At 36.7% G+C, this 72089-nt stretch overlaps 2 protein-coding genes across 5 annotated transcripts; one reads left to right on the top strand and one right to left on the bottom strand.

The window, feature by feature from the left end:
* Positions 1-3841: 3841 nt before the first annotated feature.
* On the bottom strand, positions 3842-19238 carry LOC103716256 (E3 ubiquitin-protein ligase PRT1-like). Of its 4 annotated transcripts, XM_089929842.1 has the most exons (5): positions 18997-19228; positions 8216-8334; positions 7933-8111; positions 7625-7833; positions 3842-5059 (listed from the first exon to the last, which is right to left on the bottom strand). In XM_089929842.1, the coding sequence occupies exons 3-5, from the start codon at positions 7992-7994 to the stop codon at positions 4683-4685; spliced, it is 648 nt and encodes a 215-aa protein (XP_089785968.1). In that variant the 5' UTR covers positions 7995-8111; positions 8216-8334; positions 18997-19228; the 3' UTR covers positions 3842-4682. The 4 variants fall into 4 exon arrangements, 3 of the variants coding, with proteins under 3 accessions (XP_089785968.1, XP_089785969.1, XP_089785967.1); XR_016400013.1 differs by lacking the exon at positions 8216-8334 and having other exon boundaries at positions 7625-7828; positions 18997-19238; XM_089929843.1 differs by lacking the exon at positions 8216-8334 and having other exon boundaries at positions 7933-8063.
* Positions 19239-22637: 3399 nt separating this feature from the next.
* Positions 22638-32383, top strand: LOC103716257 (uncharacterized). The gene is made up of 5 exons (XM_008804183.5): positions 22638-22747; positions 23392-23448; positions 23538-23635; positions 31363-31679; positions 31762-32383. Exons 2-5 carry the CDS (start codon positions 23440-23442, stop codon positions 32187-32189), a joined length of 852 nt encoding a protein of 283 aa, XP_008802405.4. The 5' UTR covers positions 22638-22747; positions 23392-23439; the 3' UTR covers positions 32190-32383.
* Positions 32384-72089: the final 39706 nt, after the last annotated feature.

The raw sequence follows: 72089 nt of genomic DNA on the forward strand, positions 1-72089 counted from the left end.
TTTTTAATGAGCTTTCTATTGGAGCACCCACCGTTGTACGATCCCCAAGAGAGAGAGAGATGTTCATGACTTGCTTTCAACATTTAATGCTTAAAAAAAATTGCCCATGAAATGAGGCACCGTCTAATTTGAGCTTCACAGGCTTTGGTGGGCTTCACGTTGGAAATATAAGGCTTGGAGGGGTCCCATGCAACGAAGCTAAGCCGCAACTCATGGGATTTGCAATGATTTTTTTTGTTTTGTTTTTTAAACTTTAATCATGGCAGAGGGCTCACATCCTCCTAAAGTATAGATAGATAAAGATAGCCAATCTAGCAAGCATCAAAAGTTCTGGAAAAAAGTCTTCTATGTCACTGTAGTTCTTCGTGAATGATTCATCCATAATTATTCGCGGTGGGGCTTCCTTCCATCCTAGTTCTCTCTCTCTCTCTCTCTCTCGTGTGTGTGTGTGTGTGTGTGTGTGTTCTTCGTGAATGATTAATCCATAATTATTCGGTGGGGCTTCCTTCCATCCTAGTTCTCTATCTCTCTCTCTCTTGTGTGTGTGTGTGTGTGTGTGTGTGTGTGTGTGTGTGTGTGTGTGTGTGTGTGTGTGAGAGAGAGAGAGAGAGAGAGAGAGAGAGAGAGAGAGAGAGAATCTTCAGTACAAATAAGTGACATTAGATCCAAGTCTATCTTTGAACACTACATAGGCTGAACATATAGAGTGTGTGACCTATTAAGAGGTAGGGGAGTAATCATTTGAGCAACTAAAATTTTACCTGCCTTACTTCTTGTGAAGAGTGGAATCAATAGCTAGACTGTATTGCATTATCATTCCCAATAATAAGTATACAAATACAAGATCATGTAGTTATACTCGTAGAAGCATTCTGTTCTGTAGTTATAATCATAGAGCAGTCTCGGGGTATTCTATTCCGATTTTGTGGTTACAATTTTATTCATGTCCAATACTTGATGAATGGCCAGTGATGGTGAAAACTTTTGGTATGGTTGGTTGACGAGCATAGACTTCTCGCATAATTAAAGAAACATGTGTTTTGAGCCCTGTCTTCATCACCATTCACAATCTCGATGAATTTTAATGGACCTCACCTACCTTCTTCTTTTATTTTGAAAACCATGTTTACTTAATTATATAGATGCTGGGGGAAAAAATAGTTAGGTAAGGCATCGATGCCATCTACCCTTTCTCTCACGTGTGTCATGCATTTTTTACTCTGGTTTTCTCAACGGGCAATATCCATGGACACTAATCACAAAGTATCAGCCCTGCTTTTGGCTGGAAACTTGATTCTATATTACTTTATTAGCAACACTTAAAATATGGATGGTAATTCCGACATTCCTCATAGAGATTAAAATAGAGATTCTCCTATATAAACATTCCCCCCTACCATAGTCCATAGCCTACTTGTTCAAACTGCCATGACCACCATTTCTAATGAACAACATACTCCATGCTCGTTTTCTAGCAGCCAAATATTATAAGCAACCAAACTTGTATGCAATGGCCACTTCAAGAAGAATGATTTATCACCAAGATGGTAGTAAAGTTGGAACAGAGCTAAGATTTTACCGAAGTGGCCCAGTTCGAAACGCGCGGGTGTCAATTAAATGTGGGGATCAGATACCCCATCTGATCCGCTGGTATTGAGGTGGTGCTGAAGTGATGTACTCACATGTAGAAGGAGCTATCACGTTGGTGGGATTCCCCACGGATCGGAGAGGATATGAGTGTATTGTCCACTCGTATCGGACATTCTCTGGTGGAAGGGGGGCCCAGTGAGGACTGCTACGTGAGTGGGGTTTATTCTCCTCTCGCTTTGAGGGCTGTGTAGGTGGATAAATAAAAAGGTCTTTTGAGATCCATGGGGGGTGCAATTCAATTGTTAATGTTGTGAAAAAAGATTGAACATTCTTTCACATGAAAGATACTACTCCGGCCCGTATGCAACTAACTAGATTTGCATCAAATCTGGCAACATCAACATCAAAGTGCAGCTAGCAGGATGGAAGTCTAACTACAGGCAGCAAGATGGCTATGAATGCTATTTGAAAAATATAAGAAGACAATATATATAAATGAAATTCAAGTTAAATATATGGATACTGTGGATAGATTAACTCTATGTGGGGTCTACATTACTACTTGGTGAAAATGTACCAAATTATGGGAACAACTTCCCCAATTCACTCGTCAGAGAGTGCAGCAATAGCGTGCTACCTAATGTAGCTGCGAGCACTCCCAACTTTCACAATTTCCAACCACATTCCTGCAGAATATGGCCAAACGTCCATATGGATTCTTGAGAAGCACTTTCCAGTGAGCTATCAAGGATGCATGGGGTCATCTCCTACCCTGTGAAAGAAGGAGATGAAGGCCAAGTCCCTTTCAAGGGGGTCAGAGGAGGAATAGTAAGCTATCGATAGAGCCAAAAAACCATTCCTCCTCGGTCGTCCTTTCGGGGACAGTGGAATATATTATTGGGAGAGCCTTGGGGAAAGGGTTTTAGCTCAAGTTGAAAGTCTTCCGTTGTGACAGAGGCGTAGCCCATGGGTTTAGGGGTTTGAACTGAGCCCTACAATCATTGGTGCTACTCAAGTTGCCACTTGAATGAGAGGGGGGGCCTTGATTTGGTTCTTAATGCTATCTTCTTCACCATGCTTTGGATTCTCATGTATGGATAGAATATTGGGTCACTTCCAATAGCATCCTACCCAAATTCAGAAGATATTCCGGCCATATCCGCGTCACTCTCTCTCTCTCTCTCTCTTCCAGGGCTGTACCTGCACACGATTATTGCTACATCGACCATTTTGTGTCGTACGGCCAATGGAAAGAGCGTTGGCTGTGATTTTTTAGCTTGACAAATGAGAGAGGTAGAGTGGTGGGGTCGCATCTCCTGGTTCAGGACATCTTGTGCTTGGTGCGAGAGATTGCAGCTATTTTAGGGTAAAATATATTTATTGAAAGATAAATAAAATTGCAGACTGGGTTGTCTTCTATATAGCTGCTGTTCATTCTGACAAACTTTTTTGAACTTTTGAGACAGTGTCTCAACTCTCAAGAGCTTTTAGGAATATCTTATTTACTGATTTTTTTGGATTATTCACACTAGAATAATGTAAAACGTCTGCTTTAGCCAAAATAAAAAATAAAAAAATAAAAAATAAATGAAAAGTCGCTTTATTAGGTAAGGGATCTATCGAACTTGCACTAAGATAGCTGAGTTTATAATTTTGTGGTTGTGTTTGCTCCACAATGAAGTGAAAGAAAGAGGATGAAGTTTGTTGAGCAAGAATTTGACACAGTTGGCATTGGAGATTCGCGTCAACAAAGTTAATTCAAAGTCGGCTTTCCGATCTAGTAAAAGCTGGGTAGGTTTTCCTCTCATAAAAGATTCAAAAAAAAAAAATTCTGAAAGTCTGCTTGCGTCACACTCATGAATGTAAAAGCTGAAACTTTTCTGCTTTCCCCAGCTGATAGCTTTGATATTGCCCTGTCAAGTATATTAAAAAGGTGGAAATCTGTACCCTGCCCTACCAACCTCTTGAAATTTCCCTGAGGTAAAATGAAGTGGATGAGGATTTTTGATAATAGAACCAATCTTGACTAACCCAAGACAATCGGATTATAAATGGTATTTGGCCTCCAAAGTTGGGCCACCACGGCTTTTTTTTTTTTTTTTTTTTTCTGTTAAACAAAAAGGACAGGGGGGAAGAAAGGGACAAGCCCACCTCCACGTAACAGCCTCCATCCCACCAGAAAAATGTTCGATGCCAAGTTTTACTCATACTCTTCCCATCCAAGGATGAGTACGTTACACCGGGCACCACCAAAACTACCAGCGGACTAATAAGCGCTCCTAAACCTCATGTCCAAGCAGTGTCACCATATTTAATTGATGCGCAGAACGATTCGAACTTGGAACCATACGGTTAGAAGACAACACCCAGTTCCACTGAGCTACCACCTTAGTGGCGCCACCATAGGTTGGAGGAACTATTAAAGCCTAGCTCCTGCACCCCCAGGATAGTTGAAAGAGTGTGGTAGATCGAAGATTAACCAAGACTTGATTTGGGTAATCAAAAATATTGTGTAATTAATACTTGCAAGCATAAAATATATTAATAAAATATTGTGTAATTTCCTCTCCACCCCTTCCCCCTCTTCTCTGCCGATAAAGTTTAGGGGATGAGCTATTTTTGGATAAAAATATGGAATTGCATTTTGCCCAAATATGGCCGAGGACAGACTCCAATACACATGGTGGATGAGGGACAATAGGTGCAACAAAGATCTACAGATCACAATATCGATAACCAAAAATAATGATCTACATAGCTGTTTAATTTTTTTTTCATCAGATCGATTTCAAACTTCACCAAAAAGATCTGAGTAAGGCATATAGAATATTCATCATGGTACCCAAAAGTAACAGGGAAATTTTGTTTGGCAATATGTAACAATTATTCGACAATGAAAATTTGAAAAATCAAACAACTGAAATTATTATTATCATTTTTCTGATAGAAACAGCTGGAGCTCAAATTAATGAAGCAACAAACACCAAAATGCTTAACATGCCACCTGTTACCTGTTTTATGTGTGGACTCAACATCTAGCTCCTTTCTCACCAAACAGCCCTTATTATTTCTATACAACTTACCTTCTTGTCCTAATTATATTCAAGAAATTTGAACATGATGTATAACTTTCTCGTGTCAAAAATTGCCTTTTTTCTTCTATAAGTTTCCATCCTCATTTCGACTTCCTTCTGGTACATTATCATGATTCGCACGGACTTGTTGCTCATCACGAGGGAAATCAGCTTCAGAGCTTCTGCAACATCTTGCTGAGGGGCCTCTGGCAAAGCCCTGAGCATTAATATCTTACATAGCAACTTTGAGTCATCAAGTTCGAACTTGCGGTCAGGTGTATGCTGTCGATTGAATCTGCCAGGAGCTAGTACTGTAGCATGCTTCATCCAGGTAAAAGCCAATTGCCTCTTTGCAGCCTTTACATCTTGTACCTCTTTGCAATTATGGGATACATCTGAAAAGGCAATAGTAGTCAAAAATTGATGTTCAACTCCTTTGTGAAAGAACTAAGCAGTAGCATGTTATGATGCAGGGAGGTAAACATTCAACAACATCTCTAAAATAGCTCCACTCCTGTTTTTTTCTTTTTAAGAAGTTATATATATATATATATATATTGTATTTCTCATAATGGTAGAAGGTTCAGATTCATAGGAATCATCGCGAACATTCAGTTGTGTTTCCACATCTTCATAGAAGTCAATGGGACTTGGCCCAAATAGGTGGCATCAAGTTTGCATTGACCGAAATTTGAAACCAGCCTGCCCAAGCACCCAGTGGGTCTGTAAAATTTATCATGAATCCACCCAGCTAATGAGTAAGGATTAGGTTAAAATCATGATCGAAGCTAAACATAGCTATACTTCAGCCATGCTTGACCTAGTCCAAGCCTAGTCCATATTCATGCCTAATGGTACCCCTGATGAAAAATAGACCCAGACTGTCTTGCACCACAGAAACCTTCTATCCATTGATGATCATTCCATCTGTATAATATGTCCACACCAGGAGCTAACTTCAAATACTGAAAGAAACGAATCACACAACATGCAAGCAAGACTTCTTAGTAATTTAAATGAATGGAATTAAGCTACTTATTTGATTAATCTGCCACCAGCAATTGGCACTTTCCTACCTTCTTCTAGCTTACCATGGTCCACGAAGAGCTTTGCTTCTATATATGCAGGGACATCGACCATCTTGTACCCCAGCATACTGGCTTATTAAGCAGAGCGATTATATATATATATATATATATATATATATATATATATATATATATATATATATATATATTCTGGTGTAGATCAATGTCTTGTTTAGGTTGTCAAGTTCTGTTCTCATGATATATTTAAAGTTACCCAGTTCTTTGGCAAAAAAAAAAAAAAATGTTTACTCATATTTTTATAGTTGTCCATTTATTTTCTATAGCTCATGATATGATATCATCAATGCATATTGATAGCTACTACGTCAATACTGGGTAATCAATTTACCACCTGCCAAATCTTTATGACACAATCAACAAAAAACAGACTTATTCAAAATAAACACTTAAATTTCCTTCTTTCAACAACAAAAAATAGTGACCAAATGACATAGACTTCTTGATCTTATAATAAATCTCTGTGCAGGTAAGCATTTGCCAAAATATTTGCTCTCTAATCATCTTACCAGTGTGAAGTCTCATTCCAAAAAAAAGTAATTTAGATCATCACTCAAACTGAGTTAAAACTTATCGCCAAGGAAAAGGGCCTAAAAGATCAACTCTCTATTTCCTCTTTTTCCTTTCTCTCTATGCCTATCTCTAACACAAGTTTCAACTGCACATCCCTCCTCCTTTCTTGTAAAGTCAATAATCCATTATTTTTTCCATGTCGGTTCCTGTCTTTTCCATCTTATTAATCCGCATGTAATAAGCCTAAGAGCAGTAAGGACTAAGGAGGATGTTTTGGTGAAAGTTTTTATCATGTGATGCTGCTACTTTTTTGCTTCCTCTTACTTCCCACCACTAACTTTAGTAGCTGGAATCTTCTACCTAGGTTCATGTCCCCGCTTTGAAATCTTTCCAAAATCTTGAACCTGCACCCTCTTCTTAGGTGCTTCCTTACTAAAAGTATTTCGAAAGTATCCGCTTCTCTACATCAGCTCTCGAGTCTGGCAACTAAGCCATTGACTTCCGCTCCAAGACCAATCTCCTCTGCTCCTTGGACCATCGTATGTGCATCTGAAGGAAAAGTCATCCAAATAACAAGTTATTTGTCTGTGAGAAGTCAACCTTTGCATAGACACCCTCTCAATAAGCAAATCTACATCACCAACAACTTCCCTTCATCACCTATCATTCCTCGACCACTTTTTATAACGAATTCTGACCATATTTCTTTGTTCTACCACTGCACATGTTTTCAAAATGCCCTTATTTTGTGAGCCCTTGTGATATATACAATGCACTCATGCATGGCCTAGGCCTGTTACTTGTTTCCCATCTGGTTTAGAGCAGTATTTTGTTTGTTCGATGCTTTTGTTGGTGTTTTCCTCTATCGTGCTAAAGTGAACTTTGATTTAAGTTTTACACTGGAAGGTTTTCTAAAGTTCATATAACACATCAACTAAACATAAATGATGGCTAATTTATTCTTGTATTATTGCCTATCTCTTGTTTTGCTCGTTGCCTATCTAATTAATTTTTATTTTTAAGTTATGTACTGAAATTAAGTTAAAACCAGAACTTCCTAAATTGTTAAAACATTTTATTTTGAACTAAACTTCAAACCAAAGTTGTGTTTTCGAAACTTCGTCTATGCTTTATTGACACGACCAAACCTAATTCATGGTTCTTTTGCTTAAGAAATTGGTTTTAGTTCATGACCAGCAAGAGCTTATGCAAGTGGTGTAAAAGTAGTGAGACCAGGTCATGCATTTAGTATATCAGATGCCATCATGCTAATTTGTGACCAAAGTTTAAACCAAATAATGAAAGCTAGATGGATAACAATTCAAAATATAGCAAACTTACTGGATGACAGCTCCCCAGGTGTACATTGAAATTTTCTGGGCCTCACAGTTTCTCTTCTCATTACATACTCTCTAGGAAATTGTCCTTCCAAGAAATGATCCCGATCCAAGCAAATATTTGGAAATTCTCCAGGATGCATACTTTGACAAACTTGACATTTGAAAGGTTCACCAACTAAGCTAGACAGGCAAGAATCACAAAACACTGTACTGGAAGAAAAAAGAATCAAGAGTTAATTTCATTTTAAATTCAATCCAGTGGTCAAATTAACAGAAAATCTTGTGCCTAATTGTGGCTCCAGAACTCACCATGTCCACAATTGAGAACAACAGGCTGTACAGCAGTTCCCAGCAAAGAGCACACGGTACATCGTTCAGAGAAATTTGTTTGCAAATTCCATTCTCAAGCCCACTTTCTGGACAGGTAAGTCCTTTTGAATCTGTAGTTTTGCTGGCTTTAAGACTATCATTATTTTTTTCAACCTCTCCTAAGGTACCAGAATCATTATGGACAGTATGAGTCATGCTATACCAGCATAAATGAAATCAAATGATGGAAGAAAAAGCAAAAAAGCTGAGATTCTATTCCGACCAGAATGAATGTTCTGAAAGATCAAGTGATCCACAAACTGAGGTGAGTATATGTCAAGATGTCTTTCTTCCTCTAAAACAATACCATTTCAGAAAGTTAAGTACATGTGATCCATATACCTAAATGCATCATGAAAAAGCAAAGTGAAAACAATTGCAGTATTAAACCAAGGGTGAAAATTGCAAGGGATGAAAAATCCATGAAGAACTGAATAACGATTAAATGCAACCATAAAGGACTAAATTGATGACACAGGCAATAGTCAAATGCAATAATTTGGAAACAGTTACATACTCGCAAAAGGCACTAAAAAAAAAAGGCATCGAAACTAGGAAGAACAAATCTCACATAGTGTTGTAGCCTTGAAGCTTCATGTTGTATCTTATTAGTATTTGCATGGTCTAATCACCAGTTACACGATCATGCTCCTTGTACATTTGTACATATTGGGGCTGATTCCCTAATGAACATGCATGCTTTATGTTCATCTCCTCTCCCAAGTTGTTATAGTCTCAAAGCCCATACAAAATTGCCTCTGAATGATTCAGGATAGCATCTTGCATGACTGGCGAAAGAAATTATGTTTTTAAATCATTGGATCGGCAGATCTGACCATTATCTTTTTGCCCATGTTCATGTTGGAAAATTTTCACCAAAGGAGGTTATTGGAGAGTGCTAGTCACGGCCCGAACCCGGATCCGTGACACGGCCGTGCCAACTACCGCCCACAATAGCAAGAAGCCTTATATATGGGTAACAAAGTAGTCAAAGTAGTCAACTGTCATTATTTAAAATTTCCAGTGTAACTTACTAGAAGGTACAAAATACAGAGCTTCTAAACAGTTTCCCTCTTAAAGTGCTTGCTCATAAGATTTTGGCAAGATCATGGCATCTCAAAACTTGACCCCTTTCCATCTATGACACATAGGAGTTCTTTTGATCTCTTCCCAAAGAAGACTAATCTTCCAGCCTTGGATTTGAATGCCATAATTCTTTGCCCAAGAAATTAACTGTTCATGATTACTTCCACACATAAATCAAAATCGGCTTAATGCAAATAGGTTAGAGCATTAGCATGAAATACTTTTCATAATCTATAATCTTTTTTTTTTCTTCTCTTAACTTTGCCCATGATTTAATGATCAACCTTTATCCAAGAAAAACCTCAAACCCTTTCGAATAGATAGATTGACGATGTCATAGCTAGGAGTGGGGAACCAATGTTAAAGCATTCCAGGTCTAAGCACAAAAAACCATCAATCCATTAATGCTAAATTTAAGATGCCCAAAATCTCTCAGGAATTGCCAACAATAGAAAAACTCACTGGTGAAAATTATATAGCGACCTCTAGATTATCCAAAGAATCAATAATATTCTTCTCCATTAGAAAACCAACTCAAATCTTCCAATAATTCTACTTATCAATATAATTTCATCCATGGTATGCCGAACCAGCCCGTACCGGCCAGTACGAACCGGTCCGACCAGCTACCGGTACAGGTCGGTTTCGTGCCGGAGACGAAAAAGACGAAGAGAAAAAGAGAGAGCGTGGGAAAAAGAGGGAGGGAGACCACCTGTGGCCGCCATCGGAGAGCTGCGGAAGTGCATCAAAGGCCGGTGGGGGGGCGGAGCCCGCGGGGGAGCGGCAGAGGAGAAATAGGGGACACGGCCGTGGCCTCCGCCACGCCCGCTCGGGTTCCCCCGCCCCCCTACCGGCCTCCGACGCCCCTCCGCGGCTCTCTGATGGCGGCCACAGGTAGTCTCCCTCCCTCTTTTCCCTGCACTCTCTCACTCATTCTCTTCTTCCCCGGCTCCGACGGAGAAGAGCTTTCCGGTTCGTACCGTTCGATTTCGGTACAAACCGAAACCGTACCGGTTCGGTAGGCAACCGGTATGCCTATCAAACCCGGTACGGAGGACCTTGATTTCACCATTAGATCTTATCAAAAGAATAAGGTCCGATACCTCTGGATTTGATTCTTTTAGTAGATGGTCTAAATCAAACTTTTTTCTTATACATGAAAATCAACGTCTTAATTCTGAATAAGAATATCAAGTTTCTTTGTCAAAATATCAATTGCTCTTGATTAACCGATCTATCACAAGATTAGATCATAAACAACTCTAATCCACCCTTGATAGATATTCATCAAAGTTGATTGACAACCTCAATTTCTTTCAATCAGATAGAGGATTGATGTTAATTAAAGAAATTCAAGCTCCAAATTTAGGAGAAAGGAGGTCTATACCAACATATTCTAGATCCAAGATCAAAGTCGATGATCTATTAATTCTAGTCAAAAGATGCTAAGAATTTCTTAGCACGACATAAAATTGGAGAACCTAAGATAGCACAGCGACATCCAAAAATCAGAACATTCTCCTTTTATTTATCAAAAAAAAAAAATCCTACTTACCATCAAAATAATTAACTTCAAACTAGAAGTATTATCCACAGTACCCAATATCAAATTAAACTTCCAAAATCACATATATACTAATACACAAATAATCACAATGTACTTTAATATTCCATGGCTAGTACTCCACTTAATATCAGTCAAAATCTATTTTAATCATAACCCAAAATACAAATTACTCTATCGAGAAATCTTCAAAATAGCTTATTCTCATTTTAGGCATGGCGTGCTAGCATTCTGATTTCCGCATTTCAAAATTCTAATAAAATAACACCAATTTATCACTAACAAAAGTAAATAAAGATATTTGTCTCCTTGCCTAATTTCTATCCATCTCGCCAACTTTCCGACAAATCTTAACGATCCTACCACTTAAGATATAATACCTCTATCTTTATCATAATCTCTTAGAGGTCTTAAATCTGAGCTCTCATACACTTCTATCACAGTCCCTATATGTTTTAAACCAATGCTCTGACTCCAATTTTGTCACAATTTCCAATGATCTTAAACATCCAAACTTTGATGCCACTTATATCACAGTCCTTAGTAGTCTTAAATCTTAAACTCTGATATCATACCTGTCACAATCATGTCCCTAGAATGGTTTTGTATTAGCCCTAACTTCTTTCTTTTTGTTGCTCATTGTCTCCTATCAAAATATTTGTATTAAGCAATTTTCGTGATTGACCGATGATACAACTAATAAAATCTTTTCTTTCTTTCCAATTATGTGGAATCTCACTGAATGAGACTTAACTACCCATTCCCTTATTAAAACTTAAAATTTTTACTCATGATTAACCTATTGCTCTGATCCGACCCGGATCCGTGACACGGCCGTGCTATTGCCGACTACCGCCCACAATAGCACGAGGGTAACAAGGTAGTCAAAGTAGTCAACTGTCGTATATTTAAAATTTTCAGTGTAACTTACTGGAAGGTACAAAATACAGAGCTTCTAAACAGTTTATGTACATGAAAGTATAATTACCCCTAAAAGATAGAAATCCTGATACAAAAAGTGTTTCTCTTGCTGCTATCACTGGCGGTGATCTGGAAGAAAAAAAAACATAAATGAACGGATATGAGCTACACGGCTCAGTAAGTAATCATGCATAATCTTACCGAATCAATTATAATGCTAAACATGTTCAAATAGGGTTTGAGAAGCTAATATGTGCATCGATTAACAACTTATCATAATAAAAGATTCATATTATGACGGTAAATCGGTGTTTGTGTCAACAAGTATTTTCATGAAAATATACAACGTAAAACCGTAACCACGACGCCGGGCCTTTACACTCTCAGACTTATAGCTACAGCCGTACTTAACTCCCACGGCAGGGATCGTAAGCCAGTTATTCTCCCTCTCCCACTGGCAGGGTCCCATACGCTCAATTATTCTTACCCACTGGCGGGGGGCATCCATAGCATCTGAAAGCCCATAAGTAGTACTTTTCACAAATAATACATTTAAGTAGAATGAAAGCTCATCAATACCAGTTTAACAACTGATCTTATGTTCAGTGTACTATAACATCATAATCATCTCACACATAATTCAAAATGCATGAATAACACTTTGGAAATCTTCATAAAACATGATACATAAATGATCCATAACGTAATAAGATTAAGGCAGGCTACTTACTTTTTCACAAATCATATACACCATTCAAATTGCATGAATCATACTTGTTCATCTTATAAAACGTGATACATAATCTATAATAAGATTAAGACAGATTATTTACACTTTATAATTTATCTAAGAAAGCGTATACATGATCCATAATAAGATTAAGATAAATTACTTACATACATGATCCATAATAAGATTAAAGCAAGTTACTTACCGAAATTCGCTTTCCAATTTCTTACGTCCGGGTGACAAATCTTTGATCACCTAAATTAATAACATAGGGGTCACATTATTTCCTATTTATTTCATAAGTTTATCATAACATGAATTCACTGGTCTGGATCCCATCGAAGGATCTGGCCCGAGTCCAATTTATCCAATTTGGAGCCCTTGGGCTTGATTTAGAACCAAATTGGGTTCACGTAGGTCAATTGGGCTTTTAATTAAAGGATTGGGCTCGAGTCAGAGTCAGTCTGAGGCCAATTTGGCCTTTAATCGGTTGAATTGGGCTTGAAATGGGCCTTATTTGAAATCAATTAGGTCTGCTATGGCCAATTTAACTTAATTAGGTTCGTACCCAGCTCAATTGGGCTCGGGTTTAGCCCAATTCATTCAATTGGGTCCGCTCAGACTTAGCTCAATTCAATTAGGCTCGGACCCGACTCAATTGGGTTTGGATTTAATCCAATTTACCTCAGACTTAGCTCAGTTCAATTAGGCTCGGATCCGACATCATTTGGGCTTGGATTTAGCCCGATTTATTAAATAGGGTTCGGGTTTAGGTCTAATTGGGTTCACCAAATCATTTCCTTTTTATTTGGGCCTAACAGGTTTCGAACCCGAACCCAGATCCGACCCGTTAGGCCGGCCCATTTAAACGGCCCTTCTCCGGCCTTCCAGAGGCTTCCGCCTCTTCCACTCCCGCTCCCCTTCTCTCTTCCGATCTCTCTCCCTTCCTCCTTCGTCTTCAACCCTAGCCCCTTCATCTCCCTTCTTCCTCCGACCAAAACCTCCGGCCTGCTCCCTTCTTTCTCCCTCCTTTCCCCCCACCTCTTCTTCTCCCTCTCGCCGTGCCACCGTGGGGTGAGCCTCCTCCGGGAGATGCTCCCTCCTCGAAGCAGGAGCAGGGGAAGGGTAGGGGCCCCTACACCTCCGAAGTGGCGCGGAAGAGTTGAACAGGGTCCCCACAGGTGGGCCGAGACCTAGGGAGCTCCCTTGAGGAGGCCGACACCTCCTCAGCCTGCATTCGCTCCGGCGACTGCGGCCGAGGGGATGCCCCTCTCAGGGTCGGAGAAATGGGGGTAGGGAGGGGCTAAGACCCCTCTGAGGTGGTGCCGGAGGGAGGCTTGGTCTTCGAGAGCCTCCCTCTCCCGCTCCAGTCACGGCGGAGGAGGACCACCGGCCGAGGATGAAGCCTCAAGAGTCCGGGTAAGTATTTTTGTTATTTATTTTCTTCTTTCTTCCCCTTCTTTTCTTTTTTTTCGTCTCCTCCCTCTCTGATGGCGCCACCACCTCCTCATCGGGAAGAGGTGGGGCATCGGCCGGAGGGCTGGCAACCCGGCGGCCGCGCCTGGTGCCCTAGGGCATCCGCGGCCGAGCCCGTGGTGCCCTAGGCGCTTGCAAGCCGAGCTCAGTTAGGCTCGGCCCGGATGGCTGCTGGTTGGGCTCAGCCCAGTTCCGTTATTGGGCCTGGCTCGGCCTTGGGTCGTACTCAGGCTGGCCCGCGGCCTGTCCTTATGCGTGGGTCTAGCCCGGGGTGGAATCCGTGGGCCATTTTACTCTTCTTCCATCTCCTCTGTGCCAGAGTCTTCTTCCCTCTATTTCACTGTTGAAACAAAGGGAAGAAACATTCCATAAAGAAACTCTCCCTTTTTATTTTGTTTAAACCTATTTACTTAAGTAAATCAGGTCTTACCTTTCTCCGGGTTAGCTGCAACTGAGCAGTACACCCTTCAAGAAATCCCTCCTTCCTCTCCTAGGGCTTCAGAGGTTCAGCTCCTTCAACCTCCGGCTCCAGGGTTCGGTTTCTTTGGTACAGTACTCCAGAGGACTAAGGAATAAGAGGGTATAGTAAATTCTAAGTTAAAAAACTAAGAGTTTAAATAAACTCTGCTTAGGAGGTGACCCTTGGAGAGGTGGCACCCTCTCCTTCCCCCTTGCTCCGGAAGCCTACAGCTGCCCTTTTCCTCAGGCTAGCTATGCTTGTCCTTTCAACTTGGGTGAGAGGTGGCGGACTCTCATTTTGCATGGATGAGGGCCCAACAGCTGGCCTTCCCTCCTACTGGCCAGCTGGGGCCCGTCACTTCAGCCCTCAGGCATGAGGTAGCAGCCCTCCATGGGCTGCCATCCATAGGCCCAATACGGTCCATTAACGACCTGGCCCAAATATCCTTAAACTGGGCCTCAAAAGTATTGGGCCTAGTTAGTATTGGGTTCGGACATTACATTCTTCTCCATGGCAGCGAAATCTTGGATTAGGAAAATGGAAAAGATGTTTTAAGCACTTCAGTTTTCCGAAGAAGTGAAGGTTAGATTGGCTATCCCCATGTTAAAGGAAAATGCCGAATTTTGGTGGTCAGCTATGGAGATGCCATATGCCGTCAACGGAATGACCTGGAGGAACTTCAAAAGGTTATTCTATACTCAGTACTTCCTGGACTCTGTCAGGCAGACGAAGCAAAATGAGTTTTTAGCGCTAACCTAGTCCGACCATATGACTGTTTTGGAATACGCTAATAAGTTTTATGAGCTGGGCCGATTCTGTCCCCAGTTTATGAATGATGAAAGAAGCAAGGCCAACCATTTTGAGCAAGGGTTAAGGTATGGGATTAGGTCACGGACATCCTCCCACATGTTTACCAGCTATAAGAATGTGTTAGACCGAGCCTTGAAAGTAGAGGCTGAATTAAGAAGGTCTAACAGAGAAAGTACTGACCTAAAGAAACCCAAGTCAGATGGAGGCCAGAGTAGTAGGCCGAGAAGCTTCAAAGGGCCCATGATTCAGAGGAGGTAGACCGGGGCTTGCCCTTATTGTAGCAGATCCCATTACAAGCCCTGTTTGAAGAAAGCTGGGGCATATTTCAATTGTGGGTAGGTGGGACATATGGCACGTGATTGCCCGAGCCATAGAAGGAATGAGCCCAGACCTTTCGTGCCTGGGAACTAGAGGCCACGGAATGACTCTCGAGTTTTCGCACTGACCCGCCAAGACGCCAATGCTAGCGACCGAGTGGTGACAGGTACACTATCAATCAATTCGGTTAATGCTTCTATTTTGTTTGATTATGGCTCTACACATTTCTTTATTTCAGTTGGTTTTTTTCTTTCTTTCTAGACAATTACACTGCATACCTAAGAGTTGAGGTATGATTAATTTCGAGGACGAAATTTATTTAAGGGAGGAAGAATGTAATGTCCAGGCCCAATACTAACTGGGCCCAATACTTTGGGGCCCAGTTTAAGAGTATTTGGGCCAGGTCGTTAATGGGCCGTATTGGGCCTATGGATGGCAGCCCATAGAGGGCTGCCACCTCATTCCTGAGGGCTGAAGTGACGGCCCCAGCTGGCCAGTAGGGGGGAAGGCCAGCTGTTGGGTTCTCATCCATGCAAAATGAGAGTCCGCCACCACTCACCCAAGTTGAAAGGACAAGCACAGCTGGCCTGAGGAAAAGGGCAGCTGTAGGCTTCCGGAGCAAGGGGAAGGAGAGGGTGCCACCTCTCTAAGGGTCACCTCCTAAGCAGAGTTTATTTAAACTCTTAGTTTCTTAACTTAGAATTTACTATACCCTCTTATTCCTTAGCCCTCTAGAGTACTATACCAGAGAAGCCGAACCCTGGAGCCGAAGGTTGGAGCTGAACCTCTGAAGCCCTAGGAGAGGAAGGAGGGATTTCTTGAAGGGTGTACTGCTCAGTTGCAGCTAACTCGGAGAAAGGTAAGACCTGATTTACTTAAGTAAATAGGTTTAAACAAAATAAAAAGGAAGAAAGTTTTTTTGTGGAATGTTTCTCCCCTCTGTTTCAACAGTGAAACAGAGGGAAGAACACTCTGGCACAGAGGAGATGGAAGAAAAGTAAAACGGGCGATGAGTTCCACCCCGGGCCAGACCCACGCACAAGGACAGGCCGCGGGCCAGCCTGAGTATGACCCAGGGTCGGGCCCAATAACGGAACTGGGCCAAGCCCAACCACGGCCGAGCGCGGGCTCGGCTTGCAAGAGCCTAGGGCACCGCGTGCTCAGCCGCGGATGCCCTAGGGCACCAGGCGCGGCCGCCGGGCTGCCAGCCCTCCGGCCGATGCCCCACCTCTTTCCGATGAGGAGGTGGTGGCGCCATCACAGAGGGAGAAGGAGAAAAAAGAAAAGAAAAAGGGGAAGAAAGAAGAAAATAAATAACAAAAATACTTACCCAGACCCTTGAGGCTTCATCCTCAGTCGGTGGTCCTCCTCCGCTGTGATCGGAGTGGGAGAGGGAGGCTCCCGGAGACCAAGCCTCCCTCTGGCACCACCTCGGAGGGGGCTTAGCCCCTCCCTACCCCCATTGCTCCGACCCTGAGAAGGGCATTCCCTCGGCCACAGTCGCCGGAGCGGCTGCAGGCCGAGGAGGTGTCGGCCTCCTCAAGGGAGCTCTCTGGGTCTCGGCCCCACTTGTGGGGACACTGTTCAACTCTTTCGGCGCCACTTCGAAGGAGGTGTAGGGTCCCCTACCCTTCCCCTGCTGCCGCTCCGAGGAGGGAGCATCTCCCGGAGGAGGCTCACCCCACAGTGGCACGGTGAGAGGGAGAAGAGGAGGTGGGGGGAAGTAGATAGAAAGGAAGGAGGGAGAAAGAAGGGAGCAGGCCGGAGGTTTTGGTCGGAGGAAGAAGGGAGATGAAAGGGCTAGGGTTTTGGTGAAGACGAAGGAGGAAGGGAGAGAGATCGAAAGAGAGAAGGGGAGCGGGAGTGGAAGAGGCGGAAGCCTCTGGAAGGTCGAAGAAGGGCCGTTTAAACGGGTCCGGCCTAACGGGTCAGATCCGAGTTCGGGTCCGAAACCTGTTAGGCCCAAATAAAAAGAAAATGGTTTGGTGAACCCAATTAGACCTAAACCCGAACCCAATTTAATAAATCGGGCTAAATCCAAGCCCAAATGATGTCGGGTCCGAGCCTAATTGAACTGAGCTAAGTCTGAGCGGGTAAATTGGATTAAATCCAAACCCAATTGAGTCGGATCCGAGCCTAATTGAAGAGCTAAGTCTAAGCAGACCCAATTGAATGAATTGGGCTAAACCTGAGCCCAATTGAGCTGGGTACAAACCTAATTAAGTTAAATTGGCCATAGCATACCTAATTGATTTCAAATAAGGCCCATTTCAAGCCCAATTCAATCGATTAAAGGCCAAATTGGCCTCAGGCTTACTCTGACTCGAGCCCAATCCTTTAATTAAAAGCCCAATTGACCTACGTGAACCCAATTTGGTTCTAAATCAAGCCAAAGGGCTCCAAATTGGGTAAATTGGACTCGGGCCAGATCCTTAGATGGGATCTAGGCCAGTGAATTCATGTTATGATAAACTTATAAAATAAATAGCGAATAATGTAATCCCTATGTTATTAATTTAGGTGATCAAAGATTTATCACCTGGACGTAAAAAATTGGAAAGCGAATTTCGGTAAGTAACTTGCTTTAATCTTATTATGGATCATGTACATAAGTAACTTGTCTTAATCTTATTATGGATTATGTATACGCTTTCTTACATAAATTATAAAGTGTAAGTAACCTGTCTTGATCTTATTATAAATCATGTATCACATTTTATAAGATGAACAAGTATTATTCATGCAATTTGAATGGTGTATATGATTTATGAAAAAAGTAAGTAGCCTGCCTTAATCTTATTACGTTATGGATCATGTATGTATCATATTTTATGAAGATTTCCAAAGTGTTATTCATGCATTTTGAATTATGTATGAGATGTATTATGAGACGTCCTGCACATTCTGATCTTTTGGTTCCCCGTCCCCCCTCCCTTCAGATGTGCTGCCATGGATGGATGAGACGTCCTGGTCACTTGTTCAAGGCGTATAAACATTTTCCACTAGTAACCTATTACCCACCATGTATTTGGAGAATCAAGATACAGGATGGGAACATCCATGTAGCTGAATTATGATTTAATAACATAGGGTGCAAAATCGTACAAAGGTCTCGAAAATATTTGCACCTTCATGCTCACGGATTTAGACCTTGCTTACCCAAGAAAGACTGAAGAAAAAGAGAATTGAATAAATCTCCTTTAGCACTTGGCGACGAAAAGCCATTGCATTACAATGTCACCAGAAATATAGGTGTATCGTGATCTAATGACCTTGTGGTTCCAAATAATCCTTTATCAATAGCTTAGCAATTAAGAATTGGTCGAAAAAACCAAGAAACTTTTGATGTTAACATGTTTCATCTCGAGGAACGCATGGGGTTCGGGCATTCCTTCATCAATAACACGGAAAGCAATCCACCAAGGCAATATTCAATTCTTGGGACTGATTTTAGAGACAAAATCCAAAACCCTAGCTGTGGTCATCACACGCAGCTGGCACAAGTATTGATTCGGCATAACATTTACCATAAAACGCACTAAATTTAAGAGGGAGAAAGCGAATTCGAAATAACAGGAGAAAAAGGAGAAGAAATTAGGGGATCGAGGAAGAAAAAGAAGAAGGGAGATGGGAATTTACAGGCAGACGCAGCGCTGGAAGGAGGAATTGGAAAAGTCGTCAATGATGGTTCCGTCTCCCGCCGAGCTCGCGGTGGGCGAAGATGTGTTCCTGGCTTCTCCTTCCTCGTCGCCGGCCATTCTTCGAGGGCCAGCCAAGCCTTCGCATAGCCACGGCAAGGGAGAAATATAAAGAAATCCAGGGCGGTTCCACGGGAACAATTAGAAATTTAGGACCAACATCGGCTCAACCCACGGTAAACGTGATACCGAGCATTATGCTTAAAGTGATAAATAGTACATGAGATTTAAACGAGGATTCGATTGGGGTGGTTCTATATACACCCCCCCTATTGCTAAGGACACCCCACAAAAACCAAAAAAGAAAATACCCAAACTAACCTTTAGTGTAATTACCATATTGCCCTTGAAATTTTCTCAGTACACCCCCCTTCCTCCTCCTCCGTTTCGTTTTGAAAAGAAAAAAAAAAAAACACCCCTCAAACCCCCCTTAAACCCCTCGATCCATTTACATCGTTTAGGCGATCTTTGAAGGAGATTTAAGCCCCATTCGAAGCATGGACAAGCAACTAGTGATTTGGGACGAAGAATCAGCCGCAAAGGTACGTGTTCCACCTTGTTTCGAAATTTTTTTTTTTCACGGTTCGTGCTCCGTTCGGCACTGGATCGCCGAACAAAAGGCTTCTGTTCGGCTGAACAGTGCCGAACAGAAGCCTTCTGTTCGGCAACCCTCAACCGAACTCTTCTGTTCGGCTGCACAGTGCCGAACAGAAGGCTTCTGTCCGGCACTGTGCAGCCGAACAGAAGGGTTCTGTCCGGCTCTGTGCAGCCGAACAGAATGCCGGCGACGAGAGGGAGAAGGGGGAACGGGGGGGTTTTGGGCGTTGGCGAGGTGCTTTGGGCGGAACAGTTCAAAGGGAGACGGAGGGGGTTTGGCCGCCGGCGAGGTGCTTGAGGCGAGGTTTTTTGGGCGGAAGGGAGAAGCCGGCGGGTGTTTTGGAGGGGAAGAGCGGGGTGGGGGGGGTTTGGGGGTGTAGAGAGCAATTTAGGTGAGGGGGTGGGGAGGGTGGGGGGTAATTTAGGAATTTTTAATTTTTTAGGGGTGGCCTTAGCAAATGGGGGGGGGTGTAGAGAGTATTTAATTTTTTTTTAATTTTTGGGGGGTGTCCTGAGCAATAGGGGGGGTGTATATAGAACCACCCATTCGATTGTTGGAAAAGAGAGAAGAAAATCTCCGAAAGCAGCGTTTGATACTCGCGGAATTAAAAATCTCGGCCCAAAATATACAAAATGCGCCTCGTAAGGATTAATAGTTGCGATTACATGCAGCTCAAAATTGTTGCCAATTTGATACCACTGAAATATGCATCCCAATTTTTATAGTTCCTACTTGTAAAAGGTCTCCCATCCGCAGACTATTAAAAGAATGTGGCTACCAACGGTGCCACGGACTGGATTGCCTCCTTTTCAGCTTATCACACTAGTGATTTTGTCTAGACCAACTACGGGTCCGCGCCGGAGCCACTATGAGATCTTCTGTTTTCTAATTTTGTTGGTTGTGATTATACTCGTCATGTATAAACCGCTTTTGTACCAAAAAAAAAAGGTTAATCAGATGACTTCATTTACTGCATAAAAAAATAAAAAAAAGGATATAGAATAATTAAGTAGAGACCACGAGCCTTTTTGGATGATTGACCGGTACAACCATCAAAATCATAGGATTACAAGCTAGACTAGATATATATTCATAAGTACCAAAAATAGCTTTGAAGTAGGCTCCACCAAATCCTACAATGAGAGGCGCTTAATTATTTTATGAATAGTGATAATCATTTTCTGTCACATCTCTCCTTCAATTTTGAAATTCTGACTTCTCTATTTTTTTTTTTTGCATCAGTATCCTTGGTGCCTTCTCTTCTCCCAACCCCTAAATATAGTCAAAAATTTAATATATAATCATCGTTAATAACAATGAAAAGGATAATTGATAAATTTAATCATCCTCCAACCAATTCACTTTATTTATGCAATTACAAATGTTGCATGCTCTTTACATGAACAATAAAGTGTATATAAAGGCAAGAGGTAAATCATACACTCTTACACTTGCCACCACTTGTCTATATCACTCAAATGCAATAATGTTGAATTCGAAGAATATTTCAATCTGTTCCGTTCATCTTATTTTTCTACGCAAAATCTTTCAAAGTTTTCTATACTATACAATTATTTCTAAATAATCATGCTTCTAAAAAAACAAAATCCTAGCTATTAAAGCAAGCAAGAAAATATTTGATTACAATTTTTATTTTCAATGAAGCAAGCTTTTCGTGTCCTTCATTTAGTTGAACACTTATATCAATTCTTTTTTTTTCTTCTCGAAAGCATGGCAACTCACTATTTTTCTATATTATAAATAAGAAAATGGAGGCATGTATATAAGAGAACCAAATTAGCCAAACTAATAATTTTTGAAACAAAGACTATTTTCCAAGAATAGATACTACCCAGCCTTCATAAAGAATAATAAGAACAAGAGATCAGATCTTTAACAATACATGTTTCGTACTGCAAAAAGGAGATACAATCTTGGATAGCCGCCGCATCATTCGTCTCAATTAAAAATTGATGTTGCTCATCTTGGAAATCCGAATAACCATATTTAGTATTAAATGTATGATGAGTGATAGCTGTTTATCTCTAAGATGAATGATATGGCGGCTATTTTTTTTGTGGTACATCAGTAGCTCACGTTAAACGAGCATGAGCGCTATCTTTAGCCAAGAGAAAAAAAAATAACATAGGGCTCGTTTGGTTCGCAGGAAAAAGAGGGGGGAAAGTGTGGTCAACGGAAAAGTAATGAAATGCCTTTTGTTTGGTTGGAGTTTTCAAAGGAGAGAGATGGGAAAGTTGTATTCCCATGGGAATATGATTCCCACATTTCATGAGAAAGTCTTTCTCATGAGAAACATGGAAAAGTTACTTTCCCATGAGGTGGGAATCACTCCTTTTTTATTTTTTCCCAAAAAGACCCTTCAGCATTAAAGAAGCATTAAAGACCTAATTTTTATTAAGGGTATAATAGGAATTATACATAACTTTCTTAGGAAAGTGGATGGTCAACCAAACATAAGCACTTTGGAAATTTGTCACTTTCCCATGGTTAACCAAACATGCCAAAAGTACTTTCCTAGGTATCCTCTTCCTAAGAATCTGATTCCCAGGAATCATATTCCTAGGAGGGAAAATACTTCCCGCGAACCAAACGAGCCCATAAAGATAATGGAGCTTCTGCAATCTCAGTCCATAACATCTCTCTAGAATGATGAGCAGTAAAAAAAGCAACCTAGTTTGTAGTCTTGTTCGTCTTTTGAAACATATGGACAATTTGGATCGAGCTGCAATCTGACACCGTAGGCATATGGCAGCTATTAAAGATCTCAACCTGTGCAAACAAATCGTCGCGTTTAACGGAAAAAATGTGCAGTTAAGCGCTTGGGATAACGGTGGGGTGGGTGGGTGGTTTCGATACCGGCCGAGCCGGTCAGATCAGAACGTTGGCTCAACTGGCGATCCAAGCGAGTCGATCTGGTATCCCGAAGCTTCTTCCATCAGATCGAAGTTTCGCGTACGCGGGGTCGGGAGTCAGCAGGACTAACCACCTACGCGGAAGGCAACGGGACTATAAAAGGGCTCGAAGCCCCCTGTCTTCGCTCCTCTCAATCGCTCTCCGCCTTCTCGCTTCCCAGGTACGCTTATCCCGTCTTTCGTCTTCTTCCCCCCCCCCCCCCCCCCCTCTCTTCCCTTGCCCTTTTGCATTATTGTTATACATGGGTTTGGATTCGTCTGATCGCAAGTGTGATCTAGGGTTTTCCTACTCCCGCCCTTTTCTATCTCGTCGTTCGACGCTTTGATTGGTTCTTTGATCAGGAGCAGGAAGGGTTTTGATCTGAATTGTAGAATTTGATTTTGGGTTTTCCTCTTTTTTGATAGAAGATTTTGGTTATTCTTTAAAGATACTATTTTTTTCTTTGGTTGATTTCCATTTATATTTGTTAAAAGTTGGTTTTGTTTTCATGCTTTGTGGATATTCTGTATCTCAACATTCTTTTGCTTTGGCTTCCTTGAATTTGCGGAAGAATCTAGGGTTCGAAAACTGCGGCATGAGATATTACATGCGGAATTTGACATCGTAGCCCCTTTTTTTGTTCCTAAAAAAATTTCCTTTGTTTTCCTGAAAAAATGTATTAGCTTTTCTCCGAGGCCGGTTTTCGAGTTACGCTAATTTATGCTTGTTGGCATCATCTTGCATCTTGAAGTTGATTTATTCGTATGATGAGCAGAGAGATATCGTGTTGAACATGTTTTCACTATCTTGCTATTTCGATTGTAGGTTTTCTTGGTTTGAAGTTCCCGCAAAAGGCTTTGAGCACTTAGAAAGATGGCAGAGGTATTAACTTTCAGATCTTATTTTAGCTTCTCTATGTTTATTCGGGACTCTGAATTGCTTCGATTGAAACTGCTACCTTATCTGTGCAGGACGGTTACAAGGTCAAATTGAATGTTTATGACCTTAGCCAGGGGCTTGCTCGACAGCTCTCAACATCATTTTTGGGGAAAGCTATTGAAGCTATATGGTAAGCATCTATTGCTACATTCGCTGAAACTCATTATATCTAAATTTGAATGAAACAAGGTAATTGTTTGATTACGGTGTTTAGTCGAGTTCTAAGATCATCAACACCATATCTTAGAATGGGTGTATTTAGAGTCTTTCATTAGGAAACTTGCTTTCAACTAATTTAGTTGATAACATGTTGACTAGCTCTTTTTCTTATTCTTCTTCATCTTTTGTCTAATTAATTTTAAGTTATTGAAGTATTTTTTTTTATAATATTTTATCACAATAGTTTCAAAATGGAAGCAATCATTGTAATGTTAAAATGTTTAATTTTGGCAAACTAAAATAGTTTTTTTTCTAAGGTCCGTAGTTTTGGTACCAGGTACCATAAGTACAGTATGGTATGAATTGTATGTTTTTTGGTTTTTTTTTTTGTGGATTATTTAAGGTTTATGGCATTTTGTCTGGTAATGCAGCCTCTTTGAATAATAGTATGACATTTAATTTTGTCTATAAAGTCCCATCTATGCAGCCTTTTTGAATAATAATATGGCATTTTATTTTGTCAATAAAATACCATCCACAGGGAAGAAGAAAAAAAGGAAGGAAAGAGCAAGAAAAGGAAGAAAGAAATGAAGGAAAGAAGAAGAAAAGGAAAGTAAAAAACAAAGGGGAGAAGAAGAAAAAGGAAAGAAAGATATGAAGAAAAGAAGAAGAAAAGGAAGTAAAGAAAGAAAGCAAAGAAAAAGAAAAAGAATGAAAGAAATGAAGGTAAGAAAAATAAAAATGAAAGAAAGAAGGAAGAGAGAAGAAAACAAAGGAAGGAAGAAAGCAGAGAAGAAGAAGAAAAAAGAAAGGAAGGGATAAGTAGAAGAAAGAAAGAAAGGAAATAAGGAAAAGGAAAAGAAAGCAGAAGGAAAAAGGAAAATAAAAAAAGTATAAGGAACCAAACCACCCCAGAGGTTTCGGCTCGTTTGGACCCCTTATTGAGCCGAACACTCGAAACAACCCAACACCACTCTAGTTTGGGTTAGCTTGGTGTACCTTGGTTTTTTCGATTGGCTACGGGAAAAGGAGCCAACTATTGAAAATAGAGAATTTGATTGCCTTTGTATTTTATGGAGGATTAATTGGACTCAAGATGGATTGAATTAGGTTATACTAATCCATATTGAGCCTCTATCCATGTCTAGGTATTCTATGTCTAGGCACTATCTACTTCAAGTGATGGAAAAGGTGAGGCACACTTACCAATTATATTTTACATGTTTAGATGCAAATTGTTGAATGATTGGAGACGAACACTATGTTCATAGCCAATACAAGTTGTATCATTGGACTATTGAATTGGTAGCATAAAAAATGTTGTCTTTGAATCTTGTTAAGAAGCCGAACCACATCCTGATATATGAACTACCGTATCCTAAATCTTGTTAAGGAGGAGAACTTGGAAGGTATATGAGCTTTTACAGCTGCTTTAATGCATTTAGGTTTGGTGAGCTTGATAGAGTCATGCATTGTGACATTTGGGGTTTACAGTTTCTAGATCGCATTTTGTTAGGAACTTGGGACAAGCCTCACAAATGCTGACGAACTTGAGATGCTGCACATGGGGAGTGAAACAGATTAGGGGCATATTTCCAGGTCCGAAGAGGTGAAAAAAACCTTGTTGGGATTTAAAGAGCCCTAAAACCTCAAATGGTTTGGAGGAATTTTTAGAATTATGGGAGAATGTATTAGATGATCCAAGCAGCTGAAACTTGTGGTTTTATTTCATTGGTGAAGCCATTTTATCGTAGGATTTGGTGGCTGAAACTTTCTAGAGCAGCTACTTTTGTAGACAAAGAAGCTGAAAAAGTACTTGGCATTAAGTACTTTTTCAAGAGCTAGTGATGATTAACTATGTGCCTAGCAAAAAACTTGCAAGCACAAATAGTCCTTGTGAAGCCTCTTGGGTCTTAAATTCCATTTTCCTTTAGAGTACTATGATAGCAAACTTTTCTTATTTTGTAATAACTGCGAAGTTCCTTTTATTTTGCTTGTTTTCAAACAAAAGTTTGAGATGTAGAGTGAAATCTTGCACAATTTTCAAAAGAGATCAAAATCTATATAAAAGGTGATGCAAATTAGTTGTTGATCAGATTGCATGTTGTCATGTGGTGGCCTTGTTAATTTTCTATATCTAGTTAAACCTTGTTTATAGCCACTTAATTACAAATAGTTGACAAGGTTAAATTGATGCTGCCTTTGGAAACCTTGATTCTAGTGAAGATATCTTGTTTTGGAGGATCTAGCATGTTGGGCAAGAATTAATGGTAAAGTAGGACTACAAGGTTGGCTACAACTAGACGAGATTTTTGTTCTTCGGGGATTAGGATTCCTACATAGCAGTTATGTTATTCTGGCATCAAAGACACGACTTAAGATGTGAGAGGTGCAATTTAAACTTGCGTAGGGACTACATGCTATTGGTAGGCCAACATACTTTTGCGGTTAGCTTTTCAAGAATTGTTTATTGGTCTTTAGATTGATCATATTCTCGCTTCATAGTCCTTGAGTCATGGATAAAGAGTTGAAGGGCTTCTTGTTGTGCTCGTGTCAATTGCATGTTGGCATGGTACACAGGTGTGTTGTGCCGGTCATAATGCGGTCCCTCATGTGCGAGGGCATGAGGTAGACAACAATGGGTTTATGTCGACCTAAATTCATCTTTATGGCGTGCGCTAAATAGGTAGAAACCTGTACACACAATTCAAGGGTATATGCTCCTATATCATTGCGATATCTTGGTTCTTGTTGGCATGGTATGACATGGTGAATATGCATGATGTATCACAATGCTTTAAACTATGGGATGGATTGATTTTTCTTCGTACAACCAAAGCATCACAATTGATAGTCCTTCAAAACCTTTTTCTCTACTTGATGATAAATTGTCTGTTGTGGAGTGTAATGTTTCACTCGTATTTGCCAATCCAATCATGACCATTATATGTAGGCACATATGGATTACACTTCTTTTGAGAGAGAGAGAGAGTATCTACTCATCTCAACTCCAAAATTAATAATGCAGTATATGAATGAAGATTCACATCATTGATCATGATTTGTACCGCTAAAAATGTCTAAAAATAAAAATCATGTGTTTTGGTGGTCTTTAACCTATGCATCATGTGGACACAAAAATGAACAGTTTCTATTGTTCTAATGTGCTCAAATACGTGATAAAGCATTTATTTGAAAATCCACTTTATTGATTGTGATATAAATGTGTTAAAACATGTATAGATTAAAAATTAAGAAAAATGCTTCGATCATTGCAAATCATGGTCCCCTATCATTTTAGCCATTCATGTTTTCAACAATTTGATGCACAGATTTTAGAGATCATCAAAACACATGATTTTTTGTTTTTAGGCAATTTTAGTGGAATAGCTCATGGTCAATGGTGTGAATTTTTGATGTGGATCTGTACTATTGATTTTGGAATTGAGAGGAGTAGATACCATCTCCTCTCGAGAGGAGCAATGTCCATCTCATATATGTATATGCATATGTATATACATTTGGGGTCATTACATGGTGCAATGATAAAAAGACTTGGATGATATGCGCATAGGTTCGGTCTCGGGGCAGTCACTTTGTGTCAAGAAATACCAAAGGTTAGGGTTGTTCCCTATTTCGCTCGTCACAGGACCCTAAATTGCCGAGACCATAACTAGATAATGGCCTTTATATATGCATATATGTTTGTGCATATGCATGTACGCATGTATGTATGTATATATGTACATGTATTGGAGTATTTTATTTGTTTTGTTAAGGGATTAGGCATGATATATCTTGAAATCAATTCTGATTCTGATCATTGGAAAGAATCATGGGATTATGGATTTGCAGTCAACAGAAAAAGGGGCAATCATCCGAGAGGTGCCCATGAATATACCTTTCATGTGTGTACCTTTAGCTTAATTGACAAATTGAAAATTTACAGCTAAATATAAGTATTTAACATTCATCAAAGGGGGGATGCTCAGGTGTCTAAATGCTTGGTTTACTGTTGATGGTGGATGTAACTGAACAACATTACCAATTATCTTATCATCACATACATATGTTTGAGCCTTGATGTTTTGATGATGAAAAGGGTGTAATGTGTCAGCTGTTCTGCAACTGGGTTTTGCTAACAGCTTTATACTCATAAGCATATGTGAGAATGATCGATGATGATATTAAGTCTGATGTCAAATATTAATTTTGATATAATGAATTTTTAAATTTTGATGTATGCATAACTGTACCTATTATTTGTTTATTGGGGAAGAAACCAGGGGTGCTTCAACAGAACCTTTTTCCATGACTGGGTCAAGCGTCAATAGGCCTACCTGACAGAACTGTTTTTGTTGACCGGATCGAGTATCAAATGTTCAACCACAGTTGACTTATTGCCCTGCCCGGTCATGAGTAAAAATATACATAAATGTCCAAAAAATTATAAAATAACGAAAAATTTTGTAAACACAAAAATAGTTAATATAAAAAAGTACAGTTGCAATTGAATTACTTGGTGAGTGCCTACCAAGCTGACTCTGATTTTCCTCGTACTACAGTTCAGTAAGTAGTGTTAGATTGATGCCTAGATGAAGGCATTTCAATACCTTGAATATGAGGTCCCATCCATACATAGTAGTTACAATTTACACCCTGCTCAAAATGGTGAAATAAAAGAGCCATTCAGTTGCATCCCAACGGAGAAGAATAAGATGTTAAAAGAAAATGAGAATTAAGTTCAACTGCTATTTAGGAAATAAGATGAACACTATATATAATTGGAGTCTCGGATTTAGGATAAGAATAAATTTCAGATTTAAGGGAAATGAGGGTCCAAGGAAAGTCCTGGCGGGACATCCTGCAGGACACTAGGATGGGTTATTATCCTGCGTGTCAGGACCGAACCATTCAGCCAGCATCCTAGTATTCCGATTGGCATGTCTTGGGACATCCCTTGTCCCAAGTGTTGGGACTGGGTAGGATGGCTGCGTGTCCTGTTCTATGAGAAAACAAGGACAGCTCCGTCCCAAGGGATTTAGAACCTTGTGAGGGCTACAAACATTATATAAACGAGCAAAAAAGAATTTCTTAATGTTTTGTAAGCTTCTTTTTTTTCTTTAGCAAGATGCATAATGGCATGCAAATTTACACTCTTCTTGTGAAATCAACCTGTAAGTTATCTTGTGTCATATATGCTATGTAAACAGTGGAAAGGATTTCCTGTCTTCGAAGTCAGAGACATGAACCGAATCTCATTCTATTAGTGAACTAGTTCGCAGCCTCTCAGGATGAAGTGTATGAGATTAAAATGGAGCAAAATAAGTTTAAAATGGAGAATATAATTTGTTGATTTCATTCACATGACACCAGTTATCTAAAAGAGAAACATGAACTGTTCCATACAATAATATGCAGATCCACATCTCATAGTTAACTTCTACAGATTCACATTTCATAGTTAATCTTACTGGGAAATCTTTTCGCTGACAACTGAAACAGCCATTAGAATTTAGAACCATTTATAAATAATGGACCATTGGATCGATACATGCGCACAAAACATAGTATTCACATTTTGTGGTTTTCTTCTTAACAAAGCGCATCATCACGAACTGATTCAACTTTCTAATTCCTGGTTATTGTACATAGCAGACTCCATAGACCATTAATGAAAGCCCGGGCTAAAATAAATGTAAAGAAGGGGAAAGTTAACCATGGAACCTGCAAAGATTTCAACATTTATCATGAAGACGAGGTAGGTTGTCACTGCCTCTTTCTAGGTGCAGGTAAACCATGGAATTTGCAAAGATTTCAAAATTTATTGTTGAGAGAGGTAGGTTGTTACCACCTCTTTGTAAGTACCTATGACCCTGCTCCTAGCAGCTGGCAGGTGATGATCGACCACCTTGTGGTGTGGCAGCTGGGAAGAAGCAATAGCATTACCCTTATCAGGTGCGAGACTCCTGGTATCCGATGGTGATGCTTGAGTCAACTGAAGGATAGGCATGAAACTGGAGCAGTTTGTTTGAGTTGCTGACCTCAGCAGTTCAAATTGGTTTAGCAGTTTGGACGGGTTAAGCGTGTCGGGTTCAAATGTAACCTATCCTGCAGTAGTGGCTGGTGACAGGTCAAGCTGGTTGACTTGTTTGACCTGAATGGGTTTTGAACACATTGAATTAGGAGTTACTGGACAATGAAACTTTTTTTTTGGCGGGCTCATGAGCTAAATTATTGAATACAAATATGATTACATTATTTGTGAAGCATTACATGGTACACGCAATAGTTTTTCATCTCAGCATTTGGTAACTAGATGTTATCTTTTCATATTCACTTGTCATAGGGAGGAGGAAAAACAAACTCAGAAGATTATAATTGTGCCTGTCTAAGTGACACTTTGTAATTTAGACTTTGGGAGGACGGATGTTGGAAATATTAATAGAACCCCGTGAAGTTTTATATCTTTTTGACAAAAACACAGCGCCAAAGAGTAACTGCATATTATTGTAACAAACCATTTTCAACTGATAATGCTACTGAAGTTTGTAATATTTTTTCAATAGTGGGATATATGTTGTCATATGCAAATTGCTGTACTGTCGAGATTTTCATCATGATGTTTTAGGCTCTTAGTGTTGTTTAAGAAGTGAAATGTGCTTCCTTTTAAGCATGGTCCACTGTTTTATGCCTTGGTCATTACGCAATGAAGATGAATAAAATCTTGTTGGAGCTGCAGTTGCAGCTTGTGTTTACAGAGAATCCAAGAATTTTGATGTACTAGATGTATTATAATGTACAACGAACTATGTATCTGTTTGATGAATTATCAAAGAAAAGATTGTAATTGTGTCTAAAATGAACTCAGAAGATTGTAATTGTGGCTAAGTGACATTTTGTAATTTAGACTTTGACGGGAAAGATGCTGGAAAATTTTAATGGAACGTGAAGTGTTATATCTTTTTGGAAGACAAAAAAAAAAGCAGCACCAAAGATTGAGCTGCATACTCATTGGAACAAACCATTTTCAACCAATAATGCATCTGAAGTTTGTAATATTTTCTCGGTTGTGGGATATATGTTGCCATATGCATATTGTTGTACCATTGACATTTTCATCTTGTTGTTTTAGGCTCTTATTGTTGTTTTGGAAGTTAAAAATTCTCTCTTTTTAAGCGTGGTCCACTGTCTTAGGTCTTGGCCATTGCACAATGAAGATTAATAAGATCTTGTTGGAGCTGCAGTTGCAGCTGTGTTTACAGATAATCCAAGGATTTTGATGTAGTAGATGGATTATAATACACCACGAACTATGTATCTGTTTGATGAACTATCATGTAGTAATAACGATATCTCTGTGTGATTACACCTTTTCTGTTTTAGTAAGTGCAAAATTTTTAGTACTTAGAGTATGTAATAGATGATTTGCTGATATGTGAATGTTTTGAATTTAATTACCAATCGATAGTGGAGATCTCAAATTTCCTATTTTTTTCCTAACAATGTATAGCATCACCTTGATTTGGTGAACTAGAGCTTTTTTGTTTTATTTTTTTTCCGCCATTTGAGTTGCATACGCATTTATTGCCAGCTTCTTTTGACTTGGGTATGGATTCTTAAAAATCTGTCTTTATAGCTCTCTGTACTAGTCAGTAGCACTCATTAAGCTTTTGTTATTTCTATAATTCGTAATAGGCACACTGGTGTGGTAGCATATGGAAATGAGTACTACTTTGGTGGGGGCATTCAATGTGATCCGGCTGGAATGACACCTTATGGAACTCCAATTAGGGTGGTGGACATTGGGGTGACGCATGTGCCCAAGGAGGTCTTTGAAGAGTACCTGCATGAGATTGGCCCCCGTTACACTGCTGAGACCTACAACCTTCTCAGCCACAACTGCAACAACTTCAGCAATGAGGTTGTACAGTTCCTGGTTGGCGCCGGCATCCCGGACTACATCCTTCAACTCCCAAATGAAGTCATGAGCAGCCCAATGGGAGCACTTATATGTAAGTCATCAATCCTCAGAACTCAATGAGAATAGGTGACATTATTCAGGGCTCTTAATAATTCTCTTGGATGCATCTGCAGTGCCCATGATTCAGCGGCTGGAAACAACACTGAGATCAGGAGCTGTTCCTCAAGCTCCCCAGTTCGTGCCTCCTCCTGCGGCGCCGCCATCTATACCAAAGAATATTGCATCAAACCCGCCCAACAACAAGAGCTCAGTGCAATCGGATGGCCAAGAAGCTGATTCTGGGAGTTCACCCTCTGAGGTTCAGGATAGCAGGGTGGCCGTTCCACCACCTCTGAAAGCTGCTTCAGTTTCAGAGGAGAAAAAACCTCCAGCGAGCGATCCCCTTGGGGATGCTCGCGGCAGAGTGCAGGAAGAGATCACGAGAGAGTTTGCAGCAATCATGGCAACTGGGACGCTGCGGGCGAGTGAGGCGGCGGCCCTTGCAGCAAGAAGAGTGATGGAAAGGCATGGGTTGTTGAATTTGCCGATGCAGCAGAGTTAGGCTTGTGCCGAGGGATTTAGGAGATTGCTCCTGCTATTCTTCAAAGCAATTGCTTTGAGCTTGTTTGCTGGATTAATTTTTATGGAACTATGATGGATACGCTGTCGTGGACATTAAACTGGTTCCACGTGGCTGCTGCAGCCTCTCTGATGGAAGGAAATCAAGCAAATGAACTTACGGAATTGGTTTTGCAAGTGACTTGGTTTTGGAATTGGTTTTGCACTTGTAATCACTTTGTGGAATGGCGATAGGAGATGGACACACTTGATTCATGAGATATATGGCCTTGTTTCTTTCTTGGAGCACATCGATCGGGTGCCCAAGTGGTATATATTGATGCGAGGGAGGTTGATTTTTTCAGTGGATGGGGATTCGCATGTCATGGTCTGAAAAAAACGAGAAAACAAATAACATCGAGCAGAGCATCTCATGGTCTGAGAAAAATGAGTCAATGAAATAAAAACGGTGACTTATAAAAGAGTTCTTGGAGATGAGAAAAGAATACCAAAGAGGCCTTAAATGGATCTCTCATGTTCAAGTCTCGTGCTTGGGTGGTAATCTTCAACAAGCCTTTGGTCTATGCTGCTATATTACACTCCAGGAGTTTAGTCTAAATTTTAAAACCTTTATTTTAGGGCTAACTTAAATTGGTTAGACATTATGTAGGTTAGTCTTGGGCTCGCTTTTTTAATTAAAGTTGTGAGGTTTTGTGCGAGCATATATTTAATCTTACAAGTTTTGGATTATAGAATATTCTCGATACTATGGTATGTTCATTATCTAGTATACAAAAAATATTCTAGATAGTTGTCTTGGATACAAGTTTTGAAGTATAAAAATATTTTCAAATATATCCTTTATGGAGGTATTTTCATATTTCGATCAAAATGTCCAATTATAGAATTCAAAGTTTATTAGGCTGAAACATCTCGTGTCATTTTTCTCTTATGCTCTTCTTTCTTTCTTTCTTCCCCAACCTATCAGTCTTACCACGACGCATTTGACCTATGACTATGATGTCAAAACCACTATCAGCAGAGTGAGCTGACCATGTAGCATTGGCAGTTGTAAGTACCATCCTTTCACAAATACCTTCTTGCCTTCCCTTCTCCCCATTCGCTCTCTCTCGGTTTGAACCTTCATATAAATTGAAAAGATGATTTCCCATATTTTCATCATTTTCACTGTTTACTCTTTGCATGATTCAAATCTACATTGGTTGTAGAAAATCCTAGTAGTCAAAAGTTGGTGGAAGAAGGTATAAGAGCATAAAGCAATGTATTTGTGAAAGAAGTGAAGGGACGCATATAGGTTCCCAATTCTTCTTGGTTGCAGATTTTTTGGCTAATAAAAACATATTTGGTTATAACGTCTATAGTTGTACTAACTAGTTCTAACTGCTAGCTAAAAATATTAATTGTAATAGCTACAGATGATTAGTTACAACAGCTAGCTGAAATGACTGGTTATTAATGGCTAGTAAATTTGAATTTTGAAACTCCGCTTTGTAACGGTTAAATGATAATGGTCATATTCAAAAAAGTTAGATATATTAAGTCTCGCGAATTATTTTTGAGCAAATTGTTATGCTATTTATAGTATCTAGCTTTGGCAAAGCAATCATTTCTTGCAAAAAATTCCTACAATGTCCAAACATTTGAAATAGTTAAAATTTGAGCTATCTTTTTTTTTTTTATAATTTAGAGTAATCACTTAGTGCAACTCTCAGTTGCCCGAGATTTTTTTTTTTCTTTATCGAATTTCGGCTAGAGTATCTAAATAGGGCATTAGTGTTTGGAGGGCCATAGTTGTTTGGGCGAAGGGCTGGAGAAAAAAAATATAAAGAAGAGTTTGAGGAGAGGATGAGATAGAAAAAGAGAAAATAGGTAAGTAGCAAAAAAATTCTAAGATTGCAGTATAAAGAAAAAAAAGATACTGTATCTTTTGCGAGATGAGATAATAAAAAGGGAAATAGATAAGCATCAAAAAAGATTCTTAAGATTGTCATACAATATTCTAAGAAGAAGAAGAAAAAAGTATACTTTATGGCATGATCCACATAGAGATACTCTTCATACGTGGTCCCTTTGTCACTCCAATTTTTGTTTTCCCTTTTTGGATAGAAAGAGAAGCTGAAACTTTTTTAATTAAAGTCCTACAGATTTTGGAGTATAAAATATACCAATACTATGGTATGTTCATTATCTAGTATACAAGATAATGAACATACAAGTTTTGAAGTATAAAAATATTTTTTCCTATGCTCTTCTTTCTTTCTTTCTTCCCCAACCTATCAGTCTTACCACGACGCATTTGACCTATGACTACGATGTCAAAACCACTATCAGCATAGTGAGCTGTCCATGTAGCATTGGCAGTTGTAAACCCTGCCTTCTTGCCTTCCCTTCTCCCCACTCTCTCTCTCTCTCTCTCTCTCTCTCTCTCTCTCGGTTTGAGCATTCATATAAATTGAAAAGATGATTTCCCATATTTTCATCATTTTCACTGTTTACTCTTTGCATGATTCAAATCTATATTGGTTGTAGAAAATCCTAGTAGTCAAAAGTTGGAGGAAGAAGGTATCAGGAGCATCAAGCAATGTATTTGGGAAAGAAGTGAAGGGACGCATATAGGTTCCCAATTCTTCTTGGTTGTTGACTTCTTGGCTAATAAAACATATTTGGTTATAACGTCCATAGTTGTAATAACTAGTTCTAACGGCTAGTTAAAAATATTAATTGTAATAGCTACAAATGATTAGTTACAACAGCTAGCTGAAATGGCTAGTTATTAATGGCTAGTAAATTTGAATTTTGAAACTCCGCCTTGCAACGGTTAGATGATAATCATCATATTCAAAAAATTTAGATATATTAGGTCCCGCAAATTATTTTTGAGCAAACTGTTATGCTATTTATAGTATCTAGCTATGGCAAGGCGATCATTTCTTGCAAAAAATTCCTACAAATATCCAAACATTTGAAATAGCTCAAATTTGAGCTATCTTTTTTTTTTCCGGAGTAATCACTTAATGCAACTCTCAGTTGCCAGAGATTTTTTTTTTCTTTATGGAATTTCGGCTAGAGTATCTAAATAGGGCATTATTGTTTGGAGGGCTACAGTTGTTAGGGCGAAGGATGGAGAAAAAAAATATAAAGAAGAGTTTGAGGAGAGGATGAGATAGAAAAAGATAAAATAGATAAGCAGCGAAAAAATTCTAAGATTGCAATATAAAGGAAAAAGATGCGGTATCTTTCGCAATATAAGATAACAAAAAGGAAAATAGATAATCAGCAAAAAAGATTCTTAAGATTGTCATATAATATTCTAAAAAGAAGAAGAAAAAAAAGTATACGGACAAATGAATATCTTCTACTTTATGGCATAATCCATATAAAGATACTCTTCATATGCGGTCCTTTGTCAACTCCAATTTTTTTTCCCTTTTTGGATAGAAAGAGAAGCTGAAGCTATATGGCAAGAAATAAAATCACAAGATCCAAAACACTACAGAACCAGATATTTACAGCCGCGCACACCCTTTAAACACAGAAGCATAAATATCAACTCGAACGTGGTTGTTAAGGTTCGCGTTATTGTGAGCAGCTCTTATCCTATTATATTCATGATAAAATAAACTTAAGCTCGATCCCCAACTCATTCTATCAGGTCATGACCCTTTCCGCCTCCTATCTTGTACCTTTAGAACCTTCCATTTGGGCCTCAAAGAACAGGCCATTTTTGGGCTGGCGCGCCACCTACCCCACGTGGCAGGCCCCTGGTTCGCCAGCACCAACCATCCCTCCTCCCCGACGAGAAATTCCTGCCGGTACCGCCAGCACCAAAAGCACACATTTGCAATCAAGATGTTTGTATTGAAACATCTTTTATTTTAATAAAAAACTTAACACAAGATATCATTCTAGGAACTCCTTTCCTTAATGATATCATGCCAATCACTAAAATAGATAACACTGGAATCTATGCAGAAAACCAAGGAAAGAAGCTAATATTTCCATTTATAACAGATCCGCACACTAAAATGATAAATGAAATCAAGGACATCCTTATGAAAAAGGAAAATCAATTAAACTTTCTAAAGGAGGAAGTAGACTTTTATAATATAGAAGAAAAATTGAAAGATCCTTATAATCAAAATAGGATCAAAATAATAGAAAAGCAATTCAAAAATGAAATTTGCAATGAATTACCCAATGCTTTTTGGAATAGAAAAAGTCATCAGGTCAGTCTACCTTATGAAGAATCCTTTAAGGAACAAGATATTCCCACTAAGGCTAGGCCAACACAAATGAATCAAGAATATCTCAAATTATGCAAAAAAGAGATAGAAACACTTCTCAATAGAAGGCTAATAAGAAAATCTTCTTCTCCTTGGAGTTGTACTGCTTTTTATGTCAATAAAAATGCAGAAAAGGAAAGAGGAAGTCCGAGGTTAGTAATCAATTACAAACCTTTGAATAGAGTATTAAAATGGATAAGGTATCCCTTACCAAATAAAAAAGATTTGTTAGATAGATTAAATAAGGCAACTATCTTTTCAAAATTTGACCTAAAATCAGGCTATTGGCAAATTCAGATCAAAGAATCAGATAGATACAAAACTGCTTTTACAGTACCATTTGGTCATTATGAATGGAACGTAATGCCCTTTGGATTAAAAAATGCACCCTCTGAATTTCAGAGAATTATGCATGAAATTTTCCATGACATATCATACATAATTGTGTATATAGATGATGTCTTAATATTTTCTCAAACATTTGAAGATCACATCAAACATCTTAAACATTTTAAGATGGTAGCCCATAAAAATGGATTAGTTATATCCGAAAAGAAAATGAGCTTATTTCAAACCAAGATAAGGTTCTTAGGACACTATATTTCTCAAGGGAAGATAATTCCTATTGAAAGAAGCATTGAATTTGCATCTAAATTTCCAGATGAAATAATTGATGTTAAACAACTTCAAAGATTTTTGGGAAGTTTGAACTACATATCTGATTATTACAAGAATCTGGCAGAGGATACTGCTCTTTTGTATAAAAGACTTAATAAAAGACCGATTCCTTGGAGTGACTTGCATACCAAACAGGTAAGAAAAATCAAGTCAAAGGTAAAAAGTTTACCTTGCTTAGCACTAGCTAATCCTAATTGGTTTAAAATTGTCGAAACTGATGCATCTGATATCGGATATGGAGGAATCCTAAAGCAATTAGATCCTAATAATGGCAAAGAAATCCTTGTCAGGTTTGTCTCTGGAAAATGGAATCCTACTCAAAGTAAGTATTCTACTATTAAGAAAGAGATGCTTTCCATAGTTAAATGCATTTTAAAATTCCAGAGTGATCTGCTAAATCAACAATTTTTGTTGAGAATAGACTGCACAGCAGCAAAGCAGATCATTGAGAAAGATATAAAAAATTTGGTATCCAAGCAAATTTTTGCTGGATGGCAGGCACAATTGTCTGTTTTCGATTTTAATATTGAATATATTAAATCAAAAGAGAATTCTCTTCCAGATTTCTTAACACGTGAATTTTTACAGGGATGATTCCTCTCAGAGGAACATACGCTCGAGGAAGAAATTCTTCTCGAGGAATCAGGGGACGCAGTGCCAATGCACTTCCCATGAATACAGCTAATTTCCTGTTTCATAGACAGCCAGAAAGGGTACCACAAATGGTGGACCTAGCAACCTACTTGGGGCAACAAAAACAAAAGCAGGTTGAACAGCAAAATGCTGCAAGAGAAAATCTCTCTTCTTCATCCTCATCTAAACCGACGATGAAAGAGGTGCTTCAAGAAAGTACTATTGACACCTCATTCTTGCAAAATAGTTGCGAGACCATTATAATGTACCTCGGTCCAAGTGACATTGAGCAAATGGAAGACCCATGGTGCATTCGTCAAAAATATTTTGATGAGCAAGGATATCCTTCAATGAATGACAAGGACAGACAGATAATGGAGAAATTATTGCTCCTTACTGAATCTGTGGAAATTAATCATAATTTCCATAATAATAATATAACTAATTATATCAATTATAGTAAATGTACTATTTGCAGGATCATGCAGCCACAAGAATGGGGATTGGATCCCAACAGACCAATCATGATAACCAAATATGGTTATGAAATCATGGCGACATACTGGGACTACGTCGAGGCTTTCACTAACCTATTTTTCTATGAAAATCCCAAGAGAAAACACTCTTGGTTTCTGCAGGTACATCCTGATGTTCTGGCCAAACCCATTCCGGGTTGGTTCAACAAATGGTGGACATTCTTCGGCCCTGACTTAAGAATATTACCTAAAGAATTACTCAATCTTTTTGAAGAATGGGTGGATACCCATCCAGTTATTAATAAAATGACTGATGATCAGATCTGTACTGCTACCTGTCCTATGATGTATTTCATAGAGAACAAGATTCCTTGGATCTGGAAATGGACCTTATCTACTGGATTCGACTCCAACAATATTCCAGTTTTAAAGAGAAATGCCCTCTACAAATGGTGGGTAGGAATGCCCAACGACAAATTAGATGGTATAATAACTACCATCAAAGAAAATATTCAGGTCTATAAGGAGAAAAAAATATTTGGATCTCCTCAACAATCCAGTACCAATGATGATAACTTCTTTATGTCCATGAAACATACATTAAGCAGGAGATATCCTAATATATCTGAAGAAGAAGTAAAGGCAAAATGCCTGGAAAAAATCAAGAAGGAATTTTTTGAGGCATTTGATGATAAATCCATGAAATCTGCCTCATCCCAACAATCTTCATCAAATACTCCTGAGAATACAAACAATCCTTATGAATGTTTGGCAGGAGAAGCCCAAGATCCAAATGAAGATCTAGAAGTTCAGAATACCCCTACTCCAATGGAGGAAATATGGCAAACAATTCTTACCAGAAGACCTGGAAAAAAGGGAGCAGTAAAATCTGTCCCACAAACAGAGAAAGGAAAGACAGTGGTCACGTCAAGCTCTGGATAGTACACCCGTGAAGAAATCACTTCACCGACACTTTTGGTGCATAGTGAACAAATGATGGGTTCACCGACAGCCTGATTCTGTCTTGTCACTTTTTACCCCTGGTTTTGTAAATCTGTGTGCACCCCTGGTTTTGTAAATCTGTGTGCACCCCTGGTTTTGTAAATCTGTGTGCACCCCTGGTTTTGTAAATCCATGGTATTGTAAGAGTGGTTTCTAGGTTATTTCCCCTATAAAAGCCATCCTTGGGGTATGTCCAAGGCAGGCGAAAAAAAAATATGAAATGAAGCACTTTTTCCTTCAATCCTCTGTGTTTTCATCCTCCTTCTTCCGCATCTGAGTTTATTTAGAAGCTCCTTTTGGAAGCTCCTCCCCTCTCCTTTTGATCCCTAAAATTGAAAGATCCTTATAATCAAAATAGGATCAAAATAATAGAAAAGCAATTCAAAAATGAAATTTGCAATGAATTACCCAATGCTTTTTGGAATAGAAAAAGTCATCAGGTCAGTCTACCTTATGAAGAATCCTTTAAGGAACAAGATATTCCCACTAAGGCTAGGCCAACACAAATGAATCAAGAATATCTCAAATTATGCAAAAAAGAGATAGAAACACTTCTCAATAGAAGGCTAATAAGAAAATCTTCTTCTCCTTGGAGTTGTACTGCTTTTTATGTCAATAAAAATGCAGAAAAGGAAAGAGGAAGTCCGAGGTTAGTAATCAATTACAAACCTTTGAATAGAGTATTAAAATGGATAAGGTATCCCTTACCAAATAAAAAAGATTTGTTAGATAGATTAAATAAGGCAACTATCTTTTCAAAATTTGACCTAAAATCAGGCTATTGGCAAATTCAGATCAAAGAATCAGATAGATACAAAACTGCTTTTACAGTACCATTTGGTCATTATGAATGGAACGTAATGCCCTTTGGATTAAAAAATGCACCCTCTGAATTTCAGAGAATTATGCATGAAATTTTCCATGACATATCATACATAATTGTGTATATAGATGATGTCTTAATATTTTCTCAAACATTTGAAGATCACATCAAACATCTTAAACATTTTAAGATGGTAGCCCATAAAAATGGATTAGTTATATCCGAAAAGAAAATGAGCTTATTTCAAACCAAGATAAGGTTCTTAGGACACTATATTTCTCAAGGGAAGATAATTCCTATTGAAAGAAGCATTGAATTTGCATCTAAATTTCCATAATTCTGTATTAGGATCACCTACTTGGAATACTCTAGTCATAAAGGTATCTTTATACCATCTAAAATGTGTTAAAGTTGGACATTTTAGGTTAAGTAGTAGAGTTCTCATTGAATCTCCATCTTTTAATTCTAATCCTACAAAGTGTTGGATTATGGTAACACACAGTGTATATACTGCATCTTGTTCAGTATCTATTCCTGGAGTGCCACTGCTAGTTGGCCTATCTGGCTCTACTTTTATAGTTTTTATATGTCCCAAAATTTCATTCTTTTGGTTTTCATTTAAATATCCCTGCCACCATCCTTTTAACTGACCTATAAACCCTGCTATTATAAATTTAACAATTTCATGATCAGTATTTCCATTTTGCTGGCAGATTGTTGAATACATCATTATTCTATGTATTACATCTAAGATTTGTTTATCAGACATTCCATCTATGTTCCATTCATAGATGTGTTTTCCAGAATAAGAATTCTGATATGGTTCTCGTTCTTCATGTAGTACATCTAATGGAGAAGGCCGTTTATAGTAATATTTTTCTAGTGGCCTAGGCTCATACCTAATAGGATTAATATTTAATTCATTCATTTGCTCTTCAAATTTTTCTAGGTCTAGAATATTTTCTTCTGGTAATTCTTCATCTGAATTTATTTGAAGATTCTGTTCAATCATAGTGCATAAGTCTTCCGAACTACTTTCATTTGTCTGTTCGCTATCAGGGTTAGTCCTAGAATTTCTATTGACTACTCCTATGTGAAATCCTTTTAGTCTTTCTTCAAGGACTTTGATAAATTCTGCATTTGGTTTTTGTAATTTAAAGTTTTTTACTTCTGGTGGAGGCTGAATAACCGGAGTCATTGGTTCCTTATTTTTCTCAGGGTTTTCCTTTAATTTTTTTAGAATCTGGATATCTCTTTCCATATTCTTTTGTATTTCATTTAATTTTTTCTCTAGCTGTAATAATTCCGTTCCTATGCAATGTAAGTATGCATTTGTATAATTTTGTGCTCTAATAAGAGTATTTAATTCTCTTATTGTAACATGTGAATGTTCCATCTTACTTAAGTTGGAATAAGCCATTGCTTCAGTTGATTGAAGTTTTAACATTTGTTGTGGAGGAAAAGGTGAATTTATTATTTCATCCTGTATAGTTGTCCATGTTTTCTGGAGAACCGCGATTTCTTGGTTTTTTTCATTTGCATAAAATTTTAAAAACCAAGGGGTAAAATATTCTATCTTTTGATAGTATTCTAATTCCTCATAATATTTATTTTTATAATATACTAATTCTAATGGAGAAAATTTTCCCAAATACCATACTCTAAATAGTTTATTCCTTTCTGACTGAAACTCTTCATTGAGTTTTCTTCTTATATAACTTCCTTGGGTGTAATCCATTAAATATGAAAACTCATTTCTGATCGAGTAGGAGATTCCTTACTCTTATAAATTCCATAGGGAATATTATTTTTACTTATATTTATTTCTTCTACAACATTTGTCTCATTGTTTCTAGTTCTGGAAGTAGAAGGCCTTGTATCTAGACTTCTACTTGACATTGACCTGCCAATTTCAGGAATTTTGACCTTTCTTGTAGAATTATTAAACATGATTTCTACAGACCCATCAGTCATTTGAATTATTTGGTCTATGTTCGTATTTACTATTGGTGGTGTGGGAATTTCTTCTTCCAATGACCAGGATTCTGGAAAGTTTATTTCATTCCATGAGATTAACCTATTTGTGGCTATCCTGGTTGTTTCTAGATTTGTATATACTAGAGTTGTTTGACCCTTTTGGGTATCTATTATGTTTTTAGGTGCTAAGGTGTTTAATACCTTAAAATGGAGTCTATAGCTTATTGCTATTACTTCAGATCCTGGAATAAAATCATAGCCAGATGTTATTATGTTTAATTTTAAAGCTTCATATAAATTGGTATCTGTCAAAGACAGACTAAGGTTTGGAACACAGTTAAAATATACTGGTCCATGGCACAGACTAGTTTCTACTACTGCCGCCAAAGATTCTTTAAATAAATTACATCTTCCATCTCTGATGGTTGACATTAAACTAGTATTATTTCCTAATAAGGTCAATGGTTTGAAAGCTACTTGAATCATTCCTATATGTAGGAATTGGTACTTCTTCTTGTATTTTTCAATATCCTCTTTCCTTAGTAATTTAAGGGTTTGAGGGGTTCCATCTATTTGGAACGTTTGTTCAATCGTTTTTATTATCATTTTTGAACTAAAATCCCACATACCTATATGATAAATTTCATTAGGTGATATTTTTGGAATTGTCCAATTATTAATATCATCCATTGATTTTGGATATTCAATTAGCTGAGCATTTTTCACAAGATGATTATCTTGTTTATGTATGGAAGGGGTTTCCATAATTTTAGCAGAATGGCAGATAGGAGATATGGATATATAATATCATTGATCTTAGATCTCTTTATCATATGCTTTCTTCTATAATTACTAGACTTTGAATTATTTATCCTATCACAGGACTTTGTCTTTTAAATCTTATCAATCTTGCTAAGTTTAATACCATATCTGAGTTTTAGTCTATAAGTCCCTCACGGATGCGGCCTGAACACCCTAACTCGCCATCCCGGCATCAACGGGTACAAATGGCCTTCCTACGGACCATCACTCAACTATGATATTAACTCAGCATGAGACTAGATTATAAGACATGTAAAATAACTAAAGTCTAATAATTATGGAAAAGCATAAGGTAAAGAGTTCTAGGGTCTGGATATTATACCTCCATATGCTCCTTCCACCAACAGCTTAGCCAGCCATTCTGGCTATGCTCAGTTCCCTACCTAAGTAAGGTTGGCTTACCGAGACTTTTCTCCGGCGCTTATGTCTCGGCCTAATACCCTTACTATAGATAGTTGCCTACAGATTACCGACCCGAGGTACTACCAGTAGCCTCCCTCTTGGGTTCGGGGCTAATGAACTGAGAATGCCAACTTGGCTCTGATACCAAAAGGAGAGGGATCAAAAGGAGAGGGGAGGAGCTTCCAAAAGGAGCTTCCAAAAGGAGGTGCACACAGATTTACAAAACCAGGGGTGCACACAGATTTACAAAACCAGGGGTAAAAAGTGACAAGACAGAATCAGGCTGTCGGTGAACCCATCATTTGTTTACTATGCACCAAAAGTGTCGGTGAAGTGATTTCTTCACGGGTGTACTATCCAGAGCTTGACGTGACCACTGTCTTTCCTTTCTCTGTTTGTGGGACAGATTTTACTGCTCCCTTTTTTCCAGGTCTTCTGGTAAGAATTGTTTGCCATATTTCCTCCATTGGAGTAGGGGTATTCTGAACTTCTAGATCTTCATTTGGATCTTGGGCTTCTCCTGCCAAACATTCATAAGGATTGTTTGTATTCTCAGGAGTATTTGATGAAGATTGTTGGGATGAGGCAGATTTCATGGATTTATCATCAAATGCCTCAAAAAATTCCTTCTTGATTTTTTCCAGGCATTTTGCCTTTACTTCTTCTTCAGATATATTAGGATATCTCCTGCTTAATGTATGTTTCATGGACATAAAGAAGTTATCATCATTGGTACTGGATTGTTGAGGAGATCCAAATATTTTTTTTCTCCTTATAGACCTGAATATTTTCTTTGATGGTAGTTATTATACCATCTAATTTGTCGTTGGGCATTCCTACCCACCATTTGTAGAGGGCATTTCTCTTTAAAACTGGAATATTGTTGGAGTCGAATCCAGTAGATAAGGTCCATTTCCAGATCCAAGGAATCTTGTTCTCTATGAAATACATCATAGGACAGGTAGCAGTACAGATCTGATCATCAGTCATTTTATTAATAACTGGATGGGTATCCACCCATTCTTCAAAAAGATTGAGTAATTCTTTAGGTAATATTCTTAAGTCAGGGCCGAAGAATGTCCACCATTTGTTGAACCAACCCGGAATGGGTTTGGCCAGAACATCAGGATGTACCTGCAGAAACCAAGAGTGTTTTCTCTTGGGATTTTCATAGAAAAATAGGTTAGTGAAAGCCTCGACGTAGTCCCAGTATGTCGCCATGATTTCATAACCATATTTGGTTATCATGATTGGTCTGTTGGGATCCAATCCCCATTCTTGTGGCTGCATGATCCTGCAAATAGTACATTTACTATAATTGATATAGATCAAAAGGAGAGGGGAGGAGCTTCCAAAAGGAGCTTCTAAATAAACTCAGATGCGGAAGAAGGAGGATGAAAACACAGAGGATTGAAGGAAAAAGTGCTTCATTTCATATTTTTTTTTCGCCTGCCTTGGACATACCCCAAGGATGGCTTTTATAGGGGAAATAACCTAGAAACCACTCTTACAATACCATGGATTTACAAAACCAGGGGTGCACACAGATTTACAAAACCAGGGGTGCACACAGATTTACAAAACCAGGGGTGCACACAGATTTACAAAACCAGGGGTAAAAAGTGACAAGACAGAATCAGGCTGTCGGTGAACCCATCATTTGTTCACTATGCACCAAAAGTGTCGGTGAAGTGATTTCTTCACGGGTGTACTATCCAGAGCTTGACGTGACCACTGTCTTTCCTTTCTCTGTTTGTGGGACAGATTTTACTGCTCCCTTTTTTCCAGGTCTTCTGGTAAGAATTGTTTGCCATATTTCCTCCATTGGAGTAGGGGTATTCTGAACTTCTAGATCTTCATTTGGATCTTGGGCTTCTCCTGCCAAACATTCATAAGGATTGTTTGTATTCTCAGGAGTATTTGATGAAGATTGTTGGGATGAGGCAGATTTCATGGATTTATCATCAAATGCCTCAAAAAATTCCTTCTTGATTTTTTCCAGGCATTTTGCCTTTACTTCTTCTTCAGATATATTAGGATATCTCCTGCTTAATGTATGTTTCATGGACATAAAGAAGTTATCATCATTGGTACTGGATTGTTGAGGAGATCCAAATATTTTTTTCTCCTTATAGACCTGAATATTTTCTTTGATGGTAGTTATTATACCATCTAATTTGTCGTTGGGCATTCCTACCCACCATTTGTAGAGGGCATTTCTCTTTAAAACTGGAATATTGTTGGAGTCGAATCCAGTAGATAAGGTCCATTTCCAGATCCAAGGAATCTTGTTCTCTATGAAATACATCATAGGACAGGTAGCAGTACAGATCTGATCATCAGTCATTTTATTAATAACTGGATGGGTATCCACCCATTCTTCAAAAAGATTGAGTAATTCTTTAGGTAATATTCTTAAGTCAGGGCCGAAGAATGTCCACCATTTGTTGAACCAACCCGGAATGGGTTTGGCCAGAACATCAGGATGTACCTGCAGAAACCAAGAGTGTTTTCTCTTGGGATTTTCATAGAAAAATAGGTTAGTGAAAGCCTCGACGTAGTCCCAGTATGTCGCCATGATTTCATAACCATATTTGGTTATCATGATTGGTCTGTTGGGATCCAATCCCCATTCTTGTGGCTGCATGATCCTGCAAATAGTACATTTACTATAATTGATATAATTAGTTATATTATTATTATGGAAATTATGATTAATTTCCACAGATTCAGTAAGGAGCAATAATTTCTCCATTATCTGTCTGTCCTTGTCATTCATTGAAGGATATCCTTGCTCATCAAAATATTTTTGACGAATGCACCATGGGTCTTCCATTTGCTCAATGTCACTTGGACCGAGGTACATTATAATGGTCTCGCAACTATTTTGCAAGAATGAGGTGTCAATAGTACTTTCTTGAAGCACCTCTTTCATCGTCGGTTTAGATGAGGATGAAGAAGAGAGATTTTCTCTTGCAGCATTTTGCTGTTCAACCTGCTTTTGTTTTTGTTGCCCCAAGTAGGTTGCTAGGTCCACCATTTGTGGTACCCTTTCTGGCTGTCTATGAAACAGGAAATTAGCTGTATTCATGGGAAGTGCATTGGCACTGCGTCCCCTGATTCCTCGAGAAGAATTTCTTCCTCGAGCGTATGTTCCTCTGAGAGGAATCATCCCTGTAAAAATTCACGTGTTAAGAAATCTGGAAGAGAATTCTCTTTTGATTTAATATATTCAATATTAAAATCGAAAACAGACAATTGTGCCTGCCATCCAGCAAAAATTTGCTTGGATACCAAATTTTTTATATCTTTCTCAATGATCTGCTTTGCTGCTGTGCAGTCTATTCTCAACAAAAATTGTTGATTTAGCAGATCACTCTGGAATTTTAAAATGCATTTAACTATGGAAAGCATCTCTTTCTTAATAGTAGAATACTTACTTTGAGTAGGATTCCATTTTCCAGAGACAAACCTGACAAGGATTTCTTTGCCATTATTAGGATCTAATTGCTTTAGGATTCCTCCATATCCGATATCAGATGCATCAGTTTCGACAATTTTAAACCAATTAGGATTAGCTAGTGCTAAGCAAGGTAAACTTTTTACCTTTGACTTGATTTTTCTTACCTGTTTGGTATGCAAGTCACTCCAAGGAATCGGTCTTTTATTAAGTCTTTTATACAAAAGAGCAGTATCCTCTGCCAGATTCTTGTAATAATCAGATATGTAGTTCAAACTTCCCAAAAATCTTTGAAGTTGTTTAACATCAATTATTTCATCTGGAAATTTAGATGCAAATTCAATGCTTCTTTCAATAGGAATTATCTTCCCTTGAGAAATATAGTGTCCTAAGAACCTTATCTTGGTTTGAAATAAGCTCATTTTCTTTTCGGATATAACTAATCCATTTTTATGGGCTACCATCTTAAAATGTTTAAGATGTTTGATGTGATCTTCAAATGTTTGAGAAAATATTAAGACATCATCTATATACACAATTATGTATGATATGTCATGGAAAATTTCATGCATAATTCTCTGAAATTCAGAGGGTGCATTTTTTAATCCAAAGGGCATTACGTTCCATTCATAATGACCAAATGGTACTGTAAAAGCAGTTTTGTATCTATCTGATTCTTTGATCTGAATTTGCCAATAGCCTGATTTTAGGTCAAATTTTGAAAAGATAGTTGCCTTATTTAATCTATCTAACAAATCTTTTTTATTTGGTAAGGGATACCTTATCCATTTTAATACTCTATTCAAAGGTTTGTAATTGATTACTAACCTCGGACTTCCTCTTTCCTTTTCTGCATTTTTATTGACATAAAAAGCAGTACAACTCCAAGGAGAAGAAGATTTTCTTATTAGCCTTCTATTGAGAAGTGTTTCTATCTCTTTTTTGCATAATTTGAGATATTCTTGATTCATTTGTGTTGGCCTAGCCTTAGTGGGAATATCTTGTTCCTTAAAGGATTCTTCATAAGGTAGACTGACCTGATGACTTTTTCTATTCCAAAAAGCATTGGGTAATTCATTGCAAATTTCATTTTTGAATTGCTTTTCTATTATTTTGATCCTATTTTGATTATAAGGATCTTTCAATTTTTCTTCTATATTATAAAAGTCTACTTCCTCCTTTAGAAAGTTTAATTGATTTTCCTTTTTCATAAGGATGTCCTTGATTTCATTTATCATTTTAGTGTGCGGATCTGTTATAAATGGAAATATTAGCTTCTTTCCTTGGTTTTCTGCATAGATTCCAGTGTTATCTATTTTAGTGATTGGCATGATATCATTAAGGAAAGGAGTTCCTAGAATGATATCTTGTGTTAAGTTTTTTATTAAAATAAAAGATGTTTCAATACAAACATCTTGATTGCAAATGTGTGCTTTTGGTATTTTATATTTAATTGATAACTTATTTCCTCCAGCTGCAGTTAGTGTCTGTACTGTTTTTTGGAAATAAGTTGTTGGGATAAGTCCTTCTTGGATGCAGTTCATATCTGCACCACTATCTATTAATGCCTTAGCATTTTCTAATACAAAATCCTTATTGATTACTAAGTTTATCTTTATATACCATTTTTGGTATGTTATTTGATTCAATATGTTTAAGTATTCAGGAAGATCATTTGATTCCTGAGTTTCCGGAAAAGATATCTGAGTCTCTTTTTTTTCATTTTCTAGGCTAGATATTCTAACCTTGAATTCCTTATTTTCATGTTTTAACATAGATATTTCTATTTTTAATTGGTTTATCTCATATTTCAAGTCTTGTAAGGAAGCAGGTTTTTCTTTTATTCTAGAATGATTAAATCTATTCATTACTTCCTGAAATTGATATCCTTTATTGGGTAATATCAACTTTGATGATTCCCTGTTGTTTGGGTTCTTTTCTATTAAAAATTCTAGTAGCTGTCTTTTAACATTATGATCAGTAACCTGATCTATGATCTTTAATATTTCCTCCTGACTATTTGTCAGTACATTTAATGATTTCATTCCCACCAAAGATTTCCAATAATCTTTGTTATATTGAACTATATTACATTGACATTCTTTTCCTGATCTTATTTGTTCTTCTGCTGATGAAGATATAACTTCATTGATCTCATCTTCCGATGAACTTGAATAGTTACTATCTTCTTCTGAAGATGAATTTATCATAAGTTTCATTAACTGATTTTTCAGATTTTCATCTACTTCCAAGGAATCAATTTTCCTTCTCATTGAACATCGATTAGCATAATGTCCAAATCTACCACACCTATAACATTTAGGATCTTCTTTAATAATCCTTTTTTTCTTCTTTTTCTTAACAGCCTGTTTTTCTTGCTGTTGTTGCTTTTTCTTAAAGTACCTTCTTTGTTTATATGCTTTATACTCTTTACGAGGTGTTTTGTGTACATATTTTTTGTACTTTCTTTTCTTTTTCTTAGATCCTTCTGGTTTTTCTTGCATGTCATATGCAAACTGGTGACAGAAATCACCTAATTGGTGTTTTTCTGTTTGTGATTGTTTCTTAATTTGTTTTTTAAGCTTTAGATCATTGCATATATTTAAACCTTCTTGAACACATACTCCTATGATTTGTCCATAAGTGTAGTGGTCATAGTTGATGTTTATTCCACCTTGTCTTTCTCTTAAAGTCTTTTTGACTCTTGCAGCAAATAAATATGGTAATCCATCTATGAATTTAGATTTCCATAATTCTGTATTAGGATCACCTACTTGGAATACTCTAGTCATAAAGGTATCTTTATACCATCTAAAATGTGTTAAAGTTGGACATTTTAGGTTAAGTAGTAGAGTTCTCATTGAATCTCCATCTTTTAATTCTAATCCTACAAAGTGTTGGATTATGGTAACACACAGTGTATATACTGCATCTTGTTCAGTATCTATTCCTGGAGTGCCACTGCTAGTTGGCCTATCTGGCTCTACTTTTATAGTTTTTATATGTCCCAAAATTTCATTCTTTTGGTTTTCATTTAAATATCCCTGCCACCATCCTTTTAACTGACCTATAAACCCTGCTATTATAAATTTAACAATTTCATGATCAGTATTTCCATTTTGCTGGCAGATTGTTGAATACATCATTATTCTATGTATTACATCTAAGATTTGTTTATCAGACATTCCATCTATGTTCCATTCATAGATGTTTTTTCCAGAATAAGAATTCTGATATGGTTCTCGTTCTTCATGTAGTACATCTAATGGAGAAGGCCGTTTATAGTAATATTTTTCTAGTGGCCTAGGCTCATACCTAATAGGATTAATATTTAATTCATTCATTTGCTCTTCAAATTTTTCTAGGTCTAGAATATTTTCTTCTGGTAATTCTTCATCTGAATTTATTTGAAGATTCTGTTCAATCATAGTGCATAAGTCTTCCGAACTACTTTCATTTGTCTGTTCGCTATCAGGGTTAGTCCTAGAATTTCTATTGACTACTCCTATGTGAAATCCTTTTAGTCTTTCTTCAAGGACTTTGATAAATTCTGCATTTGGTTTTTGTAATTTAAAGTTTTTTACTTCTGGTGGAGGCTGAATAACCGGAGTCATTGGTTCCTTATTTTTCTCAGGGTTTTCCTTTAATTTTTTTAGAATCTGGATATCTCTTTCCATATTCTTTTGTATTTCATTTAATTTTTTCTCTAGCTGTAATAATTCCGTTCCTATGCAATGTAAGTATGCATTTGTATAATTTTGTGCTCTAATAAGAGTATTTAATTCTCTTATTGTAACATGTGAATGTTCCATCTTACTTAAGTTGGAATAAGCCATTGCTTCAGTTGATTGAAGTTTTAACATTTGTTGTGGAGGAAAAGGTGAATTTATTATTTCATCCTGTATAGTTGTCCATGTTTTCTGGAGAACCGCGATTTCTTGGTTTTTTTCATTTGCATAAAATTTTAAAAACCAAGGGGTAAAATATTCTATCTTTTGATAGTATTCTAATTCCTCATAATATTTATTTTTATAATATACTAATTCTAATGGAGAAAATTTTCCCAAATACCATACTCTAAATAGTTTATTCCTTTCTGACTGAAACTCTTCATTGAGTTTTCTTCTTATATAACTTCCTTGGGTGTAATCCATTAAATATGAAAACTCATTTCTGATCGAGTAGGAGATTCCTTACTCTTATAAATTCCATAGGGAATATTATTTTTACTTATATTTATTTCTTCTACAACATTTGTCTCATTGTTTCTAGTTCTGGAAGTAGAAGGCCTTGTATCTAGACTTCTACTTGACATTGACCTGCCAATTTCAGGAATTTTGACCTTTCTTGTAGAATTATTAAACATGATTTCTACAGACCCATCAGTCATTTGAATTATTTGGTCTATGTTCGTATTTACTATTGGTGGTGTGGGAATTTCTTCTTCCAATGACCAGGATTCTGGAAAGTTTATTTCATTCCATGAGATTAACCTATTTGTGGCTATCCTGGTTGTTTCTAGATTTGTATATACTAGAGTTGTTTGACCCTTTTGGGTATCTATTATGTTTTTAGGTGCTAAGGTGTTTAATACCTTAAAATGGAGTCTATAGCTTATTGCTATTACTTCAGATCCTGGAATAAAATCATAGCCAGATGTTATTATGTTTAATTTTAAAGCTTCATATAAATTGGTATCTGTCAAAGACAGACTAAGGTTTGGAACACAGTTAAAATATACTGGTCCATGGCACAGACTAGTTTCTACTACTGCCGCCAAAGATTCTTTAAATAAATTACATCTTCCATCTCTGATGGTTGACATTAAACTAGTATTATTTCCTAATAAGGTCAATGGTTTGAAAGCTACTTGAATCATTCCTATATGTAGGAATTGGTACTTCTTCTTGTATTTTTCAATATCCTCTTTCCTTAGTAATTTAAGGGTTTGAGGGGTTCCATCTATTTGGAACGTTTGTTCAATCGTTTTTATTATCATTTTTGAACTAAAATCCCACATACCTATATGATAAATTTCATTAGGTGATATTTTTGGAATTGTCCAATTATTAATATCATCCATTGATTTTGGATATTCAATTAGCTGAGCATTTTTCACAAGATGATTATCTTGTTTATGTATGGAAGGGGTTTCCATAATTTTAGCAGAATGGCAGATAGGAGATATGGATATATAATATCATTGATCTTAGATCTCTTTATCATATGCTTTCTTCTATAATTACTAGACTTTGAATTATTTATCCTATCACAGGACTTTGTCTTTTAAATCTTATCAATCTTGCTAAGTTTAATACCATATCTGAGTTTTAGTCTATAAGTCCCTCACGGATGCGGCCTGAACACCCTAACTCGCCATCCCGGCATCAACGGGTACAAATGGCCTTCCTACGGACCATCACTCAACTATGATATTAACTCAGCATGAGACTAGATTATAAGACATGTAAAATAACTAAAGTCTAATAATTATGGAAAAGCATAAGGTAAAGAGTTCTAGGGTCTGGATATTATACCTCCATATGCTCCTTCCACCAACAGCTTAGCCAGCCATTCTGGCTATGCTCAGTTCCCTACCTAAGTAAGGTTGGCTTACCGAGACTTTTCCCCGGCGCTTATGTCTCGGCCTAATACCCTTACTATAGATAGTTGCCTACAGATTACCGACCCGAGGTACTACCAGTAGCCTCCCTCTTGGGTTCGGGGCTAATGAACTGAGAATGCCAACTTGGCTCTGATCCCTCTCCTTTTGGTATCAGAGCCAAGTTGGCATTCTCAGTTCATTAGCCCCGAACCCAAGAGGGAGGCTACTGGTAGTACCTCGGGTCGGTAATCTGTAGGCAACTATCTATAGTAAGGGTATTAGGCCGAGACATAAGCGCCGGGGAAAAGTCTCGGTAAGCCAACCTTACTTAGGTAGGGAACTGAGCATAGCCAGAATGGCTGGCTAAGCTGTTGGTGGAAGGAGCATATGGAGGTATAATATCCAGACCCTAGAACTCTTTACCTTATGCTTTTCCATAATTATTAGACTTTAGTTATTTTACATGTCTTATAATCTAGTCTCATGCTGAGTTAATATCATAGTTGAGTGATGGTCCGTAGGAAGGCCATTTGTACCCGTTGATGCCGGGATGGCGAGTTAGGGTGTTCAGGCCGCATCCGTGAGGGACTTATAGACTAAAACTCAGATATGGTATTAAACTTAGCAAGATTGATAAGATTTAAAAGACAAAGTCCTGTGATAGGATAAATAATTCAAAGTCTAGTAATTATAGAAGAAAGCATATGATAAAGAGATCTAAGATCAATGATATTATATATCCATATCTCCTATCTGCCATTCTGCTAAAATTATGGAAACCCCTTCCATACATAAACAAGATAATCATCTTGTGAAAAATGCTCAGCTAATTGAATATCCAAAATCAATGGATGATATTAATAATTGGACAATTCCAAAAATATCACCTAATGAAATTTATCATATAGGTATGTGGGATTTTAGTTCAAAAATGATAATAAAAACGATTGAACAAACGTTCCAAATAGATGGAACCCCTCAAACCCTTAAATTACTAAGGAAAGAGGATATTGAAAAATACAAGAAGAAGTACCAATTCCTACATATAGGAATGATTCAAGTAGCTTTCAAACCATTGACCTTATTAGGAAATAATACTAGTTTAATGTCAACCATCAGAGATGGAAGATGTAATTTATTTAAAGAATCTTTGGCGGCAGTAGTAGAAACTAGTCTGTGCCATGGACCAGTATATTTTAACTGTGTTCCAAACCTTAGTCTGTCTTTGACAGATACCAATTTATATGAAGCTTTAAAATTAAACATAATAACATCTGGCTATGATTTTATTCCAGGATCTGAAGTAATAGCAATAAGCTATAGACTCCATTTTAAGGTATTAAACACCTTAGCACCTAAAAACATAATAGATACCCAAAAGGGTCAAACAACTCTAGTATATACAAATCTAGAAACAACCAGGATAGCCACAAATAGGTTAATCTCATGGAATGAAATAAACTTTCCAGAATCCTGGTCATTGGAAGAAGAAATTCCCACACCACCAATAGTAAATACGAACATAGACCAAATAATTCAAATGACTGATGGGTCTGTAGAAATCATGTTTAATAATTCTACAAGAAAGGTCAAAATTCCTGAAATTGGCAGGTCAATGTCAAGTAGAAGTCTAGATACAAGGCCTTCTACTTCCAGAACTAGAAACAATGAGACAAATGTTGTAGAAGAAATAAATATAAGTAAAAATAATATTCCCTATGGAATTTATAAGAGTAAGGAATCTCCTACTCGATCAGAAATGAGTTTTCATATTTAATGGATTACACCCAAGGAAGTTATATAAGAAGAAAACTCAATGAAGAGTTTCAGTCAGAAAGGAATAAACTATTTAGAGTATGGTATTTGGGAAAATTTTCTCCATTAGAATTAGTATATTATAAAAATAAATATTATGAGGAATTAGAATACTATCAAAAGATAGAATATTTTACCCCTTGGTTTTTAAAATTTTATGCAAATGAAAAAAACCAAGAAATCGCGGTTCTCCAGAAAACATGGACAACTATACAGGATGAAATAATAAATTCACCTTTTCCTCCACAACAAATGTTAAAACTTCAATCAACTGAAGCAATGGCTTATTCCAACTTAAGTAAGATGGAACATTCACATGTTACAATAAGAGAATTAAATACTCTTATTAGAGCACAAAATTATACAAATGCATACTTACATTGCATAGGAACGGAATTATTACAGCTAGAGAAAAAATTAAATGAAATACAAAAGAATATGGAAAGAGATATCCAGATTCTAAAAAAATTAAAGGAAAACCCTGAGAAAAATAAGGAACCAATGACTCCGGTTATTCAGCCTCCACCAGAAGTAAAAAACTTTAAATTACAAAAACCAAATGCAGAATTTATCAAAGTCCTTGAAGAAAGACTAAAAGGATTTCACATAGGAGTAGTCAATAGAAATTCTAGGACTAACCCTGATAGCGAACAGACAAATGAAAGTAGTTCGGAAGACTTATGCACTATGATTGAACAGAATCTTCAAATAAATTCAGATGAAGAATTACCAGAAGAAAATATTCTAGACCTAGAAAAATTTGAAGAGCAAATGAATGAATTAAATATTAATCCTATTAGGTATGAGCCTAGGCCACTAGAAAAATATTACTATAAACGGCCTTCTCCATTAGATGTACTACATGAAGAACGAGAACCATATCAGAATTCTTATTCTGGAAAACACATCTATGAATGGAACATAGATGGAATGTCTGATAAACAAATCTTAGATGTAATACATAGAATAATGATGTATTCAACAATCTGCCAGCAAAATGGAAATACTGATCATGAAATTGTTAAATTTATAATAGCAGGGTTTATAGGTCAGTTAAAAGGATGGTGGCAGGGATATTTAAATGAAAACCAAAAGAATGAAATTTTGGGACATATAAAAACTATAAAAGTAGAGCCAGATAGGCCAACTAGCAGTGGCACTCCAGGAATAGATACTGAACAAGATGCAGTATATACACTGTGTGTTACCATAATCCAACACTTTGTAGGATTAGAATTAAAAGATGGAGATTCAATGAGAACTCTACTACTTAACCTAAAATGTCCAACTTTAACACATTTTAGATGGTATAAAGATACCTTTATGACTAGAGTATTCCAAGTAGGTGATCCTAATACAGAATTATGGAAATCTAAATTCATAGATGGATTACCATATTTATTTGCTGCAAGAGTCAAAAAGACTTTAAGAGAAAGACAAGGTGGAATAAACATCAACTATGACCACTACACTTATGGACAAATCATAGGAGTATGTGTTCAAGAAGGTTTAAATATATGCAATGATCTAAAGCTTAAAAAACAAATTAAGAAACAATCACAAACAGAAAAACACCAATTAGGTGATTTCTGTCACCAGTTTGCATATGACATGCAAGAAAAACCAGAAGGATCTAAGAAAAAGAAAAGAAAGTACAAAAAATATGTACACAAAACACCTCGTAAAGAGTATAAAGCATATAAACAAAGAAGGTACTTTAAGAAAAAGCAACAACAGCAAGAAAAACAGGCTGTTAAGAAAAAGAAGAAAAAAAGGATTATTAAAGAAGATCCTAAATGTTATAGGTGTGGTAGATTTGGACATTATGCTAATCGATGTTCAATGAGAAGGAAAATTGATTCCTTGGAAGTAGATGAAAATCTGAAAAATCAGTTAATGAAACTTATGATAAATTCATCTTCAGAAGAAGATAGTAACTATTCAAGTTCATCGGAAGATGAGATCAATGAAGTTATATCTTCATCAGCAGAAGAACAAATAAGATCAGGAAAAGAATGTCAATGTAATATAGTTCAATATAACAAAGATTATTGGAAATCTTTGGTGGGAATGAAATCATTAAATGTACTGACAAATAGTCAGGAGGAAATATTAAAGATCATAGATCAGGTTACTGATCATAATGTTAAAAGACAGCTACTAGAATTTTTAATAGAAAAGAACCCAAACAACAGGGAATCATCAAAGTTGATATTACCCAATAAAGGATATCAATTTCAGGAAGTAATGAATAGATTTAATCATTCTAGAATAAAAGAAAAACCTGCTTCCTTACAAGACTTGAAATATGAGATAAACCAATTAAAAATAGAAATATCTATGTTAAAACATGAAAATAAGGAATTCAAGGTTAGAATATCTAGCCTAGAAAATGAAAAAAAAGTGCTCTTTTGATCCCTCTCCTTTTGGTATCAGAGCCAAGTTGGCATTCTCAGTTCATTAGCCCCGAACCCAAGAGGGAGGCTACTGGTAGTACCTCGGGTCGGTAATCTGTAGGCAACTATCTATAGTAAGGGTATTAGGCCGAGACATAAGCGCCGGGGAAAAGTCTCGGTAAGCCAACCTTACTTAGGTAGGGAACTGAGCATAGCCAGAATGGCTGGCTAAGCTGTTGGTGGAAGGAGCATATGGAGGTATAATATCCAGACCCTAGAACTCTTTACCTTATGCTTTTCCATAATTATTAGACTTTAGTTATTTTACATGTCTTATAATCTAGTCTCATGCTGAGTTAATATCATAGTTGAGTGATGGTCCGTAGGAAGGCCATTTGTACCCGTTGATGCCGGGATGGCGAGTTAGGGTGTTCAGGCCGCATCCGTGAGGGACTTATAGACTAAAACTCAGATATGGTATTAAACTTAGCAAGATTGATAAGATTTAAAAGACAAAGTCCTGTGATAGGATAAATAATTCAAAGTCTAGTAATTATAGAAGAAAGCATATGATAAAGAGATCTAAGATCAATGATATTATATATCCATATCTCCTATCTGCCATTCTGCTAAAATTATGGAAACCCCTTCCATACATAAACAAGATAATCATCTTGTGAAAAATGCTCAGCTAATTGAATATCCAAAATCAATGGATGATATTAATAATTGGACAATTCCAAAAATATCACCTAATGAAATTTATCATATAGGTATGTGGGATTTTAGTTCAAAAATGATAATAAAAACGATTGAACAAACGTTCCAAATAGATGGAACCCCTCAAACCCTTAAATTACTAAGGAAAGAGGATATTGAAAAATACAAGAAGAAGTACCAATTCCTACATATAGGAATGATTCAAGTAGCTTTCAAACCATTGACCTTATTAGGAAATAATACTAGTTTAATGTCAACCATCAGAGATGGAAGATGTAATTTATTTAAAGAATCTTTGGCGGCAGTAGTAGAAACTAGTCTGTGCCATGGACCAGTATATTTTAACTGTGTTCCAAACCTTAGTCTGTCTTTGACAGATACCAATTTATATGAAGCTTTAAAATTAAACATAATAACATCTGGCTATGATTTTATTCCAGGATCTGAAGTAATAGCAATAAGCTATAGACTCCATTTTAAGGTATTAAACACCTTAGCACCTAAAAACATAATAGATACCCAAAAGGGTCAAACAACTCTAGTATATACAAATCTAGAAACAACCAGGATAGCCACAAATAGGTTAATCTCATGGAATGAAATAAACTTTCCAGAATCCTGGTCATTGGAAGAAGAAATTCCCACACCACCAATAGTAAATACGAACATAGACCAAATAATTCAAATGACTGATGGGTCTGTAGAAATCATGTTTAATAATTCTACAAGAAAGGTCAAAATTCCTGAAATTGGCAGGTCAATGTCAAGTAGAAGTCTAGATACAAGGCCTTCTACTTCCAGAACTAGAAACAATGAGACAAATGTTGTAGAAGAAATAAATATAAGTAAAAATAATATTCCCTATGGAATTTATAAGAGTAAGGAATCTCCTACTCGATCAGAAATGAGTTTTCATATTTAATGGATTACACCCAAGGAAGTTATATAAGAAGAAAACTCAATGAAGAGTTTCAGTCAGAAAGGAATAAACTATTTAGAGTATGGTATTTGGGAAAATTTTCTCCATTAGAATTAGTATATTATAAAAATAAATATTATGAGGAATTAGAATACTATCAAAAGATAGAATATTTTACCCCTTGGTTTTTAAAATTTTATGCAAATGAAAAAAACCAAGAAATCGCGGTTCTCCAGAAAACATGGACAACTATACAGGATGAAATAATAAATTCACCTTTTCCTCCACAACAAATGTTAAAACTTCAATCAACTGAAGCAATGGCTTATTCCAACTTAAGTAAGATGGAACATTCACATGTTACAATAAGAGAATTAAATACTCTTATTAGAGCACAAAATTATACAAATGCATACTTACATTGCATAGGAACGGAATTATTACAGCTAGAGAAAAAATTAAATGAAATACAAAAGAATATGGAAAGAGATATCCAGATTCTAAAAAAATTAAAGGAAAACCCTGAGAAAAATAAGGAACCAATGACTCCGGTTATTCAGCCTCCACCAGAAGTAAAAAACTTTAAATTACAAAAACCAAATGCAGAATTTATCAAAGTCCTTGAAGAAAGACTAAAAGGATTTCACATAGGAGTAGTCAATAGAAATTCTAGGACTAACCCTGATAGCGAACAGACAAATGAAAGTAGTTCGGAAGACTTATGCACTATGATTGAACAGAATCTTCAAATAAATTCAGATGAAGAATTACCAGAAGAAAATATTCTAGACCTAGAAAAATTTGAAGAGCAAATGAATGAATTAAATATTAATCCTATTAGGTATGAGCCTAGGCCACTAGAAAAATATTACTATAAACGGCCTTCTCCATTAGATGTACTACATGAAGAACGAGAACCATATCAGAATTCTTATTCTGGAAAACACATCTATGAATGGAACATAGATGGAATGTCTGATAAACAAATCTTAGATGTAATACATAGAATAATGATGTATTCAACAATCTGCCAGCAAAATGGAAATACTGATCATGAAATTGTTAAATTTATAATAGCAGGGTTTATAGGTCAGTTAAAAGGATGGTGGCAGGGATATTTAAATGAAAACCAAAAGAATGAAATTTTGGGACATATAAAAACTATAAAAGTAGAGCCAGATAGGCCAACTAGCAGTGGCACTCCAGGAATAGATACTGAACAAGATGCAGTATATACACTGTGTGTTACCATAATCCAACACTTTGTAGGATTAGAATTAAAAGATGGAGATTCAATGAGAACTCTACTACTTAACCTAAAATGTCCAACTTTAACACATTTTAGATGGTATAAAGATACCTTTATGACTAGAGTATTCCAAGTAGGTGATCCTAATACAGAATTATGGAAATCTAAATTCATAGATGGATTACCATATTTATTTGCTGCAAGAGTCAAAAAGACTTTAAGAGAAAGACAAGGTGGAATAAACATCAACTATGACCACTACACTTATGGACAAATCATAGGAGTATGTGTTCAAGAAGGTTTAAATATATGCAATGATCTAAAGCTTAAAAAACAAATTAAGAAACAATCACAAACAGAAAAACACCAATTAGGTGATTTCTGTCACCAGTTTGCATATGACATGCAAGAAAAACCAGAAGGATCTAAGAAAAAGAAAAGAAAGTACAAAAAATATGTACACAAAACACCTCGTAAAGAGTATAAAGCATATAAACAAAGAAGGTACTTTAAGAAAAAGCAACAACAGCAAGAAAAACAGGCTGTTAAGAAAAAGAAGAAAAAAAGGATTATTAAAGAAGATCCTAAATGTTATAGGTGTGGTAGATTTGGACATTATGCTAATCGATGTTCAATGAGAAGGAAAATTGATTCCTTGGAAGTAGATGAAAATCTGAAAAATCAGTTAATGAAACTTATGATAAATTCATCTTCAGAAGAAGATAGTAACTATTCAAGTTCATCGGAAGATGAGATCAATGAAGTTATATCTTCATCAGCAGAAGAACAAATAAGATCAGGAAAAGAATGTCAATGTAATATAGTTCAATATAACAAAGATTATTGGAAATCTTTGGTGGGAATGAAATCATTAAATGTACTGACAAATAGTCAGGAGGAAATATTAAAGATCATAGATCAGGTTACTGATCATAATGTTAAAAGACAGCTACTAGAATTTTTAATAGAAAAGAACCCAAACAACAGGGAATCATCAAAGTTGATATTACCCAATAAAGGATATCAATTTCAGGAAGTAATGAATAGATTTAATCATTCTAGAATAAAAGAAAAACCTGCTTCCTTACAAGACTTGAAATATGAGATAAACCAATTAAAAATAGAAATATCTATGTTAAAACATGAAAATAAGGAATTCAAGGTTAGAATATCTAGCCTAGAAAATGAAAAAAAAGAGACTCAGATATCTTTTCCGGAAACTCAGGAATCAAATGATCTTCCTGAATACTTAAACATATTGAATCAAATAACATACCAAAAATGGTATATAAAGATAAACTTAGTAATCAATAAGGATTTTGTATTAGAAAATGCTAAGGCATTAATAGATAGTGGTGCAGATATGAACTGCATCCAAGAAGGACTTATCCCAACAACTTATTTCCAAAAAACAGTACAGACACTAACTGCAGCTGGAGGAAATAAGTTATCAATTAAATATAAAATACCAAAAGCACACATTTGCAATCAAGATGTTTGTATTGAAACATCTTTTATTTTAATAAAAAACTTAACACAAGATATCATTCTAGGAACTCCTTTCCTTAATGATATCATGCCAATCACTAAAATAGATAACACTGGAATCTATGCAGAAAACCAAGGAAAGAAGCTAATATTTCCATTTATAACAGATCCGCACACTAAAATGATAAATGAAATCAAGGACATCCTTATGAAAAAGGAAAATCAATTAAACTTTCTAAAGGAGGAAGTAGACTTTTATAATATAGAAGAAAAATTGAAAGATCCTTATAATCAAAATAGGATCAAAATAATAGAAAAGCAATTCAAAAATGAAATTTGCAATGAATTACCCAATGCTTTTTGGAATAGAAAAAGTCATCAGGTCAGTCTACCTTATGAAGAATCCTTTAAGGAACAAGATATTCCCACTAAGGCTAGGCCAACACAAATGAATCAAGAATATCTCAAATTATGCAAAAAAGAGATAGAAACACTTCTCAATAGAAGGCTAATAAGAAAATCTTCTTCTCCTTGGAGTTGTACTGCTTTTTATGTCAATAAAAATGCAGAAAAGGAAAGAGGAAGTCCGAGGTTAGTAATCAATTACAAACCTTTGAATAGAGTATTAAAATGGATAAGGTATCCCTTACCAAATAAAAAAGATTTGTTAGATAGATTAAATAAGGCAACTATCTTTTCAAAATTTGACCTAAAATCAGGCTATTGGCAAATTCAGATCAAAGAATCAGATAGATACAAAACTGCTTTTACAGTACCATTTGGTCATTATGAATGGAACGTAATGCCCTTTGGATTAAAAAATGCACCCTCTGAATTTCAGAGAATTATGCATGAAATTTTCCATGACATATCATACATAATTGTGTATATAGATGATGTCTTAATATTTTCTCAAACATTTGAAGATCACATCAAACATCTTAAACATTTTAAGATGGTAGCCCATAAAAATGGATTAGTTATATCCGAAAAGAAAATGAGCTTATTTCAAACCAAGATAAGGTTCTTAGGACACTATATTTCTCAAGGGAAGATAATTCCTATTGAAAGAAGCATTGAATTTGCATCTAAATTTCCAGATGAAATAATTGATGTTAAACAACTTCAAAGATTTTTGGGAAGTTTGAACTACATATCTGATTATTACAAGAATCTGGCAGAGGATACTGCTCTTTTGTATAAAAGACTTAATAAAAGACCGATTCCTTGGAGTGACTTGCATACCAAACAGGTAAGAAAAATCAAGTCAAAGGTAAAAAGTTTACCTTGCTTAGCACTAGCTAATCCTAATTGGTTTAAAATTGTCGAAACTGATGCATCTGATATCGGATATGGAGGAATCCTAAAGCAATTAGATCCTAATAATGGCAAAGAAATCCTTGTCAGGTTTGTCTCTGGAAAATGGAATCCTACTCAAAGTAAGTATTCTACTATTAAGAAAGAGATGCTTTCCATAGTTAAATGCATTTTAAAATTCCAGAGTGATCTGCTAAATCAACAATTTTTGTTGAGAATAGACTGCACAGCAGCAAAGCAGATCATTGAGAAAGATATAAAAAATTTGGTATCCAAGCAAATTTTTGCTGGATGGCAGGCACAATTGTCTGTTTTCGATTTTAATATTGAATATATTAAATCAAAAGAGAATTCTCTTCCAGATTTCTTAACACGTGAATTTTTACAGGGATGATTCCTCTCAGAGGAACATACGCTCGAGGAAGAAATTCTTCTCGAGGAATCAGGGGACGCAGTGCCAATGCACTTCCCATGAATACAGCTAATTTCCTGTTTCATAGACAGCCAGAAAGGGTACCACAAATGGTGGACCTAGCAACCTACTTGGGGCAACAAAAACAAAAGCAGGTTGAACAGCAAAATGCTGCAAGAGAAAATCTCTCTTCTTCATCCTCATCTAAACCGACGATGAAAGAGGTGCTTCAAGAAAGTACTATTGACACCTCATTCTTGCAAAATAGTTGCGAGACCATTATAATGTACCTCGGTCCAAGTGACATTGAGCAAATGGAAGACCCATGGTGCATTCGTCAAAAATATTTTGATGAGCAAGGATATCCTTCAATGAATGACAAGGACAGACAGATAATGGAGAAATTATTGCTCCTTACTGAATCTGTGGAAATTAATCATAATTTCCATAATAATAATATAACTAATTATATCAATTATAGTAAATGTACTATTTGCAGGATCATGCAGCCACAAGAATGGGGATTGGATCCCAACAGACCAATCATGATAACCAAATATGGTTATGAAATCATGGCGACATACTGGGACTACGTCGAGGCTTTCACTAACCTATTTTTCTATGAAAATCCCAAGAGAAAACACTCTTGGTTTCTGCAGGTACATCCTGATGTTCTGGCCAAACCCATTCCGGGTTGGTTCAACAAATGGTGGACATTCTTCGGCCCTGACTTAAGAATATTACCTAAAGAATTACTCAATCTTTTTGAAGAATGGGTGGATACCCATCCAGTTATTAATAAAATGACTGATGATCAGATCTGTACTGCTACCTGTCCTATGATGTATTTCATAGAGAACAAGATTCCTTGGATCTGGAAATGGACCTTATCTACTGGATTCGACTCCAACAATATTCCAGTTTTAAAGAGAAATGCCCTCTACAAATGGTGGGTAGGAATGCCCAACGACAAATTAGATGGTATAATAACTACCATCAAAGAAAATATTCAGGTCTATAAGGAGAAAAAAATATTTGGATCTCCTCAACAATCCAGTACCAATGATGATAACTTCTTTATGTCCATGAAACATACATTAAGCAGGAGATATCCTAATATATCTGAAGAAGAAGTAAAGGCAAAATGCCTGGAAAAAATCAAGAAGGAATTTTTTGAGGCATTTGATGATAAATCCATGAAATCTGCCTCATCCCAACAATCTTCATCAAATACTCCTGAGAATACAAACAATCCTTATGAATGTTTGGCAGGAGAAGCCCAAGATCCAAATGAAGATCTAGAAGTTCAGAATACCCCTACTCCAATGGAGGAAATATGGCAAACAATTCTTACCAGAAGACCTGGAAAAAAGGGAGCAGTAAAATCTGTCCCACAAACAGAGAAAGGAAAGACAGTGGTCACGTCAAGCTCTGGATAGTACACCCGTGAAGAAATCACTTCACCGACACTTTTGGTGCATAGTGAACAAATGATGGGTTCACCGACAGCCTGATTCTGTCTTGTCACTTTTTACCCCTGGTTTTGTAAATCTGTGTGCACCCCTGGTTTTGTAAATCTGTGTGCACCCCTGGTTTTGTAAATCTGTGTGCACCCCTGGTTTTGTAAATCCATGGTATTGTAAGAGTGGTTTCTAGGTTATTTCCCCTATAAAAGCCATCCTTGGGGTATGTCCAAGGATGGCTTTTATAGGGGAAATAACCTAGAAACCACTCTTACAATACCATGGATTTACAAAACCAGGGGTGCACACAGATTTACAAAACCAGGGGTGCACACAGATTTACAGAATCAGGCTGTCGGTGAACCCATCATTTGTTCACTATGCACCAAAAGTGTCGGTGAAGTGATTTCTTCACGGGTGTACTATCCAGAGCTTGACGTGACCACTGTCTTTCCTTTCTCTGTTTGTGGGACAGATTTTACTGCTCCCTTTTTTCCAGGTCTTCTGGTAAGAATTGTTTGCCATATTTCCTCCATTGGAGTAGGGGTATTCTGAACTTCTAGATCTTCATTTGAATTATTTGGTCTATGTTCGTATTTACTATTGGTGGTGTGGGAATTTCTTCTTCCAATGACCAGGATTCTGGAAAGTTTATTTCATTCCATGAGATTAACCTATTTGTGGCTATCCTGGTTGTTTCTAGATTTGTATATACTAGAGTTGTTTGACCCTTTTGGGTATCTATTATGTTTTTAGGTGCTAAGGTGTTTAATACCTTAAAATGGAGTCTATAGCTTATTGCTATTACTTCAGATCCTGGAATAAAATCATAGCCAGATGTTATTATGTTTAATTTTAAAGCTTCATATAAATTGGTATCTGTCAAAGACAGACTAAGGTTTGGAACACAGTTAAAATATACTGGTCCATGGCACAGACTAGTTTCTACTACTGCCGCCAAAGATTCTTTAAATAAATTACATCTTCCATCTCTGATGGTTGACATTAAACTAGTATTATTTCCTAATAAGGTCAATGGTTTGAAAGCTACTTGAATCATTCCTATATGTAGGAATTGGTACTTCTTCTTGTATTTTTCAATATCCTCTTTCCTTAGTAATTTAAGGGTTTGAGGGGTTCCATCTATTTGGAACGTTTGTTCAATCGTTTTTATTATCATTTTTGAACTAAAATCCCACATACCTATATGATAAATTTCATTAGGTGATATTTTTGGAATTGTCCAATTATTAATATCATCCATTGATTTTGGATATTCAATTAGCTGAGCATTTTTCACAAGATGATTATCTTGTTTATGTATGGAAGGGGTTTCCATAATTTTAGCAGAATGGCAGATAGGAGATATGGATATATAATATCATTGATCTTAGATCTCTTTATCATATGCTTTCTTCTATAATTACTAGACTTTGAATTATTTATCCTATCACAGGACTTTGTCTTTTAAATCTTATCAATCTTGCTAAGTTTAATACCATATCTGAGTTTTAGTCTATAAGTCCCTCACGGATGCGGCCTGAACACCCTAACTCGCCATCCCGGCATCAACGGGTACAAATGGCCTTCCTACGGACCATCACTCAACTATGATATTAACTCAGCATGAGACTAGATTATAAGACATGTAAAATAACTAAAGTCTAATAATTATGGAAAAGCATAAGGTAAAGAGTTCTAGGGTCTGGATATTATACCTCCATATGCTCCTTCCACCAACAGCTTAGCCAGCCATTCTGGCTATGCTCAGTTCCCTACCTAAGTAAGGTTGGCTTATCGAGACTTTTCCCCGGCGCTTATGTCTCGGCCTAATACCCTTACTATAGATAGTTGCCTACAGATTACCGACCCGAGGTACTACCAGTAGCCTCCCTCTTGGGTTCGGGGCTAATGAACTGAGAATGCCAACTTGGCTCTGATACCAAAAGGAGAGGGATCAAAAGGAGAGGGGAGGAGCTTCCAAAAGGAGCTTCTAAATAAACTCAGATGCGGAAGAAGGAGGATGAAAACACAGAGGATTGAAGGAAAAAGTGCTTCATTTCATATTTTTTTTTCGCCTGCCTTGGACATACCCCAAGGATGGCTTTTATAGGGGAAATAACCTAGAAACCACTCTTACAATACCATGGATTTACAAAACCAGGGGTGCACACAGATTTACAAAACCAGGGGTGCACACAGATTTACAAAACCAGGGGTGCACACAGATTTACAAAACCAGGGGTAAAAAGTGACAAGACAGAATCAGGCTGTCGGTGAACCCATCATTTGTTCACTATGCACCAAAAGTGTCGGTGAAGTGATTTCTTCACGGGTGTACTATCCAGAGCTTGACGTGACCACTGTCTTTCCTTTCTCTGTTTGTGGGACAGATTTTACTGCTCCCTTTTTTCCAGGTCTTCTGGTAAGAATTGTTTGCCATATTTCCTCCATTGGAGTAGGGGTATTCTGAACTTCTAGATCTTCATTTGGATCTTGGGCTTCTCCTGCCAAACATTCATAAGGATTGTTTGTATTCTCAGGAGTATTTGATGAAGATTGTTGGGATGAGGCAGATTTCATGGATTTATCATCAAATGCCTCAAAAAATTCCTTCTTGATTTTTTCCAGGCATTTTGCCTTTACTTCTTCTTCAGATATATTAGGATATCTCCTGCTTAATGTATGTTTCATGGACATAAAGAAGTTATCATCATTGGTACTGGATTGTTGAGGAGATCCAAATATTTTTTTCTCCTTATAGACCTGAATATTTTCTTTGATGGTAGTTATTATACCATCTAATTTGTCGTTGGGCATTCCTACCCACCATTTGTAGAGGGCATTTCTCTTTAAAACTGGAATATTGTTGGAGTCGAATCCAGTAGATAAGGTCCATTTCCAGATCCAAGGAATCTTGTTCTCTATGAAATACATCATAGGACAGGTAGCAGTACAGATCTGATCATCAGTCATTTTATTAATAACTGGATGGGTATCCACCCATTCTTCAAAAAGATTGAGTAATTCTTTAGGTAATATTCTTAAGTCAGGGCCGAAGAATGTCCACCATTTGTTGAACCAACCCGGAATGGGTTTGGCCAGAACATCAGGATGTACCTGCAGAAACCAAGAGTGTTTTCTCTTGGGATTTTCATAGAAAAATAGGTTAGTGAAAGCCTCGACGTAGTCCCAGTATGTCGCCATGATTTCATAACCATATTTGGTTATCATGATTGGTCTGTTGGGATCCAATCCCCATTCTTGTGGCTGCATGATCCTGCAAATAGTACATTTACTATAATTGATATAATTAGTTATATTATTATTATGGAAATTATGATTAATTTCCACAGATTCAGTAAGGAGCAATAATTTCTCCATTATCTGTCTGTCCTTGTCATTCATTGAAGGATATCCTTGCTCATCAAAATATTTTTGACGAATGCACCATGGGTCTTCCATTTGCTCAATGTCACTTGGACCGAGGTACATTATAATGGTCTCGCAACTATTTTGCAAGAATGAGGTGTCAATAGTACTTTCTTGAAGCACCTCTTTCATCGTCGGTTTAGATGAGGATGAAGAAGAGAGATTTTCTCTTGCAGCATTTTGCTGTTCAACCTGCTTTTGTTTTTGTTGCCCCAAGTAGGTTGCTAGGTCCACCATTTGTGGTACCCTTTCTGGCTGTCTATGAAACAGGAAATTAGCTGTATTCATGGGAAGTGCATTGGCACTGCGTCCCCTGATTCCTCGAGAAGAATTTCTTCCTCGAGCGTATGTTCCTCTGAGAGGAATCATCCCTGTAAAAATTCACGTGTTAAGAAATCTGGAAGAGAATTCTCTTTTGATTTAATATATTCAATATTAAAATCGAAAACAGACAATTGTGCCTGCCATCCAGCAAAAATTTGCTTGGATACCAAATTTTTTATATCTTTCTCAATGATCTGCTTTGCTGCTGTGCAGTCTATTCTCAACAAAAATTGTTGATTTAGCAGATCACTCTGGAATTTTAAAATGCATTTAACTATGGAAAGCATCTCTTTCTTAATAGTAGAATACTTACTTTGAGTAGGATTCCATTTTCCAGAGACAAACCTGACAAGGATTTCTTTGCCATTATTAGGATCTAATTGCTTTAGGATTCCTCCATATCCGATATCAGATGCATCAGTTTCGACAATTTTAAACCAATTAGGATTAGCTAGTGCTAAGCAAGGTAAACTTTTTACCTTTGACTTGATTTTTCTTACCTGTTTGGTATGCAAGTCACTCCAAGGAATCGGTCTTTTATTAAGTCTTTTATACAAAAGAGCAGTATCCTCTGCCAGATTCTTGTAATAATCAGATATGTAGTTCAAACTTCCCAAAAATCTTTGAAGTTGTTTAACATCAATTATTTCATCTGGAAATTTAGATGCAAATTCAATGCTTCTTTCAATAGGAATTATCTTCCCTTGAGAAATATAGTGTCCTAAGAACCTTATCTTGGTTTGAAATAAGCTCATTTTCTTTTCGGATATAACTAATCCATTTTTATGGGCTACCATCTTAAAATGTTTAAGATGTTTGATGTGATCTTCAAATGTTTGAGAAAATATTAAGACATCATCTATATACACAATTATGTATGATATGTCATGGAAAATTTCATGCATAATTCTCTGAAATTCAGAGGGTGCATTTTTTAATCCAAAGGGCATTACGTTCCATTCATAATGACCAAATGGTACTGTAAAAGCAGTTTTGTATCTATCTGATTCTTTGATCTGAATTTGCCAATAGCCTGATTTTAGGTCAAATTTTGAAAAGATAGTTGCCTTATTTAATCTATCTAACAAATCTTTTTTATTTGGTAAGGGATACCTTATCCATTTTAATACTCTATTCAAAGGTTTGTAATTGATTACTAACCTCGGACTTCCTCTTTCCTTTTCTGCATTTTTATTGACATAAAAAGCAGTACAACTCCAAGGAGAAGAAGATTTTCTTATTAGCCTTCTATTGAGAAGTGTTTCTATCTCTTTTTTGCATAATTTGAGATATTCTTGATTCATTTGTGTTGGCCTAGCCTTAGTGGGAATATCTTGTTCCTTAAAGGATTCTTCATAAGGTAGACTGACCTGATGACTTTTTCTATTCCAAAAAGCATTGGGTAATTCATTGCAAATTTCATTTTTGAATTGCTTTTCTATTATTTTGATCCTATTTTGATTATAAGGATCTTTCAATTTTTCTTCTATATTATAAAAGTCTACTTCCTCCTTTAGAAAGTTTAATTGATTTTCCTTTTTCATAAGGATGTCCTTGATTTCATTTATCATTTTAGTGTGCGGATCTGTTATAAATGGAAATATTAGCTTCTTTCCTTGGTTTTCTGCATAGATTCCAGTGTTATCTATTTTAGTGATTGGCATGATATCATTAAGGAAAGGAGTTCCTAGAATGATATCTTGTGTTAAGTTTTTTATTAAAATAAAAGATGTTTCAATACAAACATCTTGATTGCAAATGTGTGCTTTTGGTATTTTATATTTAATTGATAACTTATTTCCTCCAGCTGCAGTTAGTGTCTGTACTGTTTTTTGGAAATAAGTTGTTGGGATAAGTCCTTCTTGGATGCAGTTCATATCTGCACCACTATCTATTAATGCCTTAGCATTTTCTAATACAAAATCCTTATTGATTACTAAGTTTATCTTTATATACCATTTTTGGTATGTTATTTGATTCAATATGTTTAAGTATTCAGGAAGATCATTTGATTCCTGAGTTTCCGGAAAAGATATCTGAGTCTCTTTTTTTTCATTTTCTAGGCTAGATATTCTAACCTTGAATTCCTTATTTTCATGTTTTAACATAGATATTTCTATTTTTAATTGGTTTATCTCATATTTCAAGTCTTGTAAGGAAGCAGGTTTTTCTTTTATTCTAGAATGATTAAATCTATTCATTACTTCCTGAAATTGATATCCTTTATTGGGTAATATCAACTTTGATGATTCCCTGTTGTTTGGGTTCTTTTCTATTAAAAATTCTAGTAGCTGTCTTTTAACATTATGATCAGTAACCTGATCTATGATCTTTAATATTTCCTCCTGACTATTTGTCAGTACATTTAATGATTTCATTCCCACCAAAGATTTCCAATAATCTTTGTTATATTGAACTATATTACATTGACATTCTTTTCCTGATCTTATTTGTTCTTCTGCTGATGAAGATATAACTTCATTGATCTCATCTTCCGATGAACTTGAATAGTTACTATCTTCTTCTGAAGATGAATTTATCATAAGTTTCATTAACTGATTTTTCAGATTTTCATCTACTTCCAAGGAATCAATTTTCCTTCTCATTGAACATCGATTAGCATAATGTCCAAATCTACCACACCTATAACATTTAGGATCTTCTTTAATAATCCTTTTTTTCTTCTTTTTCTTAACAGCCTGTTTTTCTTGCTGTTGTTGCTTTTTCTTAAAGTACCTTCTTTGTTTATATGCTTTATACTCTTTACGAGGTGTTTTGTGTACATATTTTTTGTACTTTCTTTTCTTTTTCTTAGATCCTTCTGGTTTTTCTTGCATGTCATATGCAAACTGGTGACAGAAATCACCTAATTGGTGTTTTTCTGTTTGTGATTGTTTCTTAATTTGTTTTTTAAGCTTTAGATCATTGCATATATTTAAACCTTCTTGAACACATACTCCTATGATTTGTCCATAAGTGTAGTGGTCATAGTTGATGTTTATTCCACCTTGTCTTTCTCTTAAAGTCTTTTTGACTCTTGCAGCAAATAAATATGGTAATCCATCTATGAATTTAGATTTCCATAATTCTGTATTAGGATCACCTACTTGGAATACTCTAGTCATAAAGGTATCTTTATACCATCTAAAATGTGTTAAAGTTGGACATTTTAGGTTAAGTAGTAGAGTTCTCATTGAATCTCCATCTTTTAATTCTAATCCTACAAAGTGTTGGATTATGGTAACACACAGTGTATATACTGCATCTTGTTCAGTATCTATTCCTGGAGTGCCACTGCTAGTTGGCCTATCTGGCTCTACTTTTATAGTTTTTATATGTCCCAAAATTTCATTCTTTTGGTTTTCATTTAAATATCCCTGCCACCATCCTTTTAACTGACCTATAAACCCTGCTATTATAAATTTAACAATTTCATGATCAGTATTTCCATTTTGCTGGCAGATTGTTGAATACATCATTATTCTATGTATTACATCTAAGATTTGTTTATCAGACATTCCATCTATGTTCCATTCATAGATGTGTTTTCCAGAATAAGAATTCTGATATGGTTCTCGTTCTTCATGTAGTACATCTAATGGAGAAGGCCGTTTATAGTAATATTTTTCTAGTGGCCTAGGCTCATACCTAATAGGATTAATATTTAATTCATTCATTTGCTCTTCAAATTTTTCTAGGTCTAGAATATTTTCTTCTGGTAATTCTTCATCTGAATTTATTTGAAGATTCTGTTCAATCATAGTGCATAAGTCTTCCGAACTACTTTCATTTGTCTGTTCGCTATCAGGGTTAGTCCTAGAATTTCTATTGACTACTCCTATGTGAAATCCTTTTAGTCTTTCTTCAAGGACTTTGATAAATTCTGCATTTGGTTTTTGTAATTTAAAGTTTTTTACTTCTGGTGGAGGCTGAATAACCGGAGTCATTGGTTCCTTATTTTTCTCAGGGTTTTCCTTTAATTTTTTTAGAATCTGGATATCTCTTTCCATATTCTTTTGTATTTCATTTAATTTTTTCTCTAGCTGTAATAATTCCGTTCCTATGCAATGTAAGTATGCATTTGTATAATTTTGTGCTCTAATAAGAGTATTTAATTCTCTTATTGTAACATGTGAATGTTCCATCTTACTTAAGTTGGAATAAGCCATTGCTTCAGTTGATTGAAG

This window comes from Phoenix dactylifera, chromosome 3 (assembly GCF_051530095.1).
Source record: "Phoenix dactylifera cultivar Ajwa chromosome 3, Ajwa_hap1_PhDact_Kaust_v1.1, whole genome shotgun sequence".
Classification (NCBI taxonomy): Eukaryota; Viridiplantae; Streptophyta; class Magnoliopsida; order Arecales; family Arecaceae; genus Phoenix; species Phoenix dactylifera.

Excerpts from the sequence above, each read along its gene's own strand:
- LOC103716257 (XM_008804183.5), top strand. Across the intron at positions 23,636-31,362 it reads AAAGCTATTGAAGCTATATG|GCACACTGGTGTGGTAGCAT; the intron begins GTAAGCATCTAT and ends AATTCGTAATAG. Across the intron at positions 31,680-31,761 it reads CCCAATGGGAGCACTTATAT|TGCCCATGATTCAGCGGCTG; the intron begins GTAAGTCATCAA and ends ATGCATCTGCAG.
- LOC103716256 (XM_089929843.1), bottom strand. The coding sequence starts at position 7,994 with ATGTACCGTGTGCTCTTTGCTGGGAACTGCTGTACAGCCTGTTGTTCT. Across the intron at positions 7,834-7,932 it reads TGTTCTCAATTGTGGACATG|TACAGTGTTTTGTGATTCTT; the intron begins GTGAGTTCTGGA and ends TTTTTCTTCCAG. Across the intron at positions 5,060-7,624 it reads ACCTGGGGAGCTGTCATCCA|ATGTATCCCATAATTGCAAA; the intron begins GTAAGTTTGCTA and ends TTGCCTTTTCAG.